The following is a 69,786-nucleotide window of genomic DNA, read 5'->3' as shown; positions in this document are numbered from 1 at the left end:
AAATCTGGGTTTCCTATCTATCTGGTCGGTCGGTCGGTTTCTTTATTATAGGTGCATTGCACAAGTTACAAAGTTTTTGCAGGAGTTTAACACCCCTGGCGACAAGCTGAAATGACACCAGCATAGTGATGGTGCATGCGAAAAGAGGAAAAGCATCTGCCGCTGCGACTGCACAGGTCTTTTGTTTAGAGGCGTGATGTCTTCTGAGGTAAGAAATCTATAAACATTGAAGTTAGCTTGTGTTCTATCGGTAATGCGTCAACGGAAGCGGAGACTCAACAAAGTAGCCAGGTCACACCCAAGCACACCCAGAGGATTCGGCCTGAATCACTCTCTCTTAAACTGACTAATGGATCCTATGGAACTGTGGTAAAATGAGGAATAATGTGTTAAATAGAGGAAAACTCATTTTAAATGTTGAACAACTCAAATGGTCACCTGTCCATCAAAGGGCAACACAGAGACACACAGACAACCATGCGCACTCACACCTAAGGCCTATTTACAGTCGCCAGTTAACATTCATGATGCTGGACTATGGAGGAAGCTGGAGTGGGGCTCACTTCTTTCTTTTTTTTATTCTTGCAGCTGTGTGTTTTTTATCATCCCCTTCTGAAGAAACGAATAAAAAATTAAAAGCACATATTATTCTGGTCAAATAAAAGTAGCATTTGTCTTAAATAAAGCTGTTTCTCACCATCAGAGTAGATTTTCAGCAAACAAAGGCTAAAACGTAAAGCAATAACCCTGAAGCATGTATATAACATTTAAAAAGCTAAACATCAATGCCCTTAAAAGATGCTAAATTAAATCTGAACGTAAAGTTCTGGGTTTTCACGGCAGCAGATCAGGAAGTGCTGGCTGGCTTGTCTGCAGTTTGCAGCGGCTGAGCTCCGCCTGTGGGCTCAATAGATTTGACACAAGAGTGCTGATGAATCTCATCAGTTTAATGTGTTTATGCTTGCTAATCCTTAGAAGCTTATTGCTGTTCAATGGAGTGCTAAAAAGTTACCTAATTTCCCCCTGGTCGCCCCTCCGCTTTGCAGGCCTCTCTCTCTCTGTTCTGCATCCTGCAGAAACATGCAGGACATGCCTTGTCTCTGTGATTTGTGTTATAGGCCACAGAATGGGCTTTGACAGGAGTACAGTGTGGCCCGATATTACTGTTTTTTCCACCTTAAATTCACCCCATGACTGTCTCTCTCCTTCCACGGTGATCCCCTTTTCCCAGTAAGTGCTTTAGTCTTATCTGCAGTGCCCCCACCTCACCTGTCTCAGTCTAACCAACGAGGAAGGCTGCCTATATGACAGCTAACACCCAGTATTAATTAAAATGTCATGCCTCCGAATCAATATTGTAAAACAGTTCAAACACAACTCCTCGCCACTGCTGTGATAAGTACTTTTGGGTGACAGGTAAGTAGAAAGAAAGAGATGCAAGAGAATGGTGTGACGGATTTATCCAGGGAGAACATGTAACATTAAAATGTATGACCCCCACCACCACCACGCACGCACACACACCTCCCTGCTTCGCCGTGCTTTACTCTGCTGCTCACAATTGAAAATTATCCACACTGTCATGAAGTATGCTGCGCTAAACTGACAGGTCCGCAAGTCAGCAGCAACAGGCCAGGAGGCTTGATGCGAAAACTCTTTAGCATCTTCCTAAGACGCGTTAAAACTGACTAATGCACACTCATTTACGAGGGAGACTGCTGGGAGGGGGGGGATCTGGGATGTTCAACTGAAACGCAGGTTTACAACACGCCATCTTTTTTTCCAAAGTCTCATTTCTAGACTTTTTCCTGCATTTAAAAAAAAAAAAAAATCACAATCTAGGTTGCTGTGTACAGCAGATAAACATTGGGCCTGCCTGAATAATAGTTACATTTTATTGTCTGTAGTAGGGCTGGACAATATAGAAAAAAAGCATATCGATAAAATAGAAATCATATTGATCGATAATTATCTAAAAAATTAAAAAAATATAAATTTTAAATGCAGCCCTGGCCATTTATGCTGTTGCTTGATTACCTATTTTTAAATAAATGGATTCAAACACAACCCTTTATTCAACCAACTTTTTACGAAAACTGTAAGTGTTAAAAAAGAAAAAAAGATGGAGCTTTCCTGGATTTGTGATTGGTTGGGAGGATACAATGACTGTAGAATTAACCTACATGATAGGCTAAAATGCACTGTTCTATTATTGAACTTTTTATTGACCCCTGTTTTTTTATATTGAACCATACGTCTATCGATCGATATATATCGCTATTGAATTATCGTCCAGCCCTAGTCTGTAGTTCCACAAATGAAGCAACGCTAAAATTGGGAAGTGATTTTCAAAGTGTGTTTCGGGGTCTTTATCCTGGTCATGTGGCATCTTCACTAAAGGGTCAATTGTCTGAACCTGCATGCAGCTTTTCTAGTCACACTGACCACACATCGCACTTTACCAGAACCACATTCGCTCAATCATTCACGGATAAGCTGACTGGTGAACGCTTTCGAGGTTAAGGCCGTTGCCCACTGGCCCATTGACCTGTGGCAGGGGAGGAAGTTGGAATCAAACACTCAACTTTCCAATTGCAATACAGCTACTCTTCCCATTTAGCCATAGTTGGTTTAACTGATTTAGCTCTATGTCAAAATCTATAAGTTTTCAACATGTCAACTGCATAATGGAGTATTCTAAACTACATTCAAAGCTGTCATGTTTGGGGTTGAGGAGGACCATGGTGATAAGAAGTTTAATGGAAATAAAAAACTCACAAAGCACAAGAAACAGGGTAGAGAGACTAATCATTAGGCGGAGGTACTGAACGACAAGAAGCAGAACCATAGAAATGAGAGTGAAAAACCAGGCAGCTGTGTACAGGGGAGCAGGCATGGAGAACAGGCGTGAGGAATCATGAGCAAAAGCTGAGTCTGATGAAGGCTGAGGGGACTGAGGGAGAATAACAGCAGAGGTAGACAAGGAAGAAATCTAGCAGAATTTAGCACAACATAAACATAGAATGAGCTAAAAATGCAAGAGCAAGAACCAAAATACAAACAAACCAAAATACGAAAGTCCAATCCAGGAAACCAAAAGAACAGACAAAAATAAACGCACAAATGAAAATCAAAACATAAATAGGATTTTAGCACTTTGTTTGGACCACAGCTCCAGTTCAACCTGAATTTATTGTCCACAGATCAAACAGATGTTTTTATTTTATACTGTGTGAGTGTGCATTCAGTCAGGAATTCAAAACCCACAATACTGATGGGTAAAACGTTAAAATCAAGGGGTGATTTGTCAAATTAAAGAAGCACATCCCTTTCATATAAATCAAAACCACTGCATCTCTTAGGCATAATCTGGAAAGTCAAATATTCATGTTAATTTATTTTGTCCATAATTATCCAAAGCTTGAAAATGATAAAAGCAAGGTTTTCCTGTTTATTTATCACTAATTTGCTTGGATGCAGGCACAAACAGGGGAAAAGATTTTGGCACCTTGGTCAAAGATATGTAAAAAACTTCAGAATAAATTAATTGCAGCTGCACAGTGTTCAATAGGTGAGTAAAGTATATTTATTGTTTTGTGTACAGCTCTTTCCCATGGGGGTATGTAAATATGGAGGACTAACTCTGACATAATAAATATAGAAATAAATACAGATATAAATACATGATCAATAAACACATACGTATAAAATTAATGCACAAAATACAGCAAATAAATAAACTGAAGTGCCGTATTATCTGTAGTGTGGACGCTCTGACTGAATGTATGTTTCATTAAGCGGCTCACATAGATGGGGATGTCTCAGGTGTGCCATCTGGTTCTACCGACAGAAACTACAGCGACAGCAACTTCAGCCCATGTGCTCAGAGCTCGCTGGAGCAGCGGATCCATTCGGTTCCTCCTCGTTTCCAGTCATCTCGTCATGGTCAGGCTGGTTTATAACACGGACAGGTTTTGAACAGAGGACACGGCTCCATTCACTGCAGCAGCAGCAGCAGCAGAGTCAGCATTCGGGTTTCACCGCTAATTTCACCTGTTGTCTGTGCGCCACAGGATGCACCAGACTCGAGCCCTGAATGTGCTTGACTGAGCTGCTGCAGATGAATGGAGCCGTGTTGCAAACCTGTCTGTGTAATGAACGAGGCTGGCTGAAGGACCTGGACCGTCAGGCTCTTTATATGACTTTAAACAGATGGGATCATCCTCATTTTAGACAAACGATGTGGGCTGCTACACCACGGGGAACAATAAAGTGTCGTCTTTTGTTGTAACTCACTTACTGATGGATGAGGTAACAACACTCGCTTTTTCACTAGAGTTTAATTCAATTCAATTCAATTCAATTTTATTTATATAGCGCCAAATCATGAAACATGTCATCTCAAGGCACTTTACAAAGTCAAGTTCAATCATATTATACAGATTGGGTCAGATTATACAGATTGGTCAAAAATGTCCTATATAAGGAATAATATAACATCTGTATTTCCACGACTAGATGGCTGGAAACGAGGCAGAGCCGATTGGATCCGCTGATCCAGCCCAAAGCGAGCTCCCAGCATAGGGGCCGTAGTTTCTGTCAGGGAGAACTAGACATCTGGGTCCATGTGAGCTGCTGACTGAAACCCTTTATCATGTGTCCACACGAAGTCTGGAATTACAGAGATGTTTTCAAATCAAGTTGCTAAATGCCTCAGGTCACTGATAACCCGGGTAGCCACTGTGACAGCGGCCGGTAGCGACAGCCACTGATGGCCACAGGGTTTGGATTCTATCTATGGAAGTCTGATGCTAACCGACCAATAGGGAGCAGCCGTCCCCGTAAGACCCGCCCCCTCTTCACTTTGCATAATGAGGCTGAAATGCACACAGGGATGGAAAAAGGGCAGGCATAAACAAATAGGGTTGAAGAAATAAATCGACCAAAAATATAGAAAGGAAGAATAAAATAGACAAAAATATTAAAGCATACACAAAAATAAATACATTTAAAAACTATTAATACATAAAGTTGACAATTATAATAATAAATAAATAAATGAAGTGATTATTAAAAGAGGAACAAATAAATAAGAAAATAAAAAATATATTTACATTTATGCCTCACTGTATAATTTAATTACTGCTTACATTTATTTATTTACAGTATTTCTGTTCATTTATTTTATGCTTATGCACTTATTGAGCATTTTTTTCCGTATTTCTTTCTGTATTTATTTTTGATTATGTCAGAGTTAGTCCTCCATACACAAAACATAACAAAGAGTCTATACCTAAAGGCTTTCACCTAAAGTTTCTGTTTTTTTTAGGAAGTTAAAAAGTAAAGCTGACCTTTGAGTACCAAACTGGGTTGGTCAAGTCTCCAGAAAGATAAAGACTTAGCCACATGCCGACTGGTCATCTTGGAGCCATGTCTGGAAAAAGTACTTTCCTGTCCCACATCCACAAACGTAAACATGTTTAGTTTGCTTGATAGAACTGACACTTTTACAGGAACTATGGTGAGATGATACTATAGACTCAGCATTTCAGCAGCAAACACTCCAAATTCATCTGGAGTGGAACAAAAGACGAATATGTCAAAATGAACCATACGCCTGTTGTTAATTACAGTAGAGGATCTGTGATGCTGTGGGCCTGTGTTTTTTCCAAAAGCTCCAGGGGTGCAAGGTACATGCATTATTTGAAATACCAGGAAATTCTACATATAAATCTGTAAGAAAACAGAATGAGACGTTACTGGGACTTCCAGCAGAGTAAAGATCAAAACATGCAGACTTGAAAATGTAAGATTGCTAAAAAAAAAACTGTTTTAAAACATTTTAAATATAGTGAGAATAAATGTGTTTTGAACTCTTTTTAGGCCCTGTTTTTATTCTAAAACAGGGTACATCTCAAACAAGCTCTCCAATGGACCAAGTACTTTGCAGTTTTCTAATATAAACACAGTGCAAAGGTTTAAAAACAAACCAAAACACTTTGAAGTCACGTCTACGCTGAACAGGAAGCCAGTGGAGGGATGTGGTATTTACTGTCAGACAAGAATCTGGCTGCAGATGTCTGAACCCGCTATAGAGGACACAACGGAAACCCAATGGTGCCAAAATAAAGAGATTCACGGTATAACGGAGTTGATTAAAGTAGTGATAACTCTTCTCACACCATTATTGGTGAAGGTTGTGAAATGTTGCTGAGTAATGTAACACCACAGGCTCGCTAACATTTAACTGTTACTATTCATTCAGGATTTCTCGTCCTTAATGCAGGTCAGAATTGTGAAAGAATACTCAGTGATTTGATCCATTTATCAAACTTTGGCTGGTTAGCATCAGTTTACATGGTTTACATGATGTGACAGTATTATACAGGCAAACAGAACCCTCTAAATATATCAAGTTATGTGACCTGTATCCCTTTTAAAAGTATGTAACTCGTACACTCTCTTACCAGATGATGCTGCACATCTTATTTCGGTTTATCAGCACCACTGATGTACATGCAACATGTTGTATAATAGTAAATAAAAGACGCATCTCCTTTAAAAGCACTGAGTTATGCACCACCCTTATGTTTTGTATTGATTGTGTGTTGATTAATGTTCTCAATGAGTTGTGAACAGACTGTTGTTATGTATTTCTTCTAAATTTAATTAGAGGTTTTGAAGAAAAAAAAGAGAGCAGTTTCTTTAAAACTGCCTAAAAAAGTTAAAGGTTGGGGTTTGGGAAACTATTAAACTAAACTAAATATTGTCTACACTCCCTGAACGAAGATTCTGAAAATATCATGCACAGTTTTGCAAGTAATGCAATCAAAATATATTCAATCGCAGATCTCTTAAAATGTTGCATTTGCCACTGAAAATATAGGGGAATAGTCACAGATTAAAGCACGGTGCAGATAATCCCAGCCTTTCAACCTACAGGGCTACGATGTCCAGGAGCAAGGTGTTGAAGTCTTAGCTGAAGGCCACAAATGGCATCCTAACATGGGTGTTAGGATGCGGCAGATGAGTCATTATAGTGATATGTAGATTGTTAGGGACGAAAGTAACCTTCTCTGACTTGCTATAATTTTATCGTAGAAAGTTATTCCATATCCAACATTTTGGGTCTTTGTAATGAACTGAGACAGAGGACCCAATATTCAGCCAGACCAGCAGAGGTTCAGAACAGGTTCTTTAATAACAAAAGTAGGGACAAAAACCAAAAAGACAGTCGTACCAGAGACGGCAGAAAAAACAAACAGTCCAGCTGGGCAGGCAAAGGCAGGAACAGAATGGCTCAGATCTCTGGAGGGAAACAGGGTCAAAATCCAAAAACCGAACAGAAATAGACACTGAACTGGATAAGACTCACCCGTAACGTGAACAAACTCAACAAGACGACCAGGCACTGACGTCTGGACTGAACAGTTTATATGGAGGTGGAAACAGGTGAGAGGTAATTGCAGGAGAGGTGGAGCTAGGCAGGTGTGCAGAGTAAGTAATTTAGACCAGTCATCAGTGCCGAGGCCCAAAACAAGAGCAGATCAGAAACCAAACCTAAACAATAACTGCACAAACAGGAACAAAAGAAAACTCAAAACAGAAAACTAAACAGTGGCAGAACACAAGTAACCTGATTACATAAACAGAATCAAAGTACAAAATCAACCCAAAACCAAGACAGAATGGGAGTAAATGAGGTGGGACTATGGGATCATCTGGATTCAAAGAGATCAATTGGTGTCTATTTAGCATAAGAAAGGAATTAAGCGTTTTATTTTTGAAAGACTCGACTCACAGGAAGCAAATATTGAGTGAATGAAAGGGAACTCAAGACGCATCCTTGAGGAACGTCCAAAACACTTAACAGGAAGACAGATGAGTGACGCTAACGCAGGAGTCGTGCTGTCTCTTTTTCTGGTTCTAGTTAGGAGGTCTGGCTGCACGACTTTAAACCAACTGCAGAGAAGACAACAGAGACGAGCCAAATCCAAAATAACAATGTTAGAACACTGAAAAGTTAAAGTAGTGCTGTCTTCATGCAGTTATTGGTGAGAACAGATTTACGTTTTGAAAAAGTTAAGATGTAAGACAGGTGAATGAAACTGACCCCAAGGTGGATCTCTGAGGAACACCTTAACCTTACACAGCCAGAGGAAAAGTGACCACATAGAAAAGGTAGGAATCACCTATCAACAATCACTCTGTCTGTATTATGCTTAAATCTATGAATTTTTACAGAAGACTGAGAATGGTCCTTTTGATAACGAGTTGCACAAAGGAGTGGCAAACAGAGTGACGAGGTTGTATCGAAATAGCATTTATTCCCCGTTAAATGAATGTGCTAAAACTTAAGGGTGGATTTTTCTTAAGATTACGCTGTTGCAATAAAGGACACATTCAAGACTGCTTATAAATCTTTACTAGGGGGTGTCCATGTGTACAAGTGAAGGGAAACCAATCTACTTTCAGTGGACCTGTTTGAATTAAAAACAGGCTTGCTTTATGAAAGTCGCTGTAATTTCCTGCAATATTCCAACTATTTCAAGAGACACAATCCTTTGATTTGAAACTTTGTGAGCTGTACGCTCCCTCCCCCCCCCCCCACCCGCACACTCACCGGGAGACAATGTTCAAAAGCAGCGCTCAGAATACGGATAGAATGTAACAAATTCTGTCAGAGTAAATATGGTTTAATAAATGAATTAGCTTCATAAATAATGGCTGTAATGACATTTTAGGGGACAATAAGCCAAAGCGTTGTCAGGAAATAGTTGATGTATGAGTTTCATGCCTCAGTGGTTCCTCAAAATGAATAGGCTCGGGAAGATAGCAGGGGCCTGCAACCAGCCCATTTCCTCGAATTATCTACTTGTTGTCAATTTGCACAGTGGAATTACACATGCAAATTGAACTGCCTGCACAAACACCACTTGGAGATGATAAAAACAAATTAACAAAGGCTATAGAAGGAGGATTTATTTCACCGGCTAACCCGGGTCAAGCAATACATGTATTTTACGATTGTGTGTACCCAATTTTGGTGTAATTATATCAGCAAATTATTCTTTGTAATCTTATTATTTTTCCCCAACCTTCTCCTTACACACATAATTAACTTCCCCTCACATCCTCACAAAAAAAAAAAAAAAGAAAAAGCCCGGCTTGCCTCGGCGTCGGAGGTTTAATCTGACTTATGGGTCGTTTCTGTCGCCTCCCTGCAGCAGAGACTCAAAGGAAGGTGAGAGGTGAGCAGTTTAGTGACACTTTTTGGTTTAACTACTTGGTCTAAATGCAGATAAATCCAAATAACTGAAGCCACCACATTAGGAAAAAAATAAATATATAAGTATAAAATCACCTCTTAACATCATCCCTCATACTAGCGAGGATATTAAGAGTCCCCAGACCTCCACGTTTGCTATTAGATATCTCATTTACTTTGTACACACAGTGCTAATCTCCACTAATGAATTCTGCCACACCAAGCCAGATCGAGATGACTTAAAATTATTACCACTTCCACAGATATGCCTTTCCTCATTTGAGGCTCAATTTGGCTGGCTCGCAAAAACAGTCTGTCACAGTAAGATACTAATAATTAGGGTTTTAAGATGATTAGTTTATCTCTTTGCTCTTACAGTCCTGCCTCTTATCCACCGTGGCCAAAAACTTAATAAGAGGCTCTAAGTTTTAAACAGCCAACTCCAAATTACCAAGAAATGACAGAAATAATGAACTGGAGCACATTGCCAGAGAGAGAGAGAGAGAGACGCGAGGAGAGAGGGAGAGAGACAGAGAGGTGGATGGTGAGGAAGCTGAGAGACATTAATTCAACTGTGAAAGAGAACACAAAGCCTGGTAATCAATGAGAAAATTATTTAAACCTGTAAATCACTTCTTCTTCTTCTTCTTTTTTTAGCTCTAACGGGGACTTTGTGCATTTAGTTTACCTTCAGTGGCTGATGTGCTTGGGAAACTTGTCATGAACGTAATTAAAGTCACAATAATGCTGAGTGAGTGATGCCAGTTAACGCATTTCAGAGGATAAGATTTATTTTACATGTTCAAGATGACATAAGCTTGATCAGACAGCTTTAATATACACGGCATACATAAACTGTGCAAATCTCTAATATAAGGTCAGAAGAAGGTCATGAACTTTTTCCATAAATGTACATTTAGAAAAAAAAGTAAATGAGGTGGTATTAAATCATAGCAGTTTGCTTTGAGATCAAAATCTATCCCTGATGCAGGGATAACGATGCGGTGATAATGATACGATGATAAGGATACTTTTATGTTTCTGTATATAGGGGAATACATCCTAATTTTTCCTACTTGTAACTTTCAGCTATATTAGGGCTTATAGCACATAATAGTGTCACTAATTTCCTGTTCGAAGTCTAGAAATGTAAAAAAGAAATGTAAGCTGAGGTGGAGGTCGCAGATAAGGCAAGCCAGGAGTTGCCAAACAGTGATGATGTTATACTCAGTTAGTGGTTTGTGTCCCACATCGCCCAAATCAACAACCAAAACTGGAACAAAATCCATCCAAGAAGAATGTAATGAGTCTCTATTGAGTTTCAGCTCCTGAGCTGATGAGTTGTATAAATGATGATTGTCCCTTTAGGAGGAGGAAGAAAGGAGTAGCTTTGGATTTAAGTGGTCTTTGTGGGGAGCTTAGTCTGCCTGTAATTCAGACGAGGTAAACTTTGCTCCTGTTCTGACCAGCATTGTCGCTCTGATGCAAACAGAGGTTAGCCCTCCAATTTCCCCTGACAACTGTCTCACCAGATTTCTTTATGTCAGCCAGCCACCCAGCACTTACGAAAAATACAGCAGTAATGAATAGAAGCAGCTAAAACTTACATTTTTATACACATAATCAGTTTGTGTTTTACTAGCGAAGTAAAAGACACACGCTGCATAACAGCAGAACAGCTGTCAAAACATCACTCTGAGGTCAACATCTGTGATGTCACGCAGGCTGCATTAAGTTCGTCCAACAGTTCCCACATACTTGGGGCGCACTGTACCCATTTCTTGTAGTAAATTCCAACAATTCTACCTGTGGGAGGAAGCGGGGCGATGGAAGGTAAAACGTTTGATTAGCTAGCTGAGCACCTGAAGCCGTTTCTTTTCCACAGGGCACCCACCGCACACACGTCAGTGCAAACAGAGAGGAACTGTGATGCTAGAGACCGCCTGATTCGGCTCAGTGTATCAAGCTCATTGTCACGTATAAAACAGTCTGATGTGAAGACTTCTTGCCGCCGAGCAGTTTATAGTGTGACACCGCGTACACGATAAAAAAGAACTGACCTTTGCAGGTACCTGTCTGCACGGACGTCCACGGAGTCATGTCCACCCAAGTGTATGGGGGTCTCAAGTTTTCCTCAAAACAACATGTTTGGTTCTAAAGAATCACCTCAAGCTAAAGGGGCATATGGTGTTTAGAAGAGAAGTTAAAAATACTGATTTACATCCTGTCATTCATTTGGCTCAGACACAGAGAAAAGACACGTTTCTGCTGTTGCTAATTATGAAAAAAAATGTGCATTTCAATTATGAAAAAATGTACGGACAAGTGTTCCTCCCCTTGAAGCCAATATTAGATTAGATTAGGTTAGAATCATACTTTATTTATATGAAAAATTCTAATAAATTCCAATATTTCAACAGATACAATATTTCTGGTGGGTGAGCAAAGGGAAAATGCTCACTCAGTGCTTTAATGTGTTGCCTATATTATTATATATTATATTATATTATATTAACATCTGTTCCTATTCCTGTAAATTAGATATTTTTATGTCAAGAAAACTATTTATCTGTTTATAGCAAAAGCCTGTGATTCCTCTGGTCACATTTACTACATAATTATTATTCATTTATAATAGTGCCTTTCCGCTTTATAGTGGCTTGGCTAAAAATGTGTTTTTGTTACAGAAAGTTATGTTTTGGAATAATGTTTTTATTTTTATTTTTTTTTAACCTAAAAGGGAGCAGATTGTGGATTGTTTGTTTTATTCCTTATAGATTTTTTTTAGGTTTTCTCCATCCGAAATTTTTATTTACCCCTTTTTTCGCTGGTGAATATCCTTGTAGTTTTTTTCAAAATGTAGGCAAATTAATTATTCCTGTAAACTCAAAATTATGTCTTGTCATAAATCATAATTTTGGCACAAATAAGAAAAGAGAAAATCATTTCAGACCAATTTATATTATTTATGATAATTTACATTCACACATCACTGTTTTTAATATTTTTAGTAAATAAATTCATTACAGAAGTTTGTAAGTAGCATTTTTAAGTCTCTAAACTTTAAAGCGTTAAGTTGGATTGAAAATAAAGCACTACTATTACAAACACAGTATAGCTGGAATCGACCTTTTTATATATAGTCTGAAGTTATGGGTCTTTTACCCTTTATTCTGCGTTTCTATGCCACACAAAATCCAGGCTATAATTTATGTACATTATGGGCGCAGCATTAACATGCAACCAAAAGGGGGGCCTAATGTGAATGAATGTGAAAGAGCAATTTAAGGGTAGATGCCTGTGCCAGTGCCAGGGGCTATACAAGATTTGCATGCTAATCATTCTAATAATAATGTCATGCCCAGAGCACTTTAAGCAAATTGCGAACCACTGGTCATAGAAGGAAGCTTATCTGAGCCAGAACATGACACAAATATAGGTTAACATCTGAATGACTGCTGGTAATTCACCAGCCTGTCTGTCGCCTCGCTCACCTCAATTAGAAGTGGTTTTCACCCGAGTATATCCAAGTCAACGACAAGTTTTTACAACTACAGCTTTAACTCTTAATAGGTGTTTTCAGAATCACGTTTGGAGGGTTTTTGCCACTTTTCTTTTTTATTATTATGGCCAATGAGGGACGTCTGTGAGCAGCACAGGTTTGCTGTGGCTGTGACACCAAGACCATTTCCGTGATGTTGTTCCCACAGCGTAAAGTCCTGTTCCCTTAAATGTTCTTTTCGGCTGTATGGCACATAGAGCAGAGCAATTTTGCCCTCCCCCAACTTGTTGCTGAGCAAAAGCCTGCTACATTTTTCCCCTTACTTACAAAAAAGATAAATTTGTCCATTTGGAAATATATTTGGGTCACAAAAACAGACTAAATGAGAGCCACAGTTACTTTTTATGTATGTTTCAACAGTATAGTGACAAGCTACATGCTACATGTCTGTTTATTGCTGCAGATTGGCTACCTGAGCAGATAGCCCAACTAATTATCCGTTTTATATCAGCTTGGTTTTCATGTTGTCATCATCCTTGGGTGTTTTGTGTCTCTGTTTTTCCCTGGATGTTAATGTTTTCTCTAGTCACTTCCTTTGAGGCTTGGCCACGCCCACATGCTTTCATGCAGCAAAAAGCTTTTGATATCTTTCGGGCTCCACTGCCTTGAGATTTAGGTCAAGATGATCAGAGAAGGACCTCTCCAAGCAAGGAAAGGGACTTCCTGTTCTCGAGGGCTTGGCTTTGGCCATACAGGGTCGTTGTTCACCTGAGAAGGATCCGTCCTACCACGTTTTGTTTAATTCTGCCTTTTTATGTAAATGTTACAGCATTATAATTTTTTTTTGCCGCGTAGTTAAGTTTGTGCCCTGGCTACGCTCCTTAAATATTCTCAAAAACTCCAGATTTTGATCACTTTCGATTCCCTATGCCTTAAGGGCATGCATAGAAAATGCATTTAGATGCTGCAGCATTTGAGATACTGACTTGTCACTTTATGCCCAGTTCCACTGGCTCATATTAGCAACGCCCGGCGCCGCCCGCTTGCTCCAGCAGCAATTGTTTTCAGCGACAGCCGGGGATTCTCCGACCCTGCTGAGCACTGAGGTGAAACCGAGCCGACTCGAGAGGAGTTTTGAGTAAAAACACCGCTTTTCAGTGATCGGCCGAAAACTGAAGCACGACGATGTTATTATTAAGGACCACTGTGAATGGAGTCGGTCAAACTGAAATGTCGTTTTATTATCTACAAACCCTGAACCATAGCTGAAGGGGTTGGGGAGAAGAAAAATGACACTTCAGCTTTCTCTACCCAGACGCGGTGTATCAAACCCGTGTATTTATCAAGGTTTTCTCTGATTTTACGGATGATTTAAAGCTCCATTTGCATATCAAATTTAGCCCGTATTTCTAGTGGGCTGTTCTACTCTTCTTTTGGTGGTTCTGTGTCTCACTCAGAGGGGTAGAAAAGTAAGAGGCTTATAGGCAAGTTTATTCATAAAGCACTTTCATAAAGCAGTAACAAGACGATCCAAAGTGCTGTATAGAGGACATCTCCCAACTGGGCTGCACAGTGGTGAAAGCAAAAAGGTCCTGGGGTCAAATACTGTCCTGGGGTGTTTCTACTTGGAGTTTGTTCTCCTTGTGCTTCCACTGGGTTGCTTTGTGTGGCTTTCCTCCACAATCTAAAAAAATACTGTTCTCTAAATTGTACTATATGAGTTACTGTATGTGCATGGTTCTGCCCTGCGATGGACAGGCGACCTGTCCAGGGTGGACCCTGCCTCTCGCCCATGATTACTGGAGACAGGTTCCCCTCCCCCTGCAATCTCTCTCTCAACTTTTGCTATATGGATATTCTCATGCATAATACAGCTATAATGCAGGTATCAGACTTCCTGTTTTCTGGGCACTGCAGGGTGAAGCGCATCAAGACACTGAACCAACATCCACTACTGGTTAAATTAATCAAAACGTTTTAGGTAGGGGTTTGTTGCCAAAATAAAGTAGTTAGTGTTCGAAATTTAACCAATGTTATTATATTCATAAACTAAAATGGCTGATTACCCTTAGCAAAAAGTAGTGTATTAAAGTATACTACAAGTATACTTATTTTATACTTAAAATGCGGCATTGTACTTGAAGTTTCTTTTCAAAAAACTATATTTCATATACTTAATATTATACTGAGTTCAATTCAGTTCAAAAATACTTCATTAATCACAAAGGGAAATTAAATAAGAAAAGTCTAAACCGAAGTCTAAGACTAAGTACATTAATACTAAGATTGAAGCTTATATTGAATGCTTAATAAAACTAACCTCAAGTATACTAGTTTACTAGTGTAAAGCAGTAAAAAATAATGTATATATATATATATATATATATATATATATATATGTATATGTATATGTATATATATATATATGTGTATATGTATATATATATGTGTATATATATATATATATATATATATATATATATATATATATATATATATATATTACACACGTTTGTCAGGTTGCTTCACAGCAGAACTTGTGTAATCTATGAATTTAACTATTGATAATAGAAGAAAAAACGTGGAATGAATTAATTTCTTCCACTTTTGAAAGCTAATTAACATTTTTTAATATAAATAAAAAAATAGATGATGACAGAAGTATTAAATTTGTATAACAGCTTTTATTTCTTCCTTGTGCGTTCCCACATCACTTGTGTCGTACATTGAAGTCTGATTGGGCAACTCCCTCAACGTCGTTAGCTTCCGACCAATGAGCGCCTTCACAGCGCCAACGTCACCGTGTTTACCCGGAAACGACAGCGTGCGTTAAACCGTCCGTCGGTTTGAGGATTTCTCTGGGTGTTTTTTACCGGGTAAAATGAAGAATGTGTTGAATTTGGGTGTAAGTGACTGAGCGGAAATGTACAGCGGACTGTTGCCCAGAGATTTAACGGAAGACGACCTCAGCCCAGACGAGGAGGAGCAACAACATGATGAGGAGAAACAATCTGCAGGACATGTCAGTGGTGTCGCTGAAAACAGAGGCTCCCTGGATGATGGGAAATCCTCCCAGACTGGGAACGAAGCCGGCAATGACTCCCAGACAGGCTGCATGCCGGGAACATCCAGGGAAATGTGGCAGGTAGGTTCTGCACTTCCTACAGCTGCTGTTCTGGGTGAGCTGAATCTGTAACAAGCCTGTATTCCTGCGTCAGAATAAAGGTTGTGGGTTGGGATCCTGTAAAGTTCATGCTGTGTGTGTGTGTGTGTGTGTGTGTGTGTGTGTGTGTGTGTGTGTGTGTGTGTGTGTGTGCTGTAGAAATTTCAGGAGCTCCGGAAGAAAAAAGATGAAATTAAGACGGTAAAGATCCACGAAAAGAGAAAAAGGAGGCGCAGAAAAGGTAAATAAACCACGGCGTTATGTCACTGCAGGGGAAGTATCTCAGCAGATCTACAACCGGTCTATTAATTGTTTGCTGATTCGTTTATTTTCTAATTAACAGGAAGAAAATGCGAGGAACCTGCAGAGAACAAGTAAGGACCTACGGTGCATTGTGGCCTTGATTTTTATAAAGCCGTGGACCACAAATTAGTAACTTTCATTAATGCCAAGCAAACAGTGGATAGAAAATGTCTAAACATTGATGTCAGATGTGTGTGACGTTAAGCGTTAGATCACAATAAAACCAACATGCCAGGACAGGGCATCGTGTCGGTGCTCGGTCGTTTCCATGATGTGGTCATGTCTGCGCCGCCATGTCGGGTGTTTTCTCTGTCGTATTTGCAGCGGCTGCTCCGCATTCCGTCAGCACTGGAATAACTCATTCGAAGCACTGCCTGCACGATGGGTCCCATCCTGACCTAACATTTCAATGAGCAGGCCACGCTTCTTCTCCATGCTCCCCTAAACGTGCTGCCACATCGTTGTTGTTTTTTATATATGCCTATAGTTTGCAGGTTTGACCACTACGTTGCTCCAGCTGTGGTCGTTTTTGAGCGCCTTATGACTAAAGTGGCTATATTACCAATAACAAAGCACCAAGACCTTGCTGTGGCAGTTCGGTGCATGTTTACGGCCATTTAAGGCCTGTCGCCACCACTAGAGGCCGACTGCTTCGTCGTATCCTTCTTAAGATGTGGCCAAGACCCTGCAAAGATCATCCACGTACTTGGAGAGTGTTGATGATTCTAGGTTTTGTCGCAGGATTGTCATGCAGTGTAAATGATTGCTAAACCTACCCTGTTGAATTTGTTGAGTGTCGTCCATCCTTCCCTACCTGCTTAGGTCTTGTAGGTGTGTTTATGGTAAAGAGTCAGAGGAAAGTCTAATTATAGGTCATTTTGTCGTGATGACTGACCTAAAGAACTGTTAATACATTAGTAGTTAAAGGCTCTTAAAGGTGAAACGGTAATAAAGCTGAAAATCAGCAGCGTACTCAAGAATAGCTATCAAACTTACCTTTGGTTCTTATTCACAATACCAGCATGTAAATTTTGCTATACAATAAAAGGGGCCAGTGTTTAAAAATGTAATGAGTTGACCGCTATGAGATGAACACGATGCACTTAAATCCTTAAACAATGCTTAAAGAAAAGCTGTGAAACAAAAACGCACACGTGTTCTTATAAACTCAACTAACCGCTATCCCTCTGCACTGAACTCATTGCTTCTGTTTTGTCTTCAACAGTTTGCAGAAGTATACGGTCAGATTTTATCGTTCTTCATGTCTGGATAAATAGTAAAAAAAATAAATAAAAAAAAATAGCAGGGAAAGTTTCTGAGTTTAATTAAATTTTTTTCATTTTCCAGAAAAAGCTGAATTGCTGAAAAACAAAGGCCTGTTTATGTCGAGTCGTAATTCACATCCCTAATATTTTATTTGCCACATCACAAATTCACCCTTTACAGACTGTGGTCATGTAGTGACAAGAAAATAAAATAAAAAAAATGTGTCACCAGCAAACATACTGTAAGAGATGTTGTAATACTCTATAATCTGAGTTTGGAAGCCTAAATATATGCAGAATAAAAATCTCCCGACAATGGAGCGTTGAGGAACCCACAAGTGATCTTTCTTTGCCCTCTAGCTCACCGCTGAATCTAAATAAATCCACAGCATTGTCATGGTTTATGATTGCCTACAATCTCAGGTCATTTTTTTTCAACCCAAAAATGTCTAAACATTGAATGTTATAAAAAAAGGACTGAGAAAAATCTAGAAATGGGATCCGTGAAAAGTTCTAAAAATAGAAACTCAACGTGACCCAGGCTGACTCTAGGTATATGTCTGTGTCTTTGGTGCCAAACAATTTAGATTAAAGATGCAACCCGCCCTACGCACACGTCCCAAGTCTGTGTTGTTTTTCTGCATGAAACGATACATTAGTATTTTTTCATGATAAAAAGCCTGTCGCCATTTACTGCGTGCAAAACATGTGGGTCTATTTTAGCATGTAGAAGCTTGTTAAGTCGTAGTTTAGACCCTTGCATCACGGTGTTTGTTTGTCCACATATACTCAATGTTAACAGAATTGGACGTTGTTGTCAGGGAGCAACAGGGCGAGCGGGAGCAGCACTGGAAGGAGCTGAAGCAGTACTTTGGTGTGAACGATCGATTTCAACCCCCTGCATGCTCTAAGCCGCCTCCGAAGGTAACAAAGCCTGCCTTCCAACTTGTCCTCTGAGCTTTAATTCTGTCTCTATAGCAGCTGTTAGTAACACCTTTACATCCTTTGTGCCTCTGTGCCGCCGCGTCTTCTGATTGTCTTATGCGATTTGACGTGTGGATCCGGAGAACCCTTTGTAACGAGTCAGCCTGACAGAGAGAAGAATATTAGGGATTATGTTCTGTGACGTTTAGTGATAATATTACCCTTTCTGTTGTGCTTGAGATGAAAGTGTGATTTTTTTTTTCTTCTTTTTTCCTTGCGAGAAGAAGTCTAAATGTTAGCAGACAAAAGGCGACAGTGTCAGAGTGCCTTGTAGAGCCTCTGTAACTGAAAGATAGGTAAACGGCGCTTCTATAACAGATGGTCGTTAGTTTGGAGGAATCCGTATTCAGATAATGAAATTAAAATTGTTGTTTTTTTTACTGGAATAAGTGAGCAAAGAGCCAAAGAAGCAAAAATATTCCAAACTAGAACGTTAGAACTGATCCAGAGAAAGATGAGTTTTAAGGAGTTTGATCATTTTGGAGCCATTTGTACCTAATTTATGAAAAAAAAAAGCATAAAATGAAGTTTGTGCTTCTGATGATTGGGGTTAAAAAATACAATTTAAGAAAAAGGAAATAGAACTTGGCTTATTAACAAAATAAAGTGACCTACAAAGGTATTTATAGCCCTTCATTTTATTCACTCTCTTATAACGACACTTTAATGTATTTGGTTTTGGGATTTTAAGTGATAATCTCAGTCAAAGTGAAGCATAGATTGAAAAATTAATGTAATAATAATAATAATAATATTAACAATAATAATATTCAGCTCCTTTTTACTTTGACTCATCAATAAAAAACCTTCAATTAGTGGATGGTCCACCTGTTTGTATCTCAGCAGCTATTCTGGTTCTGGCCTCAGAGGTTCTTTAGAGAACATCAGTGAACAAACGGCATCATAAAGACCAAGAAATGCAGCGGACAGGTCGGGGGGGGGGGTCTCCCAGAGCTCTGATCATCCAAACATGGAGAGAGGATGGACCACCTGCAGACCCACCAAGACACGGAGGTCCCCCTAAACTTAAAATGTTATTAAGACAACGATGTTAACCTTGGAAGAGCTGCAGAGCTCCACAGCTCAGGTAGGAGACGCCCCAAAAAACTGCTGATAGTGGCGGAGTGGCCAGAACAAAAACAGTTTTTAAAGAAAGCTGTGATAACTCCTGTCTGCAGTCTGCCACAGCTCAGGATCAGGAACACAGCCGATCACATGGAAGAAGGCGCTCTGCTCAGATGAGCCCACAATGAAAGTTTTTGACCTAAATGCAAAACCTCATTACATCAGCCTGAACACGGCGTCTCTTTGGCGAAACGCAGCGGTGGCAGAATCATGCTGTGGGGATCCGTTTCTCAGCAGGGACAGAGGAGATGAATGCAGCTAAATACGGCTCAACTCTGGAGGGAAAACCTCTCAGATGCTGAGAAGACTTGAGGTCGAGGCAGAGGTTCCCCGTCCAGCTGGCCGGCGACGCTAAACTCAGTCAGAGCTACAGTGGCTCAGATCAAGACACGTTTATCTGATGGAACGGGCTGGTCTAAGTCCATTCAGCTGGTTCTACATAGTATTGACTCAGGAGAGGCTGAATAATGTAATGCATGATGAACAACTCAGTTATGCACTCCCTGGTGTCAGGCTAGCATATAAAATACATTAATGTTTGTAATGCGTCAAAATGTGTAGAAGCAGAGGGGTGTGAATACTATGTTTATGATAACTATAGTTTTAAATCATTGGGTGATTGTCAGTAAAATATCAGTATATGTTTAAGAAGGCCACTTTGTAATCATAGTGAGTATTTTGAGGTTATTTTGGGTTTATTTGCTAGCCACTGCACCGTTGTCCCGATCCAATAGCCAGCCTCAAACGAGTTTCTGACCAATTATTTCTGAGTTTTTGAGCTTGTTTGTGAGAAACTTGGGGCGAGCGTACTAATAACCGTTCTTGAACTACATTAGTGGAGCGTATTAATATTTACAGCTGCGTTCTGGTGTATTTTACTTGCTGTGATGAAAATTTGGGCTCCTTGCAGCAGAGATGGCTTTCCATCAGTAACCGGGGGCTTGTCAGCAGCCCCCCCCCCCCCCACCACCACCACACCGCCCCCTTCTTCATCCTCTTCCTCCTCTCGGGTCCGTAATGGAAATATGTAATTAAAGAATCACATTTATGTTTGGTAATCTCCTGTAGCATTTCTAAGATTTCCTCACTAATATCCAATCAAAGAGGTTTTCATTTGTGAAGCGAAATCTACATATTTGTAGTAATGGCGATCATATTAAAAATAAGGCCCTGGGGAATTTTCAAGTTACTTTGATTTTTTTTTCTTCTCTCTCTCGCTCACTCTCTATCCATATTTTAAATAAAAAGAAAAAAAAATCTGAATCTCTCCCCCCCCCTTCCATCTGCTCCCCAGTCCGGCCTGGAAAAGAGCATAGAGGAGGCCATCGCTGAAGGGGACGTTGCAAAGGCGGAGGAGATGAGCGACAGACTCGCCACTCGAGAGGTACGTTCGGCAGATAAGCGATCTTTGGGGTGCGCCCGCTGTGACAAATCAAGCTAATGGATCCGTGGCCATTTTTTTGCTGCAAAGACAGAGAGGAACAAAAACAGACGCAGACATCCACCATTCAGTCCCGCAGCCCTTTTCCTATTGAGTTAATGGAAAGCCCTCCCCTTAGTTTTGAAGTGCTGCAGTGTCTAAAGGACTTTTGGCTCTGCTTTTTAATGAAGGGATACATTGCTTTCAAGCCCACTGTTAAATCATTCTCCAGGTAAGAGTTTCATACCTTTGAAGTGTACGTGTCCCTAAATGCACTGCCTGAAGTTTTGTAACTAAAGCGGCTCGGCTGGCGTCGAAGATCGAGTGGCTTGAAAGTAATTTAGCATAAAATGTAGCTCACACACACACCCACACACACATATAATTCTGGTTTAAAAGACACAAAGCTACAGCGCTGAACTGCGTCAAAAACCTAAACTTCTTTGTTTTGTGTTTCTACGTTGCTCGCAGCGTCACACGAGCTTTTATCACGAGACCAACACAAAACAGAAGAGCAAAATGTCGACACGGGTTTTTGTTGTTGGGGAAGGATTTCAGCAGAGTTGCTAAAAGGGAGGCGGCGCCTTTTCGTCTTAATAACACTCAAAATTGAGCTTTCTTTAAAAACAGAAGAGTTAACCACATATTTTCACCCCTGTTTGTTTACGTCACGCTTCCCAGCTCCATGAGGAGTGAGTTAAGGCTGCCGCGATCTCTACGGTCTCAAACTGCAGTCCTCGAGGGCCGGTGACCTGCAACCTCTAGACGAGTCCAGTGCCCTGCGCGCCTGAATCAAGTGGCTAAACTACCTGGCTAGCATGCAGCCACGCTCTGCAGAGCTCTGCAGTCTGCCCTGCAATCTAAAGCTTGCAGGTAACCAGATGTCCAGGACTGGAGTTTGAGACCGCTGGTCTAAATGAAAAATCTTCTTTCAAAAAATGGCTTTTGTTTGATTTTATTAGATTTGTTTTTGCAAAAAACACATTGGTAAAATGTCACTCTAAATAATGAAACCTGTGAATATAGCATCACTCTAAACTTTGCTTAATTAAATTAAATAAAGACCGTGATTTTTTATGTATTTACATAAAAAGTATTTGGTGTCAAATATAAAGAAACAGAAATCGGTCTGACTTTGGCCATGAGTTCAACTCTGAAAGGCAAACCATTATTTTCTGAGTTCAGCTCACAAATGACCTGTATTTGTAATTTTTACGAGTTTATTTTAAATTTGATTGAATTCAGATATGAACATTATTTACACAATTAAATGTGATTATAATTTGCTTGCATATCAAAGTCTGCATAATAACGCTCAGGAGCAGCAAAAAAAAAGTAAAAAAATTACAGTACTGTCAAAAAGCATTTTTCTCTTACACGTTTTGCTTATTTAATTCATTAAAAGTAAAAAAAAGCAATTAAAACCAGCCCTGTATGCAAAAGTAATTGCCCCCTAAAGATAAAGATAACTGGCAGGCTCTCTTTTCCATCACTGTGGAGAAATCTGAACCCACTCTTCTTTGCAGAATTGATTTAATTTAGTTACGTTGGAGTTTTCTAGCACGACGGAGCTATTTTAACGCCCGTGCCACAGCATCATCTTAATATTTAGCAATGTCAGTTCATACTTGGACTAGGCTCTTGTGCTATTACATGCTGTTTAAGTTATTTAATGTTTAATAAATAATTCTCTGTCTGTAAGGTATTGTCTGGTGAATATCAGGACAATAGTTGATGATTTGAGCGCTGGCTTTCTTTTAACATCAAACTCTGCACACGTATAGAATAAATGAGTGACAACTTATCTTCAAGTTCAAGAATTTATTAACAGAAATAAAATGACACATCCAGAGAACATCACTATAAAATGCTGTTTATCTGAATTAACACTACATTTCAATCAACAAATCCTCTCTACTTAAAATTAACTAAACTATTAAGCAAAATTAAGATAAAAAAGAAGCTAAGGAACTATGTACAAACAAAAGAAACATAAAGACAAATTAAATAGTTGAAAACCATCATCAGAATGATTCAGTGAATCCTGGTTCACTGCAGATCTAAGTTAAAGAACCAAAGTTCATCTTAAAGAAAGTGGAATGATGTTAAATTAGCTTAACTAATCTAGAACAACATTTGGTTTGTGTTTCAATCCATTCACAATGAAAATCTGAGTTGTATAAAACATTATTTGAGGAAATAACATTTAAAGAATGATTTGGTAAGTAGAAATCAATACCCTTTAAGACACTTGATTTTTATTAATGTGATTATTTCTCCAGGAAATTATTTAGGATCAAATTGGTAATTTAGGATTAACCCACCAAGTTAATAACGACCAACCGGAAATTACTCATCAGAGCACTTCCTGTGGGCAATGTTTACATTAGCTTGAGTTTAATCCTAATGTTACACAAGCACCATTAAATGGACATTATTCTTCCCTATTAATGTTGCACTAATGCTCGTAGCACTATTGAATGATGGCGGTGCTAACATAATGTTTAATACCCGAAAGTTATCAGTAAGAAGCTAATAGCGCTAATGCTAGCGGACATTCAACACTAATTTATCTTAAAAGTCTTAAAAGACTTTTAAGCTCAATTTGGTCATAATGAGCAGACCGGACAACACAAACAGTAAAATCCCATTGGTGTGTAAAACCCTTATGAAAATAAAGTTTGTTATAACCGTAAAAACACACCGACAAAGCTTTGTTTCAAGAATGTTAGCGAGCTAGCCTGTTAGCTCCAGGTCTTTTACCTCGGTCAAGCTTTACAACACAGTGAAACCGCATTAAAAATAAACCATTCTAAATTTTCCCTGTTCATTCTCTTTGTCAAACCTGTCTGTGCCAGTTTGGTTGACTTTGGGCCGTCCGGTTGGAAGAAGTTGATTTTCTGAGCCGCGAGCGTGCTGCTAGCTCAAGCCGAGGCAGTGAGGAAACGGCTGCCACTCCTTCATGCGGGTCTCAGGCCGTAAGAAGCTCAGCGCTGCGGGGGTCCGTGGCACCGCAGGGGCTTTTATTCAGTGGCCCCCTGCTGTGAGAACACTCCCCTGATGCCTGCAAAAGTTTCATGTTTCATCTTGTTTCCAACCTGCAGTCTGATTTTATTCCCTATGGATGTTGCACAACAAAACCATCCCATAATAATCACTTTAAGTTAACTTGAGCTTGCTAGGTCAAACATCACTTTCTCTGTCTGTTCATACACAATATGGCCGAAGTAAAACGACTCTGCAAAGAAGAGCGGGTCCAACTTCTTCCACAGTGATGTCAAAGACTCACTAGCTATGTTTACATGCACAAAATGTCACGATCAGATTAAAATGTATTGAGATTAAATAATCTCATTGTATCGTTTATATGGGCAAATATGCGTGTATGTGCACCTGACTTTATTCAGAATATAACAATGCACAGTCATCAAATTCCCCTAATAAAACCACAGAAGAAGAACTCTTAGCTAAACTACAAAAATAGTAAACAAAGCAGTATTAAACGGGTTTGTCTTTCCAGCGCCAAGGCTGGATTTACACGATCTTTTAATTATGGTTGAAATCAACAATTTTGAGCTCTTTTATTTTTTTCACACAAAAAGGTTTTATCGGAAGCTGTGACAGTTTTGCTACCCGACGCATTTCTAATGCGTCACGTTTGCATTGGGTGTACGTTTGCACTCGGGTCAGTTTGCCACATTCTGAATAACTCGATCCTGACAAGCGTTTATATGCATGCTGATCGGGTTATCAAGCAGCATAAACCCCCCTTCTCATTCGGATTATTGATTGGTCTTAATGTGATCACAATATTCCGATCGTCACTTTTTTTATTCTGATCGGCCGTTTATTCTGATTATTCCAAAAAGCTTGGAACTCCACGCTAATACAGACTTTTTTAATTGAGAAAACCTTCTGGATGGGAAGCAAAACGTCTTCAAACCTTGGAAAAAAGTCCAGTTGTTTTGTTTTTTAACTTGTTTTGGAATGACCATGACCTGGATGACTGAGAATCTTCACAAGCACTTTATTCTGATTACATTTGTCCATGTAAACGTAGCTAGTGTGAGTTATCACACATGGTTATTAGGTTTAGGGTGTAATTACTTTTCTTACATAGGGGCAAGTTGGTTAGGATAGGTTGTTATTCCTTAATAATTGAATCCTTGCATTTACTGATGTTATCTCTGTCAGATATAACAAGTGTAATCTAAAATAAATTAAATGAAAAATCTAAAACGTTTAAGTGTAACGAAAAAGCAAAAATGGAGGAAATCTGAAAGGGGGCACATACTTTTTCACAGCAGTGTAAATACAAACACATTTCTCAACTTTCTGCTGGTGGACCGGTCGGTACTGTATACACCCGGTCTCATCAATCACACGTCATCATTCGTTCTCTGTCTCTACTTTTTTTTTTTTTTTTTTTTGGTCTCCATTCGGGGTGCACTTTCTTTTTCCCCAGGCGTGTCCGTTCCTGGAAACATCCTGACCCGTTCCGGATGGAAGAACCCGATTTAGGGCATTAAAAAGCCGCTTTAGAAACGGTTGAACTGGTATTACCAACACGCTCCAGTTTCTCCGGGGTTTAATAGACACCGCTCCTTTCACATTCCCATTTTAACCACCAGCAGATTGTTCAAATATGGGGGAGCTAGACGAAAGCTCTGCTGAGTGGCACCTGCTCCGTACTTTCCTGAAAGCCTCTTATGGAGCTGGTGGATTGGTTTTAGCCCGAGCTGAGGTTCTCCCCTCCCTGGCACCTGCCTCCAGCCTTGCCAGAACCGTGATGGGACCTGACAGCAGTTTGGCAGCAGCAACTCTTTGCTGAGCAGCGATAACTTCATTTCAGGGGAAATGGACCACGGCGAAGTCCCTGAAACCAAAGCGATGCAAAGTTGTGCGCATTTTACTTCAGCTGGGAAAGCTATAGAAATGTTCTTTTTAACGCTACATCGTTTGGCCTGATGGCATTCGTTGCATAACTGCTGTCACGTTTGACAGGAACACAGAGACGGAACAGGATCAATGATCTCCACTGTGGCCAGAATCAATTTCAGGGTTCAGACTGAGGGCCTCATTTGGTACAGAGAGGCTTAGATGTTTAATTTGTTTACGGTCGTAACGCCGAGACATGATCATGGCAGGCTTTTCTCTCCAACAATGGGAAAAGGGTTTCTTTACAAAAAAAAAAAAGAAACGCAAAGGCATTCAGACAGCTATGGAGAAGTAAGGAGGCTCGTTTGTCCCTGTAGGCTTGGTTTTGTAAAGAAAATGCTGGGACACGTTGGGCGACAATGTTTTAATGTATTTACATCCTCAGTCTTACGGAGTCCCTCTTATCTCCTCAAAGCAACGGGGAATGAAAGGGAGATGGAGAGCTCGCTGTCAGAATCCCGCCTTTTCTAGAGGGAAAAATGTTTCCGTTGTTTAGAGCTCCCTCAAATCAGTTAATGATTTCCATTTGCTCTACTTTTTTTCTCTAAATCTTAGCGTGAGAATAATTAGATTAGAAAAAAAAACCTGTTGTGAAGGCTCCAAACAAATTCTAAGATATTTTCTTCTCCGTCCGTCAAACTTCTTTGATGCACAGCTTCAGTGTTGCCATTTCTTTTTATTCTCATCACAGCCCTTAAATGTTTTTGCAAAGCTGGAGGCCCTTTGTTTTCGGATTAATTTATGCCTTTTAAAAGGGAAGGTATTAACAGCTCCGAAGATGCAACAAAGAAATAACAACCTTCTCATTTTTAGGTAAATAAATAATAATTTACACATCGTTTAAACAGAGCTTTTTTAGGGTTTTCCTTTGCAAAAACTGCTGATAAGATTTGTTTTCCTTTAACTAAAGATTTTTGCCTTTCTAAGTAAAATTTTGTACTTTTTGTCGGTTTTAGCTATTGGGTACCCATCTTTTTCTAGTTTTAAACTGAGGCGTGCATTCATTCATAATTTAATTTACAGTTTTTATTAGTGATGATCAGAATCCCCTGGGTGGCTCTGACTGTTGATCGGGACATGAATTAAATACTTAAAAATCTGACTTTTTGTTTCTAAAAACGCATCAAAACTAAAATCTCTCACCTTTTATTGATCTTTAAACACATCAACCACCATGTATCCCCCTGCAAAGCTTGCAGCACACTTTTACAGGACTCTTTAAAGTCTTCTTGCCATTTTTTTCATGAACACCAAGTTTGTTGACCGATAGTTGTGTGAACAGCATCCTCCACCTGAGCTGTGGATCTCTGCAGCTCCTCAAGAGTTACCGGGAGTCTTTTCACTGCTGTGATCAATGCACTCCTTGCCTGGCCTGTCAGTTTAGGTGGACCTCCACATCTTGGTAGGTTTGCCTGTTTGTGAGATGTTTTGGGACATCATCAGCTGCTTTTTAATACTAACTTCTCCTCAACTTTCTCCCTGACCAGCCTGCTGCTTCTTTGGTCTTCATGAGGCTGTTTGTTCTCTGATGTTCTCTGACAAACCTCCGAAGCCTTCAGAGAACAGATGGCTTTGATTTACTAGCAGATTTTTAGCAATTAGGTAACTTTTAAAGGCAATTGCTTACACTGGATATTATTGAGGGGTACCAGAGTAAAGAGGTGTGAAATACAAATACATGCACAGCTTTTGTAATTGTTTATTTTATTAGTAAAACATCTGAAAACCAAGTATGCTTGTAGGAGCCATTTGTTTATTTTAGTTACTTGACAACATATTTTCTTAATTTCTATATATCTTATTTCTATGCCAGTTTGTTTCCATGTTTCCATCTATAGGTGAAGACGGGAACTGCGCCTTTAAAAGGCTGTGATGCAGGACAGCAGCTGTGTCTGATACAAGCTGAGACAGTCATTGACCGTGATTGGCACTGCAAACTTGGACTGATCTTTTGTTATACTCAAGTTTAATTTGTTACAATAAACCATCAAAGGACACACAATAATCATCTCCCGGATTTAATTTCACGCGTCAGACCACAGTATTGGACACCCAAGGTGGGAAAGGTTGTTAAGGAAAACAAACAAAGAAACAAAGAAATGGTAAAAACAAACAAATTGAAACAACAACTTTACCACTACAATAGTCAATGACTATGCTTGATGTATGGAAACGACAAAAAAATGATTGGATTGCGTGGATGCCGAAAGATGGAATTGTTTGAATGAGGCCGCCACGCCAACTGGAAACAAAGGAATACACCTTGAAGGAGGTACGTGCCACATTAAATTCTTTGGACTATACAAGTGAACCTGGATTGAAATGGATTTAAGTTGGAAAGAAATTATTTCAGAAATTATTAAAGAAACGAAAGTTTAATTTTGGATGAGCGTGGAGCTTAAGTTTTGCTTTAAAGAACAAGAATGTTGAAAGAAACGCTGCTGGACGAATAATTGATTTTGTTTTTAAATACTAAAGGAGGAAAGTATTTACTTTGTTTGGAAAGTTTCTAACAAACTGTTTTGTGTTGAGAAATGGATGACTCCGACAGAGAGGAAGCTCCAGGCCCGTCTGCAGAGCCAAGAGAGGTTGCAGCAAATCTCCGTGCCTCGAGGTCTGGTAAAATGTCGCATCTAACGCGACGGATGAATATTGTGAACAGGCTTATGCAAAACAATGAACATGTGGAAGAGATTAAAGGCAATATGCTTAAGTATAATGATATGTTGAAAGAATTCAAAGCCATAAATGTATCGTATCAAGAAATGTTAGATGAAGAAGATAAAATCCTTGATACAAAAACGTGGTTGGAGCCTCATATGGAGCAAATCAACGCGTTCCTTGCCAATGTGGAAACATGGCTCGCAAATATCGGACATTTGAAGCAAGACAGTGTCTCAGTCGAACTGCCTTCGTCTGATGCATCACCAAATATGCAAACAAATATTGAAGAAGACGACAAGCGCTCTGTTTGCTCCTCTGTGAGGAGCAATGCCTCAAGCGCATCTTTACGCATAAGGGCAGAGGCCGAGCGCGCCGCACTGATTGCAAAAGCAGCAGCTTTAAAAGATAAGCACGCATTAGAACACGAACAAGAACAACTTGAAAAGAAACGTGCTGAACTTAGAAAGAGAAGAGAAACGCTAGACGTCCTTACTGATATAGCAGCAACAACTGCGAAAATCAATTATTTGAAAAACACTGAGAATGTAGAAGTTATGGACCCACTGAGCACATCACAAGATGCCATGAACGCATACTTTAATGCAGCGCATAATTCACCTGTTCAGGCAGAGGAAAATCAGCCTGTTGTGAGACCCAAAGAACCTGTTGGGAGACCACTCTCGCAATTGTTAAATATTGAGAGCTTACAACAAGAAAATACTCAGAGAATGTTTACGTTGCCGACTCAGATTCCCACACATACAAGTCCCAATAATTTCTCAACGAACACAAGTCAACAGTCTGCAATTTTAACAACTGTTCTTGAAAAGCAGAATCAATTAACAGACATAATGGTTAAACAACAAAGACTCTCTACACTGCCAAAAATCAATCTGATTGTTTTTGATGGAGACATTCTTCAGTATCAGTCATTCATGCAAACGTTTGAACATGTTATTGAAAGGAAGAGCAAAGATGACCAAGACAGATTTCACTTTTTAATGCAGTACACAAAGGGTCAAGCGCATGATCTTGTGAAGAGTTGTCAGCACATGGCGGCAAGTAGAGGCTACCTCAAAGCAAAGCAACTGCTGAAAGAGACCTTTGGTAATGAGTATAGACTTTCTTGTGCATATATGGAAAAGGCTCTAAATTGGCCTGTAATCAAATCGGAAGATCCCAAGTCATTGAAAGAATACGCTTTGTTTCTCAGAACATGTTGTAATGCTATGGAAGATCTACACTACATGGATGAATTGAACACTGTGACTAACTTAAGAAATGTTATGCTGAAACTCCCATTCAGGTTGAGAGCAAAATGGCGTGCAGAAGCACACGAGCTGCAGACCATGGGTAGGATTAAAATGCTTGATTTAGTCACTTTCATTGAAAGACAATCCAGCATATTGTCAGACCCAATCTATGGCAACATCCAGGATGCAAGCTCTGTCCGTGGAAAACCCAAGGTAACACCGAAACCAAAATCTAAAGGAACATTTGCCACAAATGTAAATGTGAGTCCACAAGAACACAGAAATGCATATCTTTCGTGTATGTTTTGTAATGGAGCTCATGAATTGGAAGCATGTTTGCATTTCAAATCAAAACTGCATAAAGAAAAAATTGCATTCCTTAAACAAAATGGAGTATGTTTTGGATGTTTGAAAAAGGTTGGACATTTGAGTAAAGATTGCCCAAAGCGGCTTAACTGTTCAATTTGTAAAAATAATCATCCCAGTATGCTACACATTAATGCAGAGCGATCTGTTCCAGCTCCTGTTAACAGCGCACAGGTGTCACTCAGAGCTGGAGAACACGCCGGGGCCGGTGACCGGGACAATGGTGCAGACTGCTTGCTGTCTATTGTTCCTGTGAAAGTGAAACACGCTAAAGGAAGCAAAATTATACAAACATACGCCTTTCTTGATCCAGGAAGTTCGGCTACATTTTGCACAACTAACCTTATGAACAAATTAAATCTTTCAGGAAGGAAAACCAACATACTGCTCCGTACCATGTCGCAAGAGAAGGCCACATCTGCAAACATCATTACAGGCCTGGAGGTGAGCGCCATTGATTCCAGGGAGTTCATCAACTTACCTGAGGTGTACACCCAGAGCAACATGCCAGTGAGCACCAACAGCATACCCAGTGAAGTTGAACTCAGAGCTTTCACCTACTTGAAAGAGGTAAAGATTCCCAGAATCAAAGCGAATGTGGAGTTGTTGATTGGCAGCAATGCTCCAAAGGCGCTTGAACCATGGGAAGTTATTAACAGCGAAGATAATGGACCATACGCTGTGAGAACAGTTCTTGGATGGGTCATAAACGGACCAATGCAAAGACCAAGGTATGATGGTAATACAGTTGTCTCTGCAAATAGAATCTCAGTTGCAAGCCTAGAAGAATTGTTGATGCAACAATACAAGCATGACTTTTATGAGAGCCAAGAGGAAAGGCTTGAAATGTCTTTTGAGGACAAGATGTTTATGACTAAAGCAGAACAATCTGTTAAATTACTCAATGGACATTATGTTTTAGACTTACCTTTTCGAAACAAAGGCATTGTTATGCCACACAACTACCAAGTGGCAGAACAGCGGCTTGCTTCTTTGAAAAAGAAATTTTTAAAGAACAGTCAATTCAGAGCTGAATACACTGATTTTCTCTCTGAAGTTATTAGTAATGAACATGCTGAACTTGTGCCTGAAAATGAAATTGAAAGAACTGATGGAAGACTTTGGTACATTCCACATCATGGGGTGTACCACCCTAAGAAGGGAACACTTAGAGTTGTTTTTGACTGTGGTGCAACGTACTGTGGAACCTCTTTGAACTCAGAACTCTTGCCAGGTCCAGATCTGACAAGCTCTCTCCTAGGAGTTCTCTTGAGATTCAGACAAGAGCACGTCGCAGTGATGGCAGACATTCAGAAGATGTTTCACCAAGTCCGAGTCACTAAATCTGACATAGACTTTTTGCGGTCACTTCTCAGATGCTTGTGACCATGGCTATGGCACAGTAAGCTTCCTAAGAATGACCACCACCAACAAGATCCATGTCGTGTTTATGCTTGGTAAAGCACGAGTTGCTCCACTAAAGCAAATGACCATTCCACGCATGGAGCTCACTGCTGCAGTGCTAGCAGCAAAAGTGGACAAAATGCTGAAAAAAGAAATTGAATATCCACTCAGTGCAACCACATTCTGGACAGACAGTCAATCCGTATTGAAATACATTGCAAATGACACCACAAGATTTCACACTTTTGTTGCAAACAGAATTTCCTTTATTAGAAACCACACAGAAACAACACAGTGGAAGTACATACCGACCAAACTGAACCCGGCTGACATGGCGTCAAGAGGAGTGAGTGCAAGCACATTGGTGAAGTGCAAGCAATGGTTACAGGGACCAGAGTTTCTGTGGAGATTGGAGGAGGAATGGCCTCAAAACCCCATGGAGACCCTCTCACTTGCTCAAGATGACCCAGAGGTGAAAAGGAGCACCACTGTGTTCAGTGTTGTTGTAAAGGAGGACCAAACGGACAATCCAACAAACCAGCTACTAGAGCACTTTTCAGACTGGCACAAACTAAAAAGAGCAGTAGCATGGCACTTGAAATTCAAAGAAACTCTTTTGCAAAAGGTGAGAAACAAAAAAATTAGCTTGGACATGACTATTAACATAGACCAACCCACAACTTTGAATTTGGTTAATCTGGGCAAAGCAGAGGAAAGCATCGTTCAGTTTTGTCAAATTCAAGGCTTTGCAAGGGAAATTAAAATGTTGAAGGAAGGGAAGGCTGTAAGCAAACATAGCAGCATCTGCAAGTTAGATCCCATTTTGGAAAATGGAATGTTGTGTGTTGGAGGCAGGCTGAACAGGTCAGCAATGCCCATTGAACAGAAGAGACCCGTGATTCTTCCCAAAAACCATCATGTGGCAACACTGCTGATTCGACACATCCACCAGCAGCTTGGCCATAGTGGAAGAAATCATGTCCTCTCTAAACTGCGTGAAAAATATTGGATTGTGAATGCCAACTCCACGACTAGAAAGGTCTTGACCAAGTGTGTTGTGTGCAGACGCTGGAGAGGCAAATTGGGAGAGCAAAAGATGGCAGATCTGCCAAAAGAAAGACTGACACCTGACCTGCCACCTTTCACAAATACTGGAGTTGACTACTTCGGACCCTTTGAGATAAAGAAGGGACGAAGATCCCTGAAAAGGTATGGTGTGATATTTACATGCATGTCAAGTAGGGCCGTCCTTCTTGAAATGGCTCGCTCCATGGACACGGACTCCTGCATCAATGCCTTACGGCGATTTGTATGCAGACGAGGCCAGGTAGCCCACATAAGGTCGGACAACGGCACTAATCTGGTTGGGGCAAAAAATGAACTTCAAAGAGCAATAACTGAATGGAATATACACAAAATCCAGAGTGTGATGCTGCAGAGAGGAGTGGAATGGAGTTTCAACCCACCAGCAGCGTCCCATCACGGAGGTGTTTGGGAGAGACTCATTCGCATGGTGCGACAAGTTCTTTATTCCATTTTGAAGCAACAACTACTTGATGATGAAAGCCTTGAAACACTTTTATGCGAAGTTGAGTCAATCCTAAACAGCCGTCCGATAACAACTGTGAAGGAGGATGGGCAGGATGTTGAAGCACTAACGCCCAATCACATTCTTTTGTTGAACACCCAACCTGTGCTACCACCAGGACTCTTCAGCAAATCCGACCAATACACAAGAAGACGCTGGAGACAAGTGCAATATCTAGCAGACTTGTTTTGGAAAAGATGGACCCAGGAATATCTCCCAATGCTGCAAGAGAGACAGAAGTGGTTCAGAGTGAAGAGGGGGTTCCAAAGAGGAGATGTAGTGCTTATAGTGGACAACACTGCACCTCGAGGTTCCTGGCCCCTTGGAAGAGTCACTGAAGTTCGAGCTGATTCTAAAGGTCTGGCTAGAAGCTTGACCATTAGAACCAAGACTGGTTTCCTAGAGAGGCCAATCACCAAGGTCTGCTTGCTTCTTGAGGGTTCAGAAGACCCAGATCCAACTGAAAGAACTCTAAGATGAGTACAATGTTTATTCTCTTTATTTGTTATGTTTGTTATAGATTAGGCTCCTTTCTTATTATTTTTTAATGGTAATTGGTACTTCAGGTCCCAATTAGGGGCCGGTGTGTAGGAGCCATTTGTTTATTTTAGTTACTTGACAACATACTTTCTTAATTTCTATATATCTTATTTCTATGCCAGTTTGTTTCCATGTTTCCATCTATAGGTGAAGACGGGAACTGCGCCTTTAAAAGGCTGTGATGCAGGACAGCAGCTGTGTCTGATACAAGCTGAGACAGTCATTGACCGTGATTGGCACTGCAAACTTGGACTGATCTTTTGTTATACTCAAGTTTAATTTGTTACAATAAACCATCAAAGGACACACAATAATCATCTCCCGGATTTAATTTCACGCGTCAGACCACAGTATTGGACACCCAAGGTGGGAAAGGTTGTTAAGGAAAACAAACAAAGAAACAAAGAAATGGTAAAAACAAACAAATTGAAACAACAACTTTACCACTACAATGCTTTTTATTTCACTTCACAGTTGTTCACTACACTGTGTTGGTCTAGATCAGGGGTGGCCAAGCAGTTCAGCAAAGAGCCAGAGTCAGATCCAGCAGCATTGCAACGAGCCGCACATTTTGATAACTCAAATGCCTTAAAACATAAACCTAAACAGTTTTCAAGGTTTGCATATCAGATTGACTCATTACTTAACAGATAGATTGAAGCTAAAAACAACTGAAGCTTCAAAATGTCCTCAGAATCACGTAGGGCATCACCCCCCTCTGCTCCTGGCAGCCAATCTGAATGCCTGCTCCACACAGGTAGTGAAGGAATAACGGGATTAATAATACACCAGCCCTACTTTGTCTTCAACTGTGACTCGGTCTGTCAAAGTTAGTTTTAAAATGAATGGCTAGATCTCAGTAGATGAGTACTTAAGACGTCTCGGTGTGGCGAGGGATGGGGCCGAGGTTATGGCGTACGGCTGTGTGCTGTGGCAACAGGTGAAAATGACAAGTGATGAAATGTTCCAATTTCACTGGGTTCCTCCTGGTGTATGGGGTCAGATAACTGCTAAATGTAAGCATAGGTGTCTGAATTTATAAATGTAAGTCAATAAACGTGAATATGTTTAAGATTTGTTTTTGTTCCTGGTTATCAGCTCATACATACAAGTGACATCCGATGTTTCATCTGTGAGAATGCAAGTTTAGAAGTTACAGAGTTACAGCATTGCAAAAACACATTTACCAGTACAAATCACACATTTAAAAGTATGAATCACACATTTACAAGTATGAATCACATTTAAAAGTATGAATCACCTATTTACAAGTACAAATCACACATTTACAAGTACAAATCACACATTTATGAGTACAAATCACAAATGTACAAGTACAAATAACATTTAAAAGTATGAATCACGCATTTACAAGTACAAATAACATTTACGAGTACAAATCACACATTTACAAGTAAAAATCACGCATTTATGAGTACAAATCACAAATGTATAAGTACAAATAACATTTACAAGTATGAATCACACATTTACAAGTACAAGTCACACATTTACAAGTACGAATCACACATTTACAAGTACAAATCACGCATTTACAAGTATAAATCACACATTTACAAGTACGAATCACACATTTCAAATCTACAACCCCTGATGAAGCTATTACACACCCTACCAGTTGGTGGCGGCGATGATGATGATGATGATGATGATGATGATGATGATGTGCAACAGATTTTTTGTTTTGTTTGGTTTTGTCTGTGAGAACGCAGATGCTGTTTTCTTGTGCCTCCTCTCTCTCTCTTCTTCTTCTTTAATGGTGGTTGGTGAAAAACTTTCAGGTGCATTACTGCCACCAACTGGTGAGGAGTGTAAAACAGCTTTATCAGGGGTTGTAGTACTCGTAAATTTGTTATTTGTACATGTACTGTTGTAAACTTGTATTCGTAACTTCTAAACTTGCATTCTGACAGATGAAACATCTGATGTCAGCTGACAACTAGGAACAGATATAAATCTTATATTTAATACCTCTTTATTGATTTACATTTACAAATTCAGAGATCTACACATACGTTTTTATTGAGAGTTATCTTACCCCATAAGTGCGGAAAGCCCAAGTTCCTTTAAATCAAGACTAAAAACATATTTCTTTAGGATTGCCTTAGACTTTTCTAGTTAAACTGTTTTTACTGAAACATCATTAGTTCAACTTTGTAGTCCAACAGTTTTTAATGTTTGCTTTTAGTTTCTATTTTTCCATGTTCTATTTTGTTTCTACATTTTACTCCTACTTGCTTTTCTCTGTTTGTTTAATTTTTTTCCTGTATTTTAATCATGTAAAGCACTTTGCATTGTCTCTGTACTGAATATAGATAAATTTGCCTTGCCTTGCCTTGCTAGTGGATCTGTTGGGGTAACTGCAATAAACATAGCTGAATGGCAGGCGTGTGTGAAGCGTCTTCGCTGGATAAAGGGGAAGTTTAAAATAAAAGACCCCACAAGTTAAAATGAGAACCTCCACAGGTCAGTGAAGTCACCACTAACCTCACGGGACTGGCAATCCCAATAAAACAACTCAAAGTTTGTGGTTCTAATGTGACAAGATGTTTGAATAAATTGAAAGGCGGCGTATGCAACAACATACCAAACACCCAGTTGAGGCTTAATTGTGGGCTCCAGTGTTCGGAAAGGACCTTTGCTGGTGGACCTTTCTTTAGAAGCAGTTTTCAGCCAGATTAACCTGATTAGTCAAACTGTTTGAAAACCGGCCCCTCCTAATTGGCTGCACAATAATTAGCCGTATGAATATGCATTAGCAGGAGCCGTTTCTGTGGCTTTCTGAGCGAGCGGATGGTTATAGAACATCCCTCATTATGTCTGAGCTCATATTTCAATAGGCAGCAGCAGCTGAAAGGAAAAGCCCCGCTGTCCTTGAAATCTACCCTTTGCAAAGCCTCGCCTAAACGCCGCAGAACAAAGGTGCTGCGGCATTTTGTCAGAGGAGACATGGTGGCTTAGTTAAAACAAAGAGCCGAACTAAGAGGGTTTCATGATATTTATGTTATTTAACACCTTTTTTTTTTCTTCTCACCACCTTCTGTTTGTAATCAAAAAATTAATGAGCTGAGCTTTTTGTGGAAAGTGGGCCTTATCAGATGGAAAGTGTCCCCGCCCCACATCAGAGCGCCGGCGTGACTCCCCCGTTTCCTCCAGGCTACCTCGCAGAGAGTTTAGGGTAACTCTCCTCTTTGTTCGTTTCTCCTTCAGCATAAGCAATTTATCACCGAATGAACTTATATTGTATCTCAGTATGACTCACATTAAATGTTGGCCTATTAATTTTGAAATGGATTTTTGAAATGGGTACTAAGCTTTTATCAAATGCCTGGGAATCTCATTTGGATTATTGTATTTCATTAATTACTTGATAGACAAAGCATACTTTTCAATGTAGATTTGTGTGCTGTTTAATTAATTAGCATGTTTTCTCTTTTAATTAAAGCATTTTTTTTAAATTAAAGCCCACAGCAAAACACATATATAATTTGTTTGTAATTAGGCCTTAATTGGTGGTAGTGGAAGCTTAGCACCCTCGGTTTCTTTTTTCATGATTGCCATTTTATTGCCAGTCACTCATTAATTAAACTGTTTTTTTTCTAATTAGCTTATAAAACTGTTGATGGCATATTATTCTAAGTGTGAGTTCAAAGCTTGCTAATAAGCCTCCCCTACTCAGAAGGGGCGAGATAATGGAACTTGCACAAAGCAGGCGAACTTTTGGAGATTTTTTTTCCCTCGTTGTTGTCTATTCCCTAAAGATGACGTGACATGTGTATCTAGGATCAGATTAATAGAGAAGGAAGTGGAGCCATGCCTGCTCTTCTGTGCCTCCCCTCCCAGAGTGGCTCCCTTTTTTCTCCTCGCCATGTAATTCTGTTTGTTGAAGTGAAGGCAAGATTACAGAAAGCTCTCCTCAACCACCCCCCCCCCCCCCCCCCCCCCCCCAAAAGAGGAGTGATAAAGTTTTGTGGGAATACAGCAACACAAAGGTGCCCGCTGCAGTATTTGGATTTATCCATTAGTCATCTTAATTTGAAGTCGCAGTGATTTTTAGCTAGCTGCTGATGTTTGGGGTTGAAATTATCACTGGGTGCCCAAGAAATCCTATTACGATTCGTCTATTGCTGCTTAACTAAACAGCTGGAGAGGAGGGGATGTAATTTGTTTAAAATCAAAGTCAGGTTATTATAGGTGATTGTTCCCATTGTGTGCATTTTCGTGCTACAGCTCCATTTATATTTAATTAGGCAGCAAATCATAGGCATACAAGCAATAAAACACACACACACACACACATATATATATATATATATATATATATATATATATATATATATATATATATATATATATATACAAAGACAGTCGTTTTCCCATGGTGAGGCTCATTTGCTCATTTGTTGGAATACAAGCATCTTTTGAAAGTAAATAACAGCCTTTAAGCAAGTATTAAACATACTTTTCAATAAGCCCACATTTGTGTTTTAAAAATGTGCTTTTTATCAGTTTGGTGTAATATTCTAATCTTAAATGTCATGTTTTCATAGGAAATTTGCATTGCCGATGGCTTTGCAGCAATCCCTCATACTGAACACATTAGCAGACAGTGTGTTAATTCTAACTGTTTGATGAACATGGAAATCAGCAAGCAATGTGCTGTTTTAACCATTTTATTTTACAGGGAAGATGCTGTTCAAGTACTGCCGTACCACTGACAAATGTTTTTTTAAAACCCTTGGAAATAATGTAATCTGCTAATGCCTCAAACTAGAAAAATTGGAAGAAATCCAGCCATCAATTTGAGCACATTTATTCATTAAGGGGGAAAAACAGTTAGCATTAAGAAAGTACTGTTTTTACCAAAATCATCAATGGCACATTTAAAACCCCTTAAAACAAATATAACGTAAGCATGTTTAACTCATACTGTATTTTTACATTCATTGGAGTTTCTAGCAGTCCATGACTCCCTGTTTTCATTGGATATAAACCTGATGTGACATGGAGGTCTATCTCCTTTAGCCACTGATCAAGACTTTTAGAAAACTATCACAAAGATGTTACCCTCACCAAATGTACATAACAACTGTTAGATGCTATCTAGATGCCAATATAACAGCTAGTGGAAGAAAAAAAGCATTTTGTTTTCAATGTTTGAAATGTGTGCTGGTTGCTGAACTCTCCTGGGATTTCACCTGGAGCCATGGGCTTTGTTCAGATGAGACTAAGTTAGAGTTTCTAGCACCAAACACTCCTGGTAGGTCTGGTGTAAAACCAAAGATGAACACGAGGAAAAGCGGCATATATCTACTGTCAAGTATGATGCTATGGGCCTTTTTCTGTTCCAAAGGTTCAAGGAAACTTGTTTAAGGGCCTTGCATCGGAAACTACCGTATTATTTTGACTATAAGTCACTCCAGAATGTAAGTTGCATCAGTGATAAAATGTCTCATAAACAGCAAAGAAACATATATAAGTCGCACCTGATTATAAGTCACAGGATTGGACCAATTATGACAAAAAAAAGTGCAACTTAAGTCTTCTGAGTCTGATCAAGGATCCGTCCCTCTTAAAGCTTCAATACTGTCAAATGCTGCAGTGGATGACTAGATGCTGCTTTTTTAGCGAAAAAGGTAATATAAAGTCTTAGCAGCAGAGGTAACACCAGGGATCTTATTACAACAATTGTTTCTAGGTGTGTTTTTTTTCACCCACTGAATAAATGTCCTCATCTTAAAGGTTGTATTTAAAAATTCTGAATTTTCAACAAAACATTGTGAATTTAAGTTTATGCCACTGAAATGAAAGATTGATTTATTTTAAGGCTTTTTGCACATCTATACCAGGGATACCAATAAATGTGTTCAGCACAATACACCTGAAAGAGGGGTGTCTTCGTTAAATGGTACATTATTTTTATTTTGTGGCGCTAGTAGCCTTTATTTGACATTTAGCAAATTCACTCGTCCTGACTCAAGTTTTTTTGGCAATAGTTTTTGTTGCAATTTACTCGGTTTTTATTTGCTGACCATCCTGCAATGACCTATGTGCCTTTCGTTTCAACGAGTGTAGTAGGATATTATGCTGTGGGGAAATAACTGTGTTTTATTTTAAAAACAAATAATAATTTTTTTATGTTTGCTTTGGGTCATGATCAAAAATTTAACCACAAGAGCACCAACCATGTTGGTCAGAGTTCTAATTATAAACAAAAGCTCAAGAGAGACACTGATGTCACTGCCAAAGTAACATAACCTGTCATAGGGCTGTCAAAATCATCTATATATTAGGCAGATGGACAAGAAAAAACGAAATGCTGCCACACGATGCCACATGCTACACTACTGTAACGTTAACTACAAGCTAACGCTACAACTCTGATGTTTGGGAGGAACTTGCAAAGGTCATTTTAACTTCTGAATCTGCAACAGTGAAGTAGTAAACCTCCTGTACGACACAAGCTAACGCCATCTGGTTAAATAATAGCCTCAGTGACACAGATAGCACAGGGAAGTGATTCTGTTAGTCTTCTATTGAGATGCACTTCTGCTCGGTTCTGCCGTGGTACGAATTACCACAGGAACATGTTAACCAGCTGATGGCTTAGTCAGCTAATAAATAGTGAAACAACCAGTGCCCCCTTACATTACTTCTTTTAATCGTAAAGCTGTTTGGTGCTAATGTGGCTAATAATAACACAGGTTCTGGTGGAGCCAGACTGAAGCTGACAATTAGAGCAGAAATAAGCAGGAACCAGAATGAACTTACCCTGCTGCTCGAGTTGATCACTGAAGAAAATATAATTAAAAGTTATCAGAAATACTGCTCCTATATATGTTGGCATGGACCAGGTCCCTCTTTAAACTGTGAAAATATGTTTTATAAGCACCAAAGCCATATTTGTTTTTAAACACAATTAATTTTACTTTAAAATAACATTTAATTGTCTTCAGCAAATTGATATGCACATGGAGACACACAGTTCCACATTAAAGATAAGCAATTAGAATTAGAATCCTTCCTTCCCATTAATGGGGAGTTTTTCTTTCTGCTGTCGCTTCATGCTTGCTCAGTATGAGAGATTGCTGCAAAGCTATGTACAATGCAGACGACTCTCCCTGTAGCTCTACGGTTCTCCAGGAGGGAATGCTGCTTGTCAGGACTTTGAAGCAATCAACTGGTTCCCTTATATAGGAAATTTTTGACCAATCTGTATAATCTGATTGAATTTGACTTTGTAAAGTGCCTTGAGATGACATGTTTCATGAATTGGTGCTATATAAATAAAATTGAATTGAATTGAATTAAATAAAATAATTGCAAGACTAAATCAAAAGCACATACTTCTATAAACGATATCAACACTTTTGCTAAATGTTATCTTGCCAAACAAGGAAGTGACAGATTATATATTTCTCTAAATGAGGGTTGAACTGCCCACCACTTTTTGGATTTCAGCTATAAAAGTAAGTTTAAGTTAAGCTTATTTTGTAATGAATCATGTTTTACTATTAACTAGAAAGAAACGTGTATAAATGTTGCAGCGGTGTCGAAAATTGTATGGAGTATTTTTCTTAGTATTGGTATTGAGGCTGAAATTGTAATATGGTGACAACCCTACCCTGTCCTAAATTACCTGTGAATTCCACATTCCTGATCACAATACACAAGATTTCTATTCACAATACAATTAGACCCAATAATTACTGCATTTAGCTTTAGTTTATTTGATTTAACCCAATCTGCAAAAAAAAAAAATTCTGTGTCTAAAACAGTTTGTAACTCAATGTGTGTACTGATGCATCTATATAGCAGAATCATCTGCGTACATAACAATGTTGGCCCTCTCTAAAATACACGGTAACTGATTAGTGAAAATAGTAAATAATAATGGACCCAGACAACAGCCTTGGGGCACTCCGCACAATATGTTTATGACACTCAGGAAGCTGCCGTTAAAAAACACAGTTTTCTGTTTGATAGATAACTGTACATCCATGTTAATGCTGACTGCTCAAAACCATAACAAGATCATTTTCTTAATAATAGTTTGTGATGTATGATGTTGAATGCTGCAGAAAATTCTAGAAATGCAGCCACGAGCATATTTTTCTTGTCCCTCTCGCTAAGCTAGTCACTTTCCATATGCGTGCTGAAAATCTGTTAATACCTGATCCATGGAAAAATAAGAATGATTTGATCATATTCAATAGACTCCATTACTTTGAAATGTTTTCAGAACGTTTTCAGAATAAAATCTGAGCGGAAGCCCTCTTATTTAACCCTGTTTGCTGTTTCCATAACCCAGATAACTGAGAATTTGCACTGGCAACCTCCTCTTAATTTCCTCACGTTTAGACCCATGAACCTAAAGTTGCCAGCAGACATGACAACATAGGAAACATTGTGATGGCATCTTCATATGGCTTCAAAAACCCTAAAAGGATCAAACTCAGTGATATGACCTCTACCTGCGTTCCATGTGATATATTTCCCTCACTTTAAACATCGTGTTCCTTGGTCTGCAATACGATCTGGGTGGTATCGATCGACCTCTTGCTCTTTTGACCCCCGTCGTTGTTCCTGCAACACTGAAGCTTTGCAGCTAGAGACATTTTCTCCCCCCTTTCTTCTCCCCCCCTCCATTCAGCCTCACTCCAAAAGAAATTATCCTGAAATAACACACAAGCTGCCTAATCTGATATTCATTCCTCTCTTATATAGCCCTGCTTTCCAAAGTTGACTAAGGCCACATTATTTAGGCATTAAGGTGGTGTGATAAAGGAATTAGGCTGGTCATTAATCGTTTACACGTCAAATTCAGCGGAGCAGCTCGGGGAGGTGATTTAGCGAGGCAAAGCCATATAGCCCCTGTTAATCCACCTCTCACACGTTTTAATTGGAAGAGGCTTCCTGGATAGGAAATTTATGAATGGGTTTAAGGCCATTTCTTCCTTAAAGCCATCATTTATTTCATATTGTTAATAGGAGCTTTGACACTTCATCCACATGGAGACGCGTTTTTTCCTCAGCTCTCATTCAGCTTTTGTCTTTGTGCGCATTAATTGGCACACTGTGTTCTGTGATCGCCTCGGCAATGACGCAACAAAGCAGACGCAAAACTGTGAACGTGGCGTCGGGGTTGGCCTCCGTCTGCGTCTCTCCCGCACACTTTGAGCGCCGTCGTTGCGTTGCGGCGCCGTGTTTTGAGTCCTCGCTTGGATCTCCATGACTACCCGGACACGTATGAACAGAAAGCAGCGCTGTTGACTTAACCCTCCTAGTGGCCTTAAGCTGCTGCTGCAGCGCCGGCATTGTGCTCCATCATTTTTTTTTTTTTTCTGTGTTGCCTTCAAATCTTCTAAAGGTCAGAGAATTAATCCTCTGAATAAACCTTTTTTTTTTCTTTTTTTTTTTAGCAGAGCTGCACAGAGGCCACACAAGAGAGAGAAACACTACACAGAAACACGCCTGTGATGGACACTTAATTTACATTAATATGTAATGGAGTGGGAAGAATTGCCTTTTAGGAGCCACGTAAACAAAGAACGCAGGAGGTTTCCTGTCTCCTCTCCTTTATTCCCGCTTTGTACTTCCAGTGCGATTTCTCAGCAGCCTCTGATGTGAAAGGATTTGGCACTAAGATGCACGCAGAAAGAGGAGGGTAGGGGAGGGGAGAGAAGGGGGGGGGGTTAAAAAAAATCCTGAAAAGTGGATCAAAAAAGTAAATGAAAAATAATGTCATATTACTGAAAATATGAGAGGCTAATTTGTGCCGACTTTTTGCTAATTTCGTTCTCGCCGCAGAAAGAGGAGCCGTCACCTGCTCGGCGCCACAGCGCTGACAGTGCCAGTGATCCATGAAATAAGCTGCCGCTGGCTTTGTTCAGATAAGAATGAACAAATCTGCACAATGTACTGCTCTCCGAATCTCATTTTCATACTTGCATGCAGGCTAAAAGAAATAAGCTGTTTGCAGGCTTGATTAATCAGACATTTGAGGGCTTTTTTTTTTTTTGTCTCTTTGATCTGCTCTGTCTCCTAGGTAACTTGGTTGACATTAATGTTGAGCGCCAGTAAAGACAATCAGGGAGTGTCGACTAAAACTGATAAAAAATAAAAAAAATTAAAAAAGAGCGAAATTAAAGACCTTTAATGCTTTAAATATAGCAGAGGGTATGTTGGGAATTTAAACGAGGGGAGGATGCGGGTCGAGGGAAGTGGGTTTTGGGGGAGTTTTCATTTTGCTTTTGGAATTTAGCAGAAGGCGGGTTTTTGGAGACCTTTTTTTGCGCTTCGACTGCAGCCCCACAGGAGAGCTGGTTAACGCGGGTAATCCTGTGTTAGGAAGCAGAAAAAAGAAACGCTCGCTGTAAATCTGCAAATAAAACCAATTAGCATCACATATTTATTTGATTTGAGCAACTATCTTGTCATTTTTTTATTATTATTATTCTTTTTATTATTGAAGGTTTGGTTAACGCTCAGATTTTGGGTCTTTGCTGTGTTTTTGTTCATGCTTCAGGTATCCTGACATCTCCAGGTCATTTAACCCCCTGCTTTCACCTAAAAATTAAAAATAAGAGGTCCCAGTGGTAAGAAGAGCAAGTGACCATAAAAATTATCAAAGGCACACAGCGACTCGATGGAAAACTATTTATAATGTCTTTATTTTACATTGCGTTAAGGAGAGCATCAGTAATGACCAATGTGAACTTGCTAATTTCCTGCTGTTGGATGCGCTTCACTTCAAGCTGTTTGCACCAATCAGTAAATATTTTCATCACATGACGGGAGGAAAAGAATGTGAACGACAAAAGAAAATTAAATAATATAAAAGAAAATTTAATAATGAAAAAGAAGAGAAAGAAAAATGAGATGAAAGTAAAAATGGAGATGTAACATTATGCTGCAGATCATAACGAAGAGCTTCCTTACATAAAAATAATATGGTTATATTTTTCTATTATACAGGAAACCTATAAGGGACGGGAATTTTTTTGAACATTTATGTGTCCTATTTTTTTTTCTTTTACTAGCATTAAATGTAATAACATTTTTAGCTCACAACACGTCGGTCAGTCTGGATTTTATCGTTTTAAAATATGAACATTTCACATATTTGCTCCCCTTTTCCACCGTGTGCGTTTTTAGGGTCACACACTCTTCTCACCACCGTGACCATTTTTTTTTGTGTGACCTAGAAAAGCTTCAGCTGCCATTTTCTTTTTATTATTATTATTATTAAACGGGTGATTATTTTGATTGGGGCCACACTGGCTCATTTAGCTCCAACGTCACCCCATCATGGACCTGGGAGCACTCTTAGTTACTTTATCTGCAGATCTACTGCCTATAGTTGAGCTGCCATCCCTTAAGGTCTCTTTAAGAGGAGAAAACACGATTTGGGGAATTTAGGAATGTATAAAATGGCAAAGAACTGGAGAACTGTCATAGCCTGTATGCTTCAGGTTATTCAGACGCTCTTACAAATCTTCCAGTGACTGTATAGATGAATGCCTTGAGGGCCCTGCCGGAGCCCAGCACTTGCAGCCAGCCGGAGCCCTTATCTTAAATCCAAGCAAAGTACCATTAATCTTTTTGAAAGACCTTTATGGCTTTTAATGTATCCCAAATTAGAACATTTTACACCCTTGGTTCCTGAAATATGGTGATAAAAAGCCTTTAGAGTTTAATTTTTCCTGCCTGCTCGCTCTGACCTGCTTAATCCCAGCATGCATTAAGAGATATTTTAGTTTCAGTCTTTCTAATAAAGTTTATCCCACTTAATTATAATTGAAACATTTTTTTTTCAGCAGGTCTTTTTTTTTTTTTTTTTTTCCTCCAAGTGGCACAGTGGTGGCACATTTCTTCATTACCTTAAGACTTGCTCTCCCCGCTGATTGTGCTCTGAATATTAGAGAGAATTACCCAAAGGTTTGGTGAAATTGTTCCAAGTTGTTTATCAAAGTTCGCCTTTGCTTGAATAATAAACCTATCTCAGGAGTGAACGAAGCGGCAGGATTTTGCCCCTTTGTTTCCGAGGCTTCTGTGTGTCTGGGGTTATTGGGATTACTCTGCTTCACAATGCGCACATGTCTTCCCTGGGATTTGAATGTTTGCCTCTTGCAGTCACGGTCATTCTCTTCATCTTCTGATTTCAGGGGCTGCCTGCTTCACTCCAAACACACAAAGTCTCCTACACATTGTTGACAAGTAAAAAGAAAAATACCATTTAAAACATTTGGACAAAAATGTGGAGAATGGTAGATTGTCTATTAGAACTTGTCATATAATTTGCACAAGATAGACTGATTTTTGGGTGGGCTGTGAGCATCTGCAAGTAAAAAATAAATAAATAAAGATGGCACCTTCCTTGTTTTTTCTTTTTTAGTGTGATAATAAAACTGATAATCAAACAATTTAAAAAAACTAGAAATAATTTCAGGTGACAGGAGCGATTCTGAACAGCTTTTCTGAATTTACTTAATCTTAAAGTGTAACTCACCCCGATGTGAAAGCATAACCCCGCCCCCTGACAATTTTGACAAATACCACCAAAGTGGGCGGTGCCAAGATACCCTGAGGGGCGTGGCTAAGTGGACCATTCAAAGCAGTATCGAACAACACTATCGATCGAAGCTCCCAATGCTCGCTTTTCCAAACTCGCTACGGTGCGTGTGACTGACTGGGATGATTTTGTACCCGAAACCAAGACTATGGTGACAAAAGCTTAAACCGTTTGACCTAATACGAATTTTAGACTGCAATAGCCACCGTTCAACTTAAGAGGGCAGCACTAAGACACTTTTAAGGCAACTATTGCAGAACTAAACAAGTTCACATGAAAATGTAAGTAATTGCACAATAATATTAAAGTAACACCATTTGCCCGAGTTTATCTGCAAAAAAAAAAATTAATTTCAGTTGGGTTATACTTTGAAGGTTATAACATCAACTTTTGCATTAAAACAAATAATTTTTCAAAAAACATCCACAGAACGTCTAGTGTGCTGCAGAAGAAAAGTATTGATTTTCCTGTAAAAAAGTGTATAAATAACTGTTTTGTAAATATTTAAGCTCTGGTTACGATGCCAACGTCAACAGGAAAGACTCTGCACCATTAGGAACAGTAGGTTGAAGTCGTGTAAGATGGAGCTCAGTTGTTGCCAGATCATAGTAGCTCCATGATAGCGCTGAGAAATGGTTTCTTCTTGGCGTTACATTTTTTGGATTTACACGGACCAAAAAAGAAGCAAAACAAGGGTGAATATCGGTCAAGCTTCTGAGCGTTGGTGCTGACTTAAGGAAGCAAAGGGGCTGAGAAGCTACACAGAGGTTACCGCCTTCCTTCTGGACCGGTGAGTTTAATGTCTGCAAATCCTAAACAAAGGATCTGGCAAAGGTTGGAGAGACCGAGCGGGTGTGTGCCACCTACTGGTAGGGAGTACTTAAAGGAGCAATAAGCAAAATGTATTTATTTTAGATAGAAAGAACTAAAAAACTGTTTTTGTTATGCGAAGAACTAAAGATATCTTTTTAGATGGACTATGGTTTGACCTCACACGCCATCTGTCTGTGTTGTTCTCCAGTCTTTTGCTTACATAGCCGAGTCAGGCCGCTCGTGCATGTACGTGCACGTGAACAGCTGCCACTCAGAGCTTAGCCCCTCCCTGCCCATAAAATGCCACCGCCAGGCACAAAATGGTGGAGAGCACGGCCAGTGAATCGAAACGTTTCCATGCTAACAGCATTATAAAGTTATGAGGAAATATGTGCAGAGGTCTTGTTTTGGTCCCACCTAGTGGTGAATAATCGCTTATTGCTCCTTTAGACGTGTAGCTAGCTCCTTTTAAGTTAATTTTTTAATGAACAAGTTTCATTGGTGTTTGTTAACGTCCTTGAAGTTACATCCATTGTTTTGCAAAAGTATTCATACCCCTTCAAGCCAAGGCACCTTTATTTAATAGCACAGATATAACATATAAGCGTTAAAACACAAATAGAAGAAGACACATCAAGGACGCTATAAGGCAACTCAAACAGATAAGACAAGCGGTTTCCCACTGGGTCAAGAGGCAGTGAAAAAAAGCTGAGTTTTTAGAGCAGATTTAAAAATAGACAGTGAAGAGGCCTGTCTGATGTGCACTGGCAGAGGACCAAAGCCTTGGAGCTGTTGCAGAAACAGCTGTGTCTCCTCTGAGCTTCCCCCGCGTCCTCAGCCCGCCCAGGAGAAGCTGGTCAGCTGGCCTGTGTGGACGGGAGGGGCAACGTAAATGTAAAACCGAGAGAGGTAGGGCGGGACAAGGCCATTTAAAGATTTAAAAACCAATTAAAGAATCTTAAAATGAACCCTAAAATGTAGAGTGAACCTAAAACAGGAGTTATGTGTTCTCTTTGCCATTAATCAGCTAAAAGATGCTCCGCTGAATCCTGAACCAATGAAGACGAGACAGGAAGTCTGTGAGACACTGTAGTATAAGGAGATACAGCAATCAAGGCCTTTTTTTATATAAATGCATGATAAATACTGTCCTGTTTTAAAAGAACATGTTTTACTTTAGCCTGTCGTCTCAGTTGATAAAAACTGTATTTCACCACTGAACTGATCTGCATGTCAAGATTCAAATCCTGTTCCATCTTCACCAGAATTCAAAAGAAAAGTCATTGTTTTGTAGGCTTGATGGATTATCGGTCTCACTGTAATGCTAAAAAATAAAATCCCTCCTTATCTCCAACTTTCTACCTGACACTCGTAGGGTTTTAAATTAAACCTGACTGGTATTTGGAATTATTCCTAATTTTATCCACTTTGGGTCCTTTGATAAAACCTGAACGTTTTAGCCAGATCAGACCCAGAATATTCATCTATTTTCTTCTATCCCTCCTCCTTGCTCCAAACATATTGATAACAGGGTAGGTAACAACCAGCGCTTGCCAGAAATTTGCTGCTCCTGACTGATACCTTTAAAAAAAATCCTTTGTAACATTTCTACTGATTTTGGCTTTTGCTAAATGATGCTAATTTAAATAATAACAGGAAAATCCTACTGGAACGACTAAACTTTATTTCTGGATCATCAGATTCTGATGACTGTTGGCAAAACCAGTAAAACTGAATCGTAAAATTAAAGGTGAACGTTCAAGGGGTGTCCGCACTGATGCAACCAGATTATTGTATTTTTATTTTGCTTTTTCTATCTTACATATTTATTTTCTCTCTTAAATAGTACAAGACAAATGTCACATTAAAGGTAAAAAAATTGTTTTAAAGCGATTTATCATGATATAATTTGTTTAGAGTGGAGCCGATGCTTCTCCACATTGAAAGGAGCCAGTTAAGGTGGTTAGGGCCTCTGATCAGAACGTCCACTGGGTGATTCCCTTTGGGGGTTTCCTGAGCACGTCCCTCTGGGAGAAGATCCAGAACTCGCTGGAGGGACCAGTCTGGCCCGGGAACACCTTGAGATCCCCAGAATGAGATGGAGGATGTAGTTGGGGGCGAGGGATGTCTGGGGTTCCCTCCTGGACCTGTTGACTCTGCGATCCCAGAGAATAATCCCAGAGATTCCTTGTGGGAATAAAGTATTTCTGATTCTGATCCGATGCTGGATAGGCAGAAGACGATGGCTCGGTGGATCATTTCTTTTACATCAGTGACAATGTATAATTTAATGGGGGCTGAAGACCCTTTCTCTGTACTCCTTGGTGATCTTTCAGTAAATTTAGTAACTTGCTGAAGCCACAAATGGACTCTGTACCACATTCGTATATTACACGGTTTTAATAATACTCTCCTGTACACTGTGAATCGCACACTGTCTATTTCCCCTGCATTGTTTACATTGTTTACATTTCAATTGTTTACATAAATCGCTGCTGCATCTTTATCCTGAAATTTAGTGCAATTTACTGTGATTATTCAAGCTGTATGCAAACGTAATTTCGTTCTGTACGCACTTTGTGCATACAAAATGACAATAAAGTTGTCTAAGTCTAAGTCTAACTTTTCTGGTTAGCGTCTTGCGTCCATCGACACTAATGTCACACATCATCCTGTTAAAGGATTGCGTTGCAATAAAAGCTTATGTTATGATTTGCAGGAAGCAACGTCTGACAAGATGCCACCCTCCCACACCAGCACCAATATTTTTTAATTTTTAATTTTTTTTGTGGTGTCTCAAGACTAATTTCCATTGTCCTCTGTGCGTCTCTAAATAGATGGCCGTGCAAATCGCTCAGGCTGCTGATTGCCGTGACTTCGTCCGGAGCAAACAGGAAGAGGAAGCTGTGAGGGCAGCAAAGAAGAGGAAGAAGCAGATAGCCTGGGGGTATGACGTCTGTGTTTACGTTGGCCGTCACGTCTCTGTGCGCGACGCTCCGGCTGATGCTGGCCCGGAGAGCCACCGATGTGGTGTTTAAGTTTGCGGCTAAATTACAGTCAGAGGTTTAATGTTTTTTTGTTTTTGTGTGTCGCAGGTTTGAGGCGAAGCAACGATGGGAAACCAAAAGCAATATGGGCTTCATGTGATGAAAATGGAGGAAAGCGCTTTTTTTCTCTCTCTCTTAGGTTAATTTGATTAAAAAAAAAATATGTTTTTTGTTGTTGTGTTTTTTTAAGTGGACCGATCGTGTTTCTTTTATTCTTCTCGCATGTTTTGAAGGCATTACAGCGGGGAAGCATCAGGCAGTCGGCTGAGAGAAAACCAATCCAGAGTGTAGCAGAGAGAGGGAAAGAATGAAGAGGCATTCAAATTAATTCCTAAGGCGCCCACTGGTGTCTGCATTGTGTTATTTTTCATTACATTTCAGTGATTTGAGCGCTCTGGCCCTTTTTTTTCCTTCCTCCCCTTCAAATTAAATCTGGTGTACATTACTGGATGATGCGTTTATTTATTGCTGTAAAGTGGGTTAATCATGAAGGCGCTTCTTTCTTCTGCGCAGGAAGAGAAAGGGGAGATTAGAGCGCTAATGCAATGTACAGGATAATGTGCGATCGGATTTGGGAGCAGAAAATGAAATTTGGCCGCTGTAAACTGTTTTGAGCGGTCGTAAACTGCAAGTTTGAAACAGAGACTCTGCTGCTGGCCCTCACCCATGCTGGAAGACGTGCTTTTGTCTCTCAGCCCGAACATAAGCACGCGTTGTTGTTGTTTTTTTTTTGCTTCTGAAGCCTACACTTGCTGCTCATTGTGCGCTGAGCTCCCTTCAGCTTCTTTAAACTCGTCTAAAATCCACAGATTCCAGTCGCTGCAGCTTTGATCTTCTTGGATCTGCAGCGTCTGCTTCCACGGAAGCTCGGCTCCTCTGAAAGCCTCATTCAGACTCCAGGAAGTCTTAATTCCAAGCGGCATGGAGGGGAGGAAAAAAAAAATGCAAGAGAGATAATTACTTTATTTGTAATGATGGCTTTTTTTTCTCCCCCCTCCACAACATAGAAGATGATTGCTTTGCTTCAAGGTAATGAGAATGAAATTAAATTGAGCTAAGTTGTTTGCATTGCACATATTGAATCAGTTTGTCCTCTGGTCAGGTGTGGTAGTCTCCCTGATTCAGTGTGCAGCAAGAAAAGGAACGAGTGGCATCAGCAGGAAAAGTTAGCCGACAATTACGGCACAGAGCGACAGAAACCTGGACGGGAACTGGAGGAGAACCGCTTTGGGTTTGGGTTTGCATCACGTTTCCTTCATCTCCGGGACGCTCTCAGTTGTTGAGAATTGGTGCTAATTAAAGCGTTAATTATCTCAGTAATGAGAGGCAAGTTAAAACCGTGTGAGGCTCATCAAAGTACAGCGTGGGATTTCCCCACCTTTGATGACGGCTGTGAAGAATATATCTGAAGTCGGGAGTGAAGAAACGTCGAGGATGCTTCATTAAATGAACGAAATGAGGAAATGAAAATGACTTATAGAGTTAATGTATAAGAATAAGATATATTCCCATAAAGTTGTCTGTCGCTGAATACATTACGCTGCCACTTTGCACCCCGCTGGATTCCTTCCTCAAAGTATTTACATGGATCATGGTCATGGATAGAAATTAATCACACATGTAATTTAATTTAAATAGTTTTTTATGATCTGAATGTGTTTTTGCATATTTTTTGCATGTATTTAGGGTCTAATACTCTTGTGAGCCAGTTGACAGGGTATTGTGACCTCTGATCAAACTGAAATGTCTCTAAGCAGATAAATAATATTTACATAAAACCTTACCTAAGGTGAGGAGTTGGATATGGAAAATTACTTTACATGATTGGCTGTAAAGACAGTATGAAATGAAATGTTCCCCGTTGTCTTTTTAAAATGGCCTGTTACAGACGCCATTGGTTGCTTTGTACCTTACGAAGGTAAATTTAAGCCTCAAATTGTTCATACCTTTAGTAAAATCAGATTTAAAATCAAAAGGTTTGTGACTTGTGAACAGGAATCTTTCTAAAGATTATGAAAGAATGTTATAGAATCAGTTTTATGTATAAAAATATATTTATCTGTTGACCCTGCATAGATAAGACGATAGATGGATGTTGGAAACTTGTTTCTAATCTGACATTATAGCCATCAAAAACAGCTTTTTTTTGCATGTTACATTTTTGACTATTTATCTTTGGTGATGAGCTCCAAGTCTATGAGGTTGACAGGCCTCTGTGTCATCGCCCTAATCTTTGAGCTCCCTCCACACATGCACTCCTGATTATGACCTGAACCCAAATAGTCACATAACCAGACAATGAACCAAGTATTTAGAAAAATCCCAAAAAACTTTCACTTGACGTGACCCGCAGCACACAGTACCATTTCATACCAGAACCAGCCGGGTACGAAACAACCAGAACTCCAAAGGGGTGAAACGACCAGCTTACTTGTTTAATTTCCTGGTTAGAAAAAGAAGCCTTTCTGCTTGGGGACGGTTCCAGCACAACATGGATCCATTTTTACCCACCTTGCTGACAAAACCCAAATTTACAACTGCTTGGAGTCCACTGGTAGCAAATGGGGTTTTATTTCTCCACAGCCAGAACCACAATCAGTGAAAATATAGTGTACTTTAGTGTCTTGAGAAATTAATATAGAGTTAGATGACAGTTAATGTTTATTTCCATAATTCCTCGAAGTACTTAACTAGCAAGAGAAATAAGATGATTTAGATACAGTACATCTTTTTACATGTATAAAATGGGGATCCAAATAGACCCAGGCCTTGCTTTTTGCTCTTTAAGCAGAAAAGAACCCTTACAGCAACAGGCACTGAAAACCCACCTTCTAATGATGCGGCTCTAACGCAGCCTTCCGTGTACAAGGATTATTGTTCTGTCAACCAAACTCCAGTTTGTATATCACCAATTACCCATTCATGTAGTCTCAAGTCACCATACACCTGCTGATCAGGTCTGCTTAATTTCCAGTTAAATTTATATAATCACATAGATTAGATTCAAAGTCCAAAATTACCCTGTAAACTATAAACTATAAGGAAGCTCTGCAAGTTGCAATGAGTGTTTGGCTTTTTAGCTTTACCCTGTACTAAGCAAGCAAGGAGGTTTAAAATGACTGAAAGCAAACAGCAAACCCCAAAACACTGTTCCAGGTATAACACTGTGGTATAACACTGTTTGAGCACCAGTTAGTGCTTCTCAAGACCTCAGTGGTGCTTTAATGTCTGACAATTTAATGGTGTTCATTAAGGAAAGATTAAGCCTGTTATCAAATATTTTGAATAAATAAACAACGTACTGTAATCGCACTATTTTATGACCATTCTGTATTCAAACTTGCCTCTACTCCCTCTCCACCGCTGCCATATCATCAGAAACCTGATGCAGTTGGCTGTCAGCCTCCTGCTGGTCATCATTCCAGCTATTCTCGCATTTGTTTGGTGTGGAGTGCTTTAGCTATGACTTTAAAAGCAGCAATAAAATCCATGTGTGTTAGGGCTGGACAATATATAAAAAAAACATATTGTTAAAATAGAAATCCTATTGGTCGATATGATAATTATCAACTAATTCAAAACATATATTTTAAGTGCAGCTCTGGCTATTTTATGCTGTTGCTTAGCAACCTATTTTTGATACAAACACACAACCACTCAATTCAAACTCTACACTTTATTCAACAAACTTTTTACCAAAACTGCAAGTATTTAAAAAGAAAAAAGAACATGTGTTCTCTAAACTCTTTGAAGGGGGCGGAGCTTACTGGTTCTGCCTTGTGATTGGTTGGGAGGATGTAATGACTGTAATATTAACCTACATGGCTAGAATGCAAAAGAAAGGCAAACTTTTATTCTATTGAACCTTTTATGGACCTTTTTTTTTTCTATCATCGATATACGATTATCGATCGATAAATATCGTTATTGAATTATCGACCAGCCCTAATGTCCTGTTTGGGATGAGAGTGCTTGTTTCCTGTGAGTAATGCATTTTTCGTCTTGTACGGAAAGCCAATCTGTACATAATACATGCAATTTGTAGTTCTACCTGATGAGAAATTAACCTTAAAAAAATGCCTTGATTGTTTTTTTAAAGCAAATATCTTTGTGGCAGACATTAAATAGGCACTAGCTGGCTTTTGAAGAGCATTGGGTCACCAGACTGACCTGCACATAATATACAGGATTTACAGCGCCACCTGATGTCTAATAAACGCTGCTAAAAACGAGTGGCTTCACCAATGGCAGCATATGAATCTCCTCCGACAATAAGATGTTGTGCCACCAGGCGAGACACGAAAGCTTGGTGGGGTCTTAATTTTACGTGTTGCTGGAAATTTTATGCCCAGATCAGCTTTCTGTAGCCTGAATGTGTGTAACCCACCCATGATTTCCTCGCAGCAACAGCTTTATTCTAATATAGAACCTCTACCTTACTGTTATCTCCTCTGCTGATCAACTTCTGACCAATAAATCCCCAAACAACAGAAAATTTTATGTTTTTAACACATAGAAGCCCATGGACCTGTGTGTCTAAAGCTTGAAGATGTCAGCGATCAGAGCAGATCCCAGAGCGGCACAGCTGCGTATCAATAGCATCGCGTTATTAATCTCTTTGAACACAGCGTAATGCCCAGGGCACAGACCGTTTCTCTTTTAAGCTGGAAAATCCACTTTTCGCTCTCGTCGTGTGGAGGAGCTGCAGTCTTTCAGCAGTCTGTTACTGGAGGCCAGTCTTAGCCCCTGACCCAGGCTGATTTGTTGTGAAATCCTGTGACAAATTCCTGAACCCCACTTCTAGGAAAAGTGTTTGTTGTGTTTGGGGAGGTTTACAAACCACCACCGACAGCAACAATCCCATTAAGTGGCGGGGAAAGCTGCTGTTGTATGAAAGGGGGGACATATGTTGCCTGGTAAGGAGACATCTGCCCTATCGCTCACTGCTATCGCTGTCGAGGAGAGGATTAACGGAGGCGAGATCTGTGAGATGCTACTGATAAAGCCCAGAGACGGTGGAACACCTCACACTTGGCACGCAGCGGAGCTCAGAGGACGATTTGCTCTGTGGAGGAACTGTTACTCCTGATGAGGCTGATGAATGCACGTTTCCCGCTTTCATACGAATATATGAAGCGAAACCCTCATTTCACAGGCTTGACTTCATAAAAAGTTAAGTCAGACAGTAAGAAAATAAGTGTTTATAGACTAAACAGTGCTGCCACAGTCTGGGTGGATATGGGTAGCAGCTCTCTCCAGGATGTATGAGATTTACACTGAAAAAAGTGAACTAAAATTATCTTGAAATGAGTGGATTTGTTCTTGATTTGAGCAGCAAGTTTAAACAATCTGCCAATGGAATAAGATTTTTGCACTTAAAATAGGAACAGCTCATCTCCATCGTCTTATTTTAAGTGCATTATATCTAATTATCTTATTTTAGGGGTCAAACTACCAGTTCCATTGGCAGATAGTCTTATCTAGCTGCTCAAATCCAGGACAAATACGTTCATTTCAAGAACATTTTATTTACCTTTAATTCCCTTTTTGCAGTGTATACAGCAGAGATGGCCACTTGAGTTTCAGACTCCGAAGGTTAGAGGCGCGCTAAATGTCACGGTGAGAAATAGTTTATCTCAGTCGTCATAGAGGCTTTGACTGGACCGTTCCAGCACATGGATATGCTTCGATTTCAACGAGTGTTTTTTTTTCTGCTCCCCCCCACCCCAAAAAAAATTTAAAAATTAAAAGGACTTTTGTAGATTCTCCAATGAGAGGAGACGCTCGTCGTTTTAAACCACAGAAGAAGACATACTAATTGATAATGGTGACGCAGTCGGTATTTTCCTGAGGATTACAAAGGTGGCGACTAGGGGTTAAACAATACACCGATTTACATTGATTAAATAATTAACAACTCAATTACATCAATGCAAAATGAAAGTAAAATCAACCATATTGTCATTTTTAAGACAAACCTTTATTTTGAAATTCACAAGACATAAGACTATGGTGAACAGGTGATCTATTCTTAAAATAAGGAGAATGCTGTTTAATTTAAATGTCTGACACCTGTAAGAGCTTAGAAATGAAAAGGTCAAATCAAACCTCTTTTGTTTTTGGTGTGTTGATAATGTGAATAATAGTGTTAGATGGTCCGATGAAGTCGCATCACATCGTTCACAGACTAGTGAATTGAATTTAGTGAAACTCTTATGGTAACAGACTTTGTGATACTAGATGTGGGACCTCCTCTGAATCGACAGGGAAATCCTTAAGTTACCAAACTACAGGGGCAGCAGGGGCGGTTCTAGACGGGGGCAAGCAGAGGCCCGAGCCCCTGTAGAACTGGTCCTGTTCAGGCCCCTGGACTAAAGACATAACATTAAATACACTTTACGATTATATGCACTGGGGAAGAAACCATAACTGATTAATCACTTTGACCAATTTTATTTTTTACTGTTACAGTTTTACTCTAACAAGGTTTTAAAAATTAAGGAGCTTCACGTTTAGCTTCAGCTGTATTGAGCTGGGATCACAGCTTTCATCTGCTAGATCAGGGGGTTTTACTTTATATTATTAAACAACTAAATGTTGCCCTGTTTTATTGTTAAATTCTTTTGTTCGGTGCCTCTATGAAAAATCACTGGCCCCCACCTTGGCCCCCCTGGTAAATTTGATCTAGAGCCGCCACTGAGGCAGAGTCCACCAATGGGGTTATGAGGTGAGCTCTTGTCGAGATCCCCAGGGGTCAACCTTTCTTGGTTCTGGCGCTGCACCATCATGAAAAAAGACCTTTTCCTTGCCAATCGGGCCATAATTCACCAATCAGTGATAATTGCCTTTACTTGGGTTGCAGAAGGTCCGTAAAGGGTGATGGTTGGTCCTGAACCCTAATCAGTTCAGAACCGCTAATCTAAACCATTTAATCATATTTCTGGCTCTATCTTTAGAGTCGCTGTCCAGCTGGAACACAAAGCCTTGCCCTGATCTCCAGTTTGTTGCAGCCTGTAACAGGCGTGACCAGATTCCCCGTCCTTTGATAAGAAATGCACCCCCACAGCATAATGCTGCCACTACCATGCTTCACGGTCTGTTTTGCACCCAGGCCAAAAAGATACATTAATACATTAATAAGTAACTAATAATAACTCATGCCACACTAATTAGCACTCCCAACAATTATAAAATAAATACTGTCTCAAGCCTTTGTGGTTCTACATTTTGTGAACTTTACTGTGCAAAGTTAATCCAAGCGCTCAGGAAGTTTTAATTTGTACTCAATCACTTCCTTGGGTTTAAATGTGATGTGAAACAAAGGCCCAATGTTGTTAGCTACTCTTCAGAATAAGAGATTCAACAGAACAGGACATTCAGTTAAAGTAGATGCCGGTTGACATTAGTTTTTATCCAGGGCTGTAAGTATTTATGTATCTGGACGCTGTAACAAGCTTCAATAAATCCTCATTGTTACTAATTTGATCAGTAAGAATACGACTGAAGTATTTAACCTTGCTATTGACATCCAGACTATTGTTGGACAGTTCACTCATGGGTAAATTGATTTGAAGGGGGGAGGGGGGGGGGACGTCTTCTGAATACATGCAAAATAAATAAATAAATGTTTTGTGCTTTTTTTATTATTTGAAGATTATACCTTAGAGCTTTGATGTGAGGAGGCTGACGGGGAAACACACCTGATTCCTTTACAATGCTTATATTAGAGGTGTTGCATCTCTGAGCCGTTCTGCCGTCGATTCTTGTCACGTCTCCCGCTCCTTTAATGTGTTTTTTCTTGATGTGTTCTGTTTGTCAACTCGAGGCCACTCTCCTTCCTGCATATGAGATGATCTGCCGCGTATTATCGTCTCCTTCCTCTCCGAGCGTGGCTCTGTGGGAGCGACAGGCAGAGTGGATGTTGACATATTCCTTGGCTGATTTAATGACCTGTTTAATTCTGGCACGTCTGCAGCCCCCTCAGATGTTTAGCAGTTTTAATTAGCCTAATCGGCGCTCTTGAAAAAGGCCACAGGGTTGTTTAATGGGTCATGTTTGTCAAGATGCACAGAATTATAACACAAAAGACATGCCATTTATTCAGCGCTACAGTCTTCCCAGTCATTATGGGTGTCACAATTGATAATTAGAGGAGGAATTGATTCATCTGAAAGCTAAATTGAACCTCTGCGGTGTGAGGAAATTAGTTTGACAGTGTTTGGATGAGTGGTGTTTACACTCTAGCGTGGCGGAGTGGGAGCGCTCCCCGCCGCTGGTGCTAACTGCAGCACACTCGGCGCTGTTTATGGATGGAGACGGAAGGAGTCGCACTGTGTGGCGCGTGTGGAAGAATAAACCGTGACATTATCGACAAAGTGATCCCTCAGTGTTTTCCGCCCGACTTTGGGCCCCAATTTCCAGGCGGCGAATAGATTGAAATTAGGTCAGTTATAATTTATAAAAACTTTTTTTTTTAAATGCACTGCTCTCAATGATTAAAACTAAACTCTATAATGTAGGTTTCTCCGTTTCAAAAGTGCATGGAAAGCATCGACGCTATCACGCAGAGTAACAGAAAAATTTTAAATGAACTTTCAATTAATTTGACTTCCTCTGCTATCGGGGTATGAAAACATTGCCGCACATAAATATGCTGAGCATGCACTCATTTCATATTCATCTTTCATTCTACAAAGCACACATCCCCATTTCATCCCAATGAATTATTAACGGCGTTAATGAATATTTCAGTTTTCTTTATGGAAACGTTTAACAGTCCCGGCAGAGGTAATGACGTTTTAAGCAGCCCGGGTACCTGAGGAAAGCAGTGGGAAATGTCATTTAGTCCACCAATCAGTCAGGTAGAGTTGTAGGGAGCTGAAAGATATAAAAATAGCCACATGTTCATCAAATACCATAAACTCACCTGCTTTTATTTCCACACACACTACCTTGATTTATCCCAGGAAACAGCTCTGCGTGTCCGGCCTATTTGCCAAGTTTTTGCTGAATTACTACATGAGGACCATTTGCTTCCATGCATTACAAACTAAAGCCTTGATTAGCAGGGAGAAAGAAAGCACGGCACACTTTTTATCGATCTAAATACTGATGGAAGGCAGCATCAGGTCAGTTAGGATTAAACATATCTTACATAAGTTGTTTAGTTGTTTATACATCTGAGCAAGAATGACCGCCGGAGCCGAATTCTTTGGTTTTCGACACTGAACCGACATCAGTTCTGATGCGGCATTCATCGTAATAACATCAATGCCTTGTATATGCAGTGAAATAACACACTACTTTGTATCGGCCGCCATTAACATTATGACTGTGTTCCTGTTTAACCCGCTAACTTTTATCGCTCAGCACGCTGCAGTGTCCGTGTTTCTTGGAAGCAGCACATTTCTTTGTCAGCTTCAACAATCTGCCCCAACTCAGGTTAACTGGGCTATTAAAGCTGCAGAGATGTCCTCTCAACGAGTCAGCAGTCTTTTAGTAAACTCCCATCCTGCTGATGGTGACCATGTTTACAACAGAAGCAGTTTGCTAAAGTGCTAGCCTATTGCTAGCATCTTTGCTCTGTTTTTCTTATATGACTGATTAATCATTTTGCCCCAAATGTTTCTAAAAGCAGTTCAAGTTAATTTTGGTGCTGACAGAACCTACAATTTTTTTTTCTCCTACTTCACAAACATTGCACTTTATTATATTATAATGAGATTTATTTACATGTGTTTAAGCTACTAAAAGCACACAATTCACCCATTTTGCCACTTCAGACTAGCCTCGTGAGACCATCCTGATCTCGCGAGGTTTCAAGGTTTCACTCGCAGATCAGTCTGGATACTCTCCGTTAAAGAAAATTTGGAGCCGTTCACCAAACGAACGTCCAATCAGCGTTGGCTTTGAGGCGGGTTGAGGTGTGACGCAACGGGAAGCGCGTCAGTTCAGTCTAAAGAACATGGCGGCTTCAGCCGATGAAACTAGCGTTAGCGTGGCTATCGAGCAAGTTTTATCGGAATTACAGAGTATTTCTCTGCTGAGCTAACAAGCCTTTACCTGCAGCAGCAAGAGTAGCTTGGCTTGTGGTTGTGTTTTCGTCGTCGCTCTGTTACGAGCGACGACGAATCTGATTGGTTTATTTGGCCCGTCTATCACCAACATAGACCAATCAGCTGACCAGTATTTTCGCCCCTTCCCAAAATTACTTCAACGGAAGGTTTCCAGATGGATATGCGGAGCAAATCTATCTGGCGGAGTCAGGTAAACTTCAGACCCCCATTTTGGTTCATGTTGTAATTTCATCCCTTCATACTTGGTACCCAAACTACCAGAGGTGGGTAGAGTTGCCACAGATTTTACTCTCGGAAGAGCAGCACTACTTCAACATATTTATACTCAAAAGTAGAAGTCAAAAGTTCTCAGTCGAGAAATTACTCAAGTAAGAGTAAAAAAGTATTCAGTGTGAAGGCTACTCAAGTACTAAGTAACTAATCATAACAGCTGATGATTTAATATTTAAAAATTATATATACAGACAGACAAAAATATAAAGTTGTGTGCAAATTCTGGTATTTTAAAGACAAAAATAAAAAATATTCAAAGAATAATTACAAAACAACAAATCCAGGCAGAAGAAACTTTTTAAAATGATTGGTTCAACATTAAACTTGAAAGCAGTACTTACAGCAGTTAATGTATGTACAGTATGTTAGAACAATGTAAAGTACTTTCAGTGGCAATATCTACTGGTTACTGTACGTTCATTTGACCTCCAAATATCTCAATGTGCTCAGCAGATAGAAAATTACATTAAAGTAACAAAGTTTGTGAACAAATAAGAAATCTCACTTTAACATAAACTGCAGTTTTTTTGTCATAGGTGCGTTTTTGATTAAAACAAGTTTGTTCTTTATTCATGAAGTTACTCGCAGCAGGTAGAGTAGCCAGAAATGTTACTCAAGTAAAAGTAGTGATACATTATGTTCAAAAAGTTACTCAAGTAAATGTAACTAGTTACTACTCACCTCTGCAAACTACCTTGCACCCATATCCTTGAAAAAAAATACTCTTACCAATTTATTTTGATAATTTTCACCTTATTTCCATAACTGAAAGGTTTTTGTCTTATTAAATATGACAGATTGCAACCCTTAAATTACCTTCTGCTGGTGGATAAGGCTTATTAGCATCACATATTCCTAGAGTAGAAGATGATCAGTTATCAAAAACATTACCCTCAGTTGTTAGTTGTCAGGGCATGTGGGAAACGTCTACCTGGCCAAGACAAATTAACACAACAGTGACAAAGTCTGAATGAAATATCTTGGCATAGAGCAAAGGTGCTGGTCAGTGCCATGACTGCCCAGGTCATCAACCCTCCTCCACCGTGCATCACTGTTGCTATGAGATGTTTTGGGCAGTCATACTATGTTTAGTTTCCTCCAAACATGGAGAAATGCTGTATATCACAGCCAAACATCTCTAGTTTGGTCTCATGTGGTGACAAGACATTATTCCAGAAGAGTTCTGCTTAATTCAGATGCGTTTGCTAATCTAAATCATGCCCTATTCTCATTTTACGGAAAACAGACCTTCTTCTCGTATTCCCTAAAAAAAAAAAACAAGCCAAGCATCTTCAGACTTTTTCTAATTCTGGCAGCATGACCTTTAACCTTTAACCTGCTTACCGGGTTTCAGATGGAGCTCTTGGGTTTTGTTTCTGTCATTTCTCTGAGCTTGGTATAGTTGGATTTTGGGGTGAATTTGCTGGGATATCAGATCCTGTGAAAGTCAGAAACTGTCCCAAATGTTTTCCTTCTAGACAGACGATCAGCAATGTTTGATCCTTTAAAGGTCATTGCTGATGTCTTTCCATCCTGGCGCTGTGTTAGCACAAACCCATATGCTTCAGACCCTACACTCCGTAGGATCCATTGGTTATCAGCGCCTGGCTGCATCTTCTCCTCCTAACTCCTTTGACATCTGTAAGGGCGTACTCAGTATTTGCCGTGGCATCGCTTTAGACGTAGGAAAAGCGTGCTTCAGACAGAAATCCATGCGATCTCCAGTGACAGGACATGGAGATAAACTCTAGGATTATTGTCTGTGAAGGAAAGCTCAGCACCAAGTCTTCCTGAAACTAAGAACGCTGATCCCAGACCCTCCGTCGTACTCGGTTGTCTAAGCGCTGCTGTGTTTGTGAACGTTAATGCCTCCATGTTGGAGGTTTTATTCGAAAGTTCAGGCAGGCCTGATGAGCAGGGAGCCAATTTGTGTCCAAACCCCAAGGAACTCCGAACTCTCCCAACTAATTCCCACCATTGCAGCTCCCGCAGACCTCAGCTCTACACAAACAATAGTGAAGGAGGAAGAAAAAAAAGAAAGAAAGACTTTCACATCTCTGCCAAGCATAATTCATTCATTCAGCATTTGAATGACAATGGACCACTTAGCAGAGCTTAAATTATTTCTCTGCTCTATCTGCTACTCGACGGCCTTTGTGTTGTAACCGCGGACGATCATTAGCGCCACGAGGTGATGTGGAGCGCCCTTATCTCCAGCTCGGTCCGCCGAGTTAACTTCGGGGAGAAACTACACGGCCGCGACGGCAACTTTGTTCCTCTTGCTCTTAGATGAATCTGAGTCGTGTTTTACGAAGATTTAGGAGCAACTCCAAGGAATTGAGGGCTAGAGCGTTTGTCGTGCGAGCCGCTTCGGTTAAAGACAAGAGGATTCAGCTAGGGCAAAGTACAGCGTGAGCCGAAAGGTGCGGACCACCAGAATGTGAGAAAACCTGCTTTCTGGACAGAACCACCCGGGTTTAGTTGTAGGATTTAGACGTAGTCGCATCTTGGAGAAAAGTTTACATTTCTGATCGTGTCAATACTCTCTCAAATATTGCAGCTTTATCTCTTTTATTGAATCAGGAAGCATCAAAATCAGAAGGCGGCATCAAGAAATAAAGTCAATCATACATTTTTCCCTGAGTCAGAACTTGTCTTGGTCTTTATAGACAGTCCAACACCACCAAAATTTGATAAAAACATTTTAGTTTTTATCTGGAAAAAGCCTGAAGCTGTTTCTCGTCCTTATTTCAAAAACATCAGGAGCAAAAAAAAGTGGGATGGTCTCAAATCCAAATCCTCGACGGCCGGCGTCCAGCAGCTTCTAGACGCGTCCTTCACCCACACGCCTGAAATGTCTAATGTCTAAACCGCCTCGCTAGCATGCAGCCAAGCTTTGCAGAGCTCTGCTAATGAGCTCATAGTGGCGCGTTAAAGCTGAAACACGTCTAAAGGTTGCAGGACCTCAAAGACTGGAGCTTGAGATGACTGTTGTAGGGTCTGAAAGTAGCCAAAAAAGGCCGTCCGTTGACACCAGCTCGGTCTGCGGGGTCCCAAGGCTTTCCAAGGTCACAAGAGACCAACGTGGGCATGGTTGTGATCGCAAGGTGGAGGGCATGGAAGCAGTGGTAAACCTGCTGCTCTGTCAGTGGCTTTTAATCAAACTCAACGTGGAAGAATAGAGCAAGAAAAGGCTGCAGGCGCCAGGACAAAACTAGTAGAAGAGAGCGTGGGAATCCATGGAGGGTAAGATAGCCTGGCCAAAGTGGCTAAAGAAGGCAGTAGGCAAAGGTTGTTCAATGTGGCAGGTGGTTAATTTACAAAAATGGTGGAAAAAATATTTACAAAAATCCAAAAAAAAAAGCTTAACGTGGCACAACAGATCATACCTGAACATAAAACAACCAAAATTAACATCACATGCAATCAGCTACACTAACCTGGTTATCTGCCACCCCCCTGAACCTTACAACTTTCTGTACTTAAATACTTTATTTCCAGGCAGGCAAAATGGCCTCCCCTGGACTCTTCCATCAACAGGCACCCCCAACAGAGTTTCTACTTGAACTCAACATGGTTTCAATGGGCCTCAGCAACATCTCTCTGAGTATGGCCACAGCAATGTAAAATTAAATCACACACAATGACCCTCTTCACCTGGTACCTTCCTGTGACATTAGCTCCTACAGGAAGCCATGATTGCAGGTAGTGAGGCAACACTTCCCCCTGAAACACAGATAAGTAAGGTAAGTTTAAAAAATAAAATGCACAAGTTAAATGATCAAACAATAAACACAAACTGGAACTGAATTGATTTAAACCAAGATGTTATAGTAAATAATCTGTAGAAATGCAAAACCTAAACAAACCCATGATAGTATACATTTGCAAACTATAGACTAAATGCAAAATGGCCGAATCAAGCAAACAAGAATGTTACCAAAAACATTTAAACTGAGGCAAATGGTGTTCTCACCAACTTTGTCAAAGGTATAAACCGAAGGTTACGAGCTGGACGACGTGTGAGGGAAAGCTAAGATGTCCTCATGCTAGCTCGCTATAGGCAAGGCAAGGCAAATTTATTTATATAGCACATTTAAGTACAAAGACAATGCAAAGTGCTTTACATGATTAAAACATTGGGAAATTAAACAGAATAAAAGCAGGTTGGAATAAAATGTAGATGCATTTAGTTTTATGTTTAGCATTTCTCCATGACATTCAGCACCTGACAATGTCCTTGGTTCAAGTCCTGGTTGGGCCCTTCCTGCACCGGGTACTCCAGATTGGTCCCTCCGTCCAAACAGGGCGGCTGTTCAGACAGATGTGGGTTATAACTTGGACTTAGAGATGAGCGTATGCATGCATGGTTGCCCTGTGTGTCCCGGTGTTGTCTCGTGTTGGACTGCTGACCCGTCTGAGGAAAAGTCTCTGCTCACCCTACAGTTTAAAGCTTCCGATCTTTCCGATATGCAAAGAAGCGACGGAAGGATGAAACTGAAAACTACACACGTGGACTTTTGGGGAAACGAGAGTTTTCAGGTAACAACACACTAAGAGGCTCCCAGCTTTGCCCGAAGGCACAATAAGCAACCTGTTCTCCGGCGCACAGGTACCAGATTCCTGCGCGAATGGACCCGTCCTCCCCGTCTTGTTCTCCGCGCGGTGATAGACCACCGTAATGAGATTTTGCCATTAAGGAAGAAAAGAATGAAAGCGACCCCAGCCATCTGTACAGCTCGCCGTGGTAAAAGGGCTGAATGCTATCAAGGCAGAATTAAATCTTTGAATTAGACCCTCTTTGTGTGCGCGCGGCCAGTGAATACCTCACGCCGCATTCATTTCAAAAAAAGACCTCAATTTAATTACTTCTCATATGTTGAAGAATTCGTGGATTTGTCGGGCCTGTGGTGGTTTGTTCGGCTTGTGGCCGTCTTGGAAGGAAACCCCCCCCCCCAAAACCCCTCCATTAAAAAGAAACAACTGTTTATGTAAATAATACGCTGCCTGTTTACTTGGTGGAAGAAAGCAAAGGCCCCGAACAGAGTGCCGAGCTTAGCGCCAAAGGGGACCTCTCACCATCAACTTCAGTCTTATTAAACTGATTACCAACTCCAGCTAATTAATCAGAGACAGTGCCCTCTCTTGTTATGCGGGGAGGGAGCCCGGCGCGCCTCTTCCACCGCCGCCCCCCCCTCCCATCTGCTCGCCTGTGTTCTTCCCCCTTCTCCCTTCTCTCTTTCCCGCTCCGACTGAAGTAGGGGAATGGTAATTTTCATGCATCATCTGGGCCGGCAGGATGGGAGGACAAGCGGTAATTACGTTGAACAAACAAAACCCGAGATTGCTGGAGAAGCGACCTCTTTATTTAAGCTGCAGGAATCAGACGGCAGGTTGGGGAGCAAAACGGTTTCAGGACACATTTAAACCGCCTTGTTTGGTACAGCCGCAGTACGCCGCGGTTCATCGTCGTGGGTAAGGGTCCGGCGGAGAAGCTGGAGCGAAAAGACTTCCATACAGCCAGTTTACAGGAAAGGTTTAGCAGCTGAAACTTTTAAAAGAGATCTTCTAAAGTTACTGCTTAAAATAAAAAAAGACAGGATGAGAATGTCCAGCCGACCCAGGTTCCAAGGGTTGTTGCTCTTAAGGTGGAACTCGTGTATAAGTACAGCAAACATCATCCCTTATCTGCTTATAAAATGTGCTGCTTTGATCCAAAAACATCATCGTCACTCTTCTGCAAACCAAACAAACTCACGTCAGCTCAGGACCCTAAATATGTGACTCCCACTGGATCTAAAGGGATCAGCTGATGGCTGTAAACTAAAGGGTGCAGCTGCTGTGTGAGTGTGGGCCACACGAACTGTGGGACAACACATGCAGACTGTACAGTATACATAGGCTGGCTCAAAATGCCTTAAAATGTCCGTAAGATACATTAACAGTGGCACAAGTTGACACAGAAAATGATAGAAACCTTAAATTTCAGGACATCAGTTCAGCAGGGGGGAATTATTTTACCTTTGCTGTTTTTAATAAAATCCCTCCTGGCACACAGGCAGGCAAGTAACCCTGCTAGATCGTGATACTAATTCTTTTTACAGTCCGCCTCTGTATGCAAGTTGGACACCACTTAATCTCTACAATATTTCACAAGGTTGAAGCATCCAGAGACAACTCCTCTTTACCCAATTTATGTAAATTGTCCAGAGTGCTCTCCTATGCTCCTCCTTGGAGCCTGCGGAGGCCGTGGAAAGTTTTCTACTGAGTTCTACTGTTCTCCAATCTGCATTGCTTGTCGTCATTTCAGCTTTTAACTTTTTGTTCTCTGTCTTTTTTCTCTTCATAGAATTTACACCTGGTCTGGTGTTCTGTTAGCTGTGACATCATCCAGGGGAGACAGATCATCTGCTATTACCGTATAACATAGAAAGTACTCCTGGATAAATGTGTGCTTCTGTGCTTTCTGTGTCTCTGCTCTGTCTTCTCTAAGCCCCAGTGGGTCGAGGCAGATGAGCGTTCACACTGAGCGTGGTTATGGTTCTGCTGGAGGTTTTCCTCCCTGTTAAAGGGGAGTTTTCCTCTCCACTGCTCAGAAAGCGGGTCAACAACAAGCTACAAGAACCCTCCAACCAGGGCTGGAAGAACAGACGGATGTCATGTTTGTTCCTGCAGACCTGACAGAAAGAACAGATTTCTCTGTTGCAGATCTTGTGTTAGTCTCTGGTCTCATCGCACCAAAGGGACTCCACTGGAGTCCCAGTAGAGTTTAAAGGTTAACGGAACCAACTGAGACATGTTGCCTCACCAGAAACCATCGATGGCGATATTACAGAGCCAAACCTGTTACCTCTGCATGAGACGTCTCACATCACAGCAGAAAACCTGCCCAAACCTCCCGGCTGTGCCGTTTACGCCAAAATACGAAGAAACCCTGCCATGTCACCGTCAGGACCTTTGTTCCGTTTGAGAACCATTATTGTGCAAAACGGGTACATACTGGCTTTGTTTTGTTAGCTGCTCGTAAATACCAAGACTCAAACAGACCTTAATTAGACTTTCATTAAGTCAGTCCATGCATGTAGTCACAGCCAAGGTGTTTAGTTCCCGCTCTGCACTAAGCCTTTCTCCCTGAGTGCTTTTCCTTCCCAGCTAAACCTCAGCTCAAGTCCCCTCCTTTGGTGACGTCCTCCATCTTTGTTCCTATGCACATTTTACAGGCTCATCTGATAGTTTCTTCTCACTTCTGCTGCACCAAGCCGTTAATTTGCTTCTTCCTAGCAGATTTGGGATGCTTATGTGTGTTGGAACATGTGGCTTTAGCCGGGAGACGCTTTTAGGCATTCGTGGAAAAACCTGCCCAAATGCAGCGCATGAGTAAAATATTTAATCCAGGCTGGATCCGGAGCTTCCAGCAGGAGTTTTTAGCCTGAGGAAGGAGCGTTTTGTGTGGGAACAGCTCAGATCCTCATTCTGCTAGAACTCAGCTTCCTGCTGTTCTGTCTGATTGTTGCGTCTTTGTCTTAGCCTGACGTGCTCGCCTCCTCCTCCGGAGCGGCTAATGTAGAGCCCCTTTATTTTTCCTCCCTCGCCAATCTCGCCAAATGCCAAATGTAACTGGTGCCCTATTGCTCCTAATTAATGCTTGATTAAAGAGTGAAATACAGGATTCTACCAGCGATTTGTTTTTGTGTGTGTGTTTTTTCTTCCAAGGAGTAAGAAATTAATCCCCTTTGGATCGCACAGAATCATTTAAGGATTCTCCTTGTTCTGTTTATCAAATAAACCAAGTAATTAGAGACTTTAGATAAGTAGGCTAAATTGATGCCCGCCCAGTGTCTTCCCCAGCTAGTGTTCGCTGATAGAAACAGCTGTGTTGCTCTGGTAATGTGCCGCATTATACTTGTCCAATAACAATGCCCTTTGTGTTTGCTAGGCGGGTAATTACGCCGGGGAGCCTCCTTGACCTTGGTAAGCGCATCTATCTCACTGGTGGATCAGTGTACGCCATTTCTTAACCTACAGAGATCCATCACGAGGGGGTTTACCCAATTCGCTTTGAGGGTAACTCGCCTCTCCAGCTGCGTTACTGGGAATGCATGATTGTGTGGTATGCAACAGCGCAGTTATCCAGTGTGATGATACGAGCGGAGCCTGCGGCTATTAAACGGCCTAATCCTCTGCTAACTTATTGTAGCGGTAGTGTATCTGGAAGAGCAGGGGATTGACTTTTTATGACTTTCAGCCTGCTTCCCAGGGGAGGAATCTTATCGCACCGCTTGGTTTTTATGCGGTTTGGTTTCTAAAAGATCTTCAAATGTTGGAAATTTGAATTTCTGTCAATCCACGCTGACACACGAGGCGGCTTCGCTCTGCCCCCGCCACCCCCCTCACCCCCACCCTGTCCCTGATGAGACGGGGCTGAACATTTCTGCTGTTGCATCAGTGTTTCCAACACTACACCTGCAGCAAACGTCCGGTCCGAGACCTCAAACAGGCGCTTTGAAGCCGAGCGGGAAGAGGCTTTTTAACTGACTTCATCTTGTCCAGATGAAAGAGGGAGAACGTCAGGTTTCACAAACAGAGATTAGGCACACGCGTGACATTTTTGGGGGCTCTTCGCAACAGTTTGGGTTTTATTTTGACTTCTTGCAGAGTGAGTAATGGTCCTCGGAGCCCCAAAGATGTCCAAAAATGAGCAACTCAAATTAGAAGAAGCACAGACATGTCTGGCATTTACTATTTTCACCAATAATGGCCAGTGGTCCTGAAACAGCATTGATAAACACGTTTTTGTGAGAAAAAGCAAACAACTTGCATAATGAGATGTAAAAAATGTGGGTAAATGATTTAAAAAGCTATGTGTCAAGTTATTATACTCTATTTGTCCTTCATGCTGATCCGAGCCAATGTCTGTCAGGCGTTATATTAATAAATAGAAATAACCTTTATTGTCCCTCAGTGGGGAAAATCGGGACCAAAGCAACAAAGAGATTACAAGCAAATAGAAGCATGCAAATACAGACAAAGGTAACAAAATGTAAAAAAAAAAAATCTAATAAATGTAAGAGACTATACAGCATGGGTGAATTTAAAACATCACATAGTCAGGCTCATAAAAATCACATTTAGTCAGATTTAATGACCCCGTGTGTAAGATTTACTCCATCTATAGGGTAGTTCACGCGTGACGTCAGCG

At 40.3% G+C, this 69,786-nt stretch overlaps 2 protein-coding genes across 4 annotated transcripts; both read left to right on the top strand.

Moving 5' to 3' along the window:
• The first annotated feature begins 15,559 nt into the window (after positions 1–15,559).
• On the top strand, positions 15,560–51,892 carry fam204a (family with sequence similarity 204 member A). Of its 2 annotated transcripts, XM_036126493.1 has the most exons (8): positions 15,560–15,915; positions 16,093–16,174; positions 16,277–16,307; positions 18,323–18,425; positions 20,905–20,994; positions 50,029–50,138; positions 50,287–50,377; positions 50,472–51,892. In XM_036126493.1, the coding sequence occupies exons 1-7, from the start codon at positions 15,694–15,696 to the stop codon at positions 50,336–50,338; spliced, it is 690 nt and encodes a 229-aa protein (XP_035982386.1). In that variant the 5' UTR covers positions 15,560–15,693; the 3' UTR covers positions 50,339–50,377; positions 50,472–51,892. The 2 variants fall into 2 exon arrangements, with proteins under 2 accessions (XP_035982386.1, XP_012705645.2); XM_012850191.3 differs by lacking the exon at positions 50,472–51,892 and having other exon boundaries at positions 50,287–50,406.
• Positions 29,176–31,605, top strand: LOC118557148. 2 transcript variants are annotated; one of them, XM_036126492.1, is made up of 3 exons: positions 29,176–30,098; positions 30,406–30,474; positions 30,619–31,605. In XM_036126492.1, exons 1-3 carry the CDS (start codon positions 29,187–29,189, stop codon positions 30,697–30,699), a joined length of 1,062 nt encoding a protein of 353 aa, XP_035982385.1. In that variant the 5' UTR covers positions 29,176–29,186; the 3' UTR covers positions 30,700–31,605. The 2 variants fall into 2 exon arrangements, with proteins under 2 accessions (XP_035982385.1, XP_035982384.1); XM_036126491.1 differs by having other exon boundaries at positions 29,176–30,146; positions 30,406–30,525.
• Positions 51,893–69,786: the final 17,894 nt, after the last annotated feature.

Source organism: Fundulus heteroclitus, chromosome 22 (assembly GCF_011125445.2).
Source record: "Fundulus heteroclitus isolate FHET01 chromosome 22, MU-UCD_Fhet_4.1, whole genome shotgun sequence".
NCBI lineage: Eukaryota > Metazoa > Chordata > Actinopteri > Cyprinodontiformes > Fundulidae > Fundulus > Fundulus heteroclitus.
This window is presented reverse-complemented; position numbering and strand designations above follow the sequence as displayed.

Excerpts from the sequence above, each read along its gene's own strand:
- fam204a (XM_036126493.1), top strand. The coding sequence starts at position 15,694 with ATGTACAGCGGACTGTTGCCCAGAGATTTAACGGAAGACGACCTCAGC. Across the intron at positions 15,916-16,092 it reads CATCCAGGGAAATGTGGCAG|AAATTTCAGGAGCTCCGGAA; the intron begins GTAGGTTCTGCA and ends TGTGTGCTGTAG. Across the intron at positions 50,139-50,286 it reads AAGAAGCAGATAGCCTGGGG|GTTTGAGGCGAAGCAACGAT; the intron begins GTATGACGTCTG and ends TGTGTGTCGCAG.
- LOC118557148 (XM_036126492.1), top strand. The coding sequence starts at position 29,187 with ATGGACCCACTGAGCACATCACAAGATGCCATGAACGCATACTTTAAT. Across the intron at positions 30,099-30,405 it reads CTGTCCGTGGAAAACCCAAG|CTCCTGTTAACAGCGCACAG; the intron begins GTAACACCGAAA and ends GATCTGTTCCAG. Across the intron at positions 30,475-30,618 it reads GGCCGGTGACCGGGACAATG|GAAGGAAAACCAACATACTG; the intron begins GTGCAGACTGCT and ends TAAATCTTTCAG.